Here is a 72089-nt window from a genome sequence, read left to right as displayed (position 1 = left end):
CTATTGCCATACTAACTTTTATTAAAAGCACCCAAAGATGTGTATTAACTTATAGTGATTTACATATGGATTGGGTTGGTGTGGCAATTGAATCTCTCTTATTTAATTGGATGAATCTCGATTTTGTGCTTTGAATAAATATAATGAAATTCCGAGTTTGTTATGCTATTCATTTTAACTCCCAAAACATGCATTCATCATTTTATAACCTACAAACTTCTTTGTCACTTTTGATATCTACGAATTCGTTGGTATACTAGTGAAGTCATTTGTGGGGGAAATTCTCAAACATGGACACGTGGCTCAAGTAAAGTCCGGAAGTAATAATTTTAAGCTCGGATAGACTACTACATAGGCCCAGTTTATTAAACTTTTCGGATGCATGGATGCCAAGCTCGGACCTGAGCCACCGATCAATTAAGTAGCTCGGACAACGATAGTATAAGTCGGCAAGACAGATATGACAGATGTGCCATTGATTGACAGCTCTAACAACTCACATCATGTCAGATCAGCTCTGATTATCCCAGAAGTGGCAGGGCAGTTGCAACAACTCCTGTAGCTGACATGTCAGGGAGTGGACTAATTGCCCTTAGTAAACTAATTGCCCTGGGTCATTTCAAAGGATGGCACAGAAAACGATCAAGTTCAATACTTATAAAAGGAAAAGGGCTATGGGTAAAAGGGGTTCGAATTCTCCTTCTCTCTGAAACTAAACTAACATTGATCAATTTATTTAACTTGATCGTCGGAGTGGGCTAATTTGCAGGTCCTCCCGAGGTAGGAGAGAGGAAAAGTGTAGAGCGAATTCTTGCATCTACATCATTGCTTATAATAGTGATGAATTCACTCGACATGAATATTTTAGGAACTAAAATGTACAGTGTACTGAAACCAGAATTTGGACATTAGTTGTGCATGTTTTGGGAAAAAACCCTTTTTTAATTTTGTTTGCTTCTTCATCTTGAGAGTTTTTATTGATAACACACCAAATAAGGATTTAAATACACCAAAAATGATTTTTTTTATTTTTTATATAATAATAAAAAAAAGAGAAATTTGGAAACAAGCATGACAACAACCTGACAACAATCAACCTTTGGATTCTTCCTTGATTACTTTATCGCTATATAGTCAATGTTTTTAAAACTCGAAGAGCTTTTCTCACCCGATTAGAAACTTGGTTAGGGTGCAATCTTTAATAAATAAAATGATCATTCACATTCCGAACACCTATTTAGTTTGAGTTATGCTGGAGTAACATTATGGGGGACATCGGCAGATGTGGATGTGTGTTAGAACCATAGATGCTTTGCATCGGGATACAAGTGAGATCTCAATGGAAACATCTATGATTCTATGAACGTCAATATCCTCCACAATGTCCCTCACAATGCTACTTCAGCATTATTCATTTAATTTAGAGACTTATTGCCACATCGACCTTTACTTACAAAAATATATTGGTTAATGAAATTACACGTCACACCCCAAAGAGGTGAATAGAGGGAAAAATTCTCTTCGTCAAACTCTTTGGAGAAGAAATTTTTTGTTAAAAAAAGGTGGACGAAGAATGAAGGTTCGGTATTTTTCTTAAGAAGTTGTACTAATAGGGTTGTGATCATGGAAAGCAAAGATAGACCGACTCCAAAGATTAATGCATTGAGTCATGTAAATTGGTATGCTCGAATTAATGTGATCAATACAAGATTGATGTGGTAAGTGCACAGAACCATAGATCTTTTTCTTCGGGATACTCAAGGAAAAGATCTATGATTTTGTGCACTTGCCATGTCATCACCGCTTACGTTTTAGCGCATAATTTTATCATTAGTATAATACATTATAAGTAAAAGTTGGTATGATAGTTCTTATTATTTAGATGAGTAATGACAGTGCAGCCCACACACCATACTCATTAGGAGCATATCGATATGATATAATTTTAATAATTTAAATAAAATATTATCAAAATGCCCTTCTCTGTCGGCAAGTATTTTAAAGTATTAATCTTCTAAATAAGAAGAAGAAAGTAAGGGTACAATAATAATTTAAAAACAAAGAATGATTAACTACATCTAGCTGACATTTTGATTTGGAAGATTGATGTATTACAATTAAACATTGGTGTGACAATAGAAGTTCTCTTGATTTTGAACAGTCCACACGTCACATTAATTAGTGGCCCAATGACACCCAAGTGTATTTTTGTGATTTAAATGATATATACACTTGTTGACCTAAGGGGTATCCCCGACTTGGTGAATATAAGTCTCCCGAGGGCCCACGTTGAATCCTCAACCCCTTGTGCCAATGTGCCAATTTTATCCAAAGTCTGCACTCAATTCCGAACTCACAATCAAGAGGAGCAAACTCTTTTCTCTACGTCTTACCCCAAACAATTTTATTATACATCGAAGGTTTTTTGGTGTGGAAATGGTGTTTTTTCTTATTTACTGAATAGGGGAATCTGGTTAGGCAGACTTGGACCATGTGCTGGCAGACCAGGCAAAGGAAGACTCCCTAAAAGGTTCACAAGGTTGAGTGACGGAAAAGTCCATATGAACACGTCAGCAATGACATGGATAGCAATTTAAGGGTGTGGACCCCCAAATACTTAGGATATATATCTCAGTGTCATTTTCAAAGTTATATAATCTAGTCTTTGTTTTTATCAAGACCCTATACATCTTGGCACTCTTTCAATGATTTAGACCCAAATTAAGGTTTGGGATTGGTAATCAAAGAACAAGAACAAAAAAGGGTTTGGGGTCTTCTATATTGAGACTAAGGGTGTGTTTATTACTTTGTGGACTTTTGATTCCGCATGGAAAATCGGATTCTCACAGCAAAAATAATTGGTTGGAATCTATTGCAACCAACATAAGAGAGTCCTACTTAAGTAAAAATCAATTCTTCTCAAATGAAAAATAAGATGGGCATATCACATTTTCATCAAAGTTTTGATTTTTCGATGGATTTTTCTAGCAATCAATCAACCCTAAGGATATGAATGATGTCAAGAGAGAATGATTAAAGGAAAATGCAATTTTCCACATACCTGACTTGATCATAGAACTTCAGGGCAGAAAAATACTTTTGACTGCTAATGTGGAAAAATGATCAGCCACTCACACACATGTACACACACGCAAGGGCATGCATGTTATGCATTGCAAGACATGTTCTTGGGGTAATATTTGACAAGTAATGAACATAGTCACAAAGTTGGAATACGGGTTTAAAACAGCAAGGGAAAACTTCGAAAAAATCATAAAAAACGAAAAAAAAAAATTTGTATATATCTAATAATACATAAGATGTTGTTTTAATTTATTCTATATTTCCAATATATAAATGTTCTCAAACATAATTATACATGGTATGATGCCAAAAAGGGTTTACGTATACATGTTCTAATATATTTTTTCCATAATAAATTATTGAAAATAAATGAAAATTCATACCATCATGATATTATAATCAAATCCCACATTAAAAAAAGAAAATGTTTAGTTTTTTTTTTTTTTTTTTTTTTTTTAATGTGACTTTATATATATATATAGGGTTGGGTTCCGTAGACACATAAAGCTACAACGTTTTTGTCTTATACGGTTAAAAATGTTCGGAATGGGCTGATTTTTTGTGAGGATGATCTTTGTGGTGAGGGGATCATCCTTGCAAAAAATCATTCAATTCCAAAACTTTTAACCCCATCAAAAGTGATTTACAAAAATTAGACAGTCTAAAATTTTTCAACTTGTAAACATGGGGCTAGAAATTTCATAATGGGCTGATTTTTAGCAAGGATGATCTCCTCATCATAGAGATCATCCTCACAAAAATCAGCCCATTCCAAACATTTTGCCCATATAAGGCAAAACACGTTGTAGCTTTATGAGTAGCTTTATGTGTATACGGATCCTAATCCATATATATATATATAGATGCGATTTTTTCAAAAAGTCGAATTTGTTTTATTGTTTTAATCGTCAGAGGTATAAGACATTTTTTTTTTCCTTAAAAAAACACCATTTTTTGTTGCTATGGTAGTAAATGAGAAAAGATTATTCACAATAGCGTTAAGTGTAAGGAATGGAACCAGGATTTTCTTTTAGTGGGGGCAGACTTATAATTAATTAGAGGGGGAGGGGACAAAAATTGGAGGGAATGGGGGCAACAGGACTAAACGGGGCATATCAATAGTTCAAAATACAAGGGTATCTCGAATTTAAGCATAAATTCAAAGATATCTAAAATGCCCAAAAGAGTTGAGTGGGGGCAATTGCTCCCAATGTCTCCTTACTAGCTCCGCCCCTAATAAAGAATGACTCGTAAGTGCCCAAAGGCACCACCACACATTGTGTATGAATACGATGGCTTTGCCGCCTAGAACTATAATTAGTTTCTTTCAATCAATGAGGAAAATGAAGTTTCAGGAAAAGAAAAAAAGACAAAACTACAATAAAAAGTGATCATTTTGAAAGGATAAGGCCAACCACATTGCATTGATCCATACTATACATTTGAAACATGTTGATATCCTTATCCTTGCATCTTGCTTCTCTCATAATACAATCCTCTTTCCGCATAGCCTTCCTTTCTACTCAATCCACAATAGTAAATAAGAATAAGAGAATATTAAAATATATATATATATATATATATATATATATATATATATATATATATATATATATATATATATATATATATATATATTAAAAAAAGAAAAAAAAAAAGATAAGAGTAATTAGTTGTGATCTGATCGCTAAAAGAATCTTTTTGTCGCTAATTATTTATTGAAAAAAATTACAAAGCTCAACATGAGGGCAGAAAAAAAAAATTGGAACTTGATATCGGAGATATCCCCATTATTTAAATGGAATTATCTTAGAATTATGAGTCATTTTCATTGATCACAAGAGCCCGACTTATTTCTCAATGAAACGTTGAGCAAAATTGAGAGTGAATCAACTTTAATAAAATGAAACAACTCATATGTAATAAAGATTGGTTTAGTAAAAAATGAAAAAAAAAAAAAAAAAATTGTAACTAATTGATTTTGTAATTTTTAACAAATGTAATTATCCTTTTAACTTCATTTATGTAGAAATTCTCAATACGTGTATGACCGTAATGAAACTCAACTTGAAAGATGGACCTAGACCCTATCAAGCCTGATTAGATTCCATGTCTCCATCATGAATAAGAGTACTGGCACTAAAAGAAAAATCTATTTATTCGAATGGATGTCGATATCAAAATCAATAATATTAAAAAAATCCTAACCTTATTATAGCGAGTCAGCTATTTGGGTAATGGGAGAGTATTCTGCCAAAATGTTTGAATCAATGTAATGATTTCTTGACGCCCACCTACATTCCCATCAGAGAATTGCAAATCATTTACCTCGGGATGCATATAATTATAAATGTATCCCGAGGCAAATAATTCACGATTTTGTGATAGAACGTGTGTTAGAGAGGGGGGGGGGCATGTTATCATGACTCTATTTTTTAATAGAGTAAAGAAAAATTAGTCGTGATTTCTAGTGCCCACTTTGACACACACCTCTTGACGTGACATGGGCTAGATCCATAGATCTTTATCCCTCAAGATACACAACTGTACATCCCCATAAATATGTGCAATTGCATATCTCAAAGAAAAGAATTTATGATTTTGGCACATGTCACGTCAAGGGGGCATGTGCTAGAGGGGGGTATCAAAAAATCATTATTCTTTTTAATATTTATAAAAATGGTTGCATACAGAATTTTATAACTACTTTGTTATATATAGGGAAATGCTAACGTCCAATACGTCATGGGGATGTATTATTGAAAAAAAAGTGTTGGACAATGCTAACATCCCCATTAGATGTTAGATGTTAGCATTCCCCATATATATATATATATATATATATATATATATATATATATATATAACAACCCTTAAACTAAAAAAAAAGACGACCATCCCCTTGTCCCTATTTCTACATTTCATTCTCCATTTGGCCTGCCTAATTCAAAATGAGAAAGGTCTTGGACATTAGTGTAGACACCCAAATTTAAATGGCCCTTAATACGAAATGTCCAAAAATACACAAAAATTGAAATGGGTCTCAAGGCCCAAACTCTCAAAAAACTTGTTTATTTTGAAAAATAAATGGCCTAGGACCCTTCTTGCTTGGCCCATGGGCTAGGAACCTTCTCCCCTTTTCTTACCATCATCACCTCACCTCTCAACCCAATTCAATCCTATACATACCCTAACCCAATCAATCTCAACTCAACATCTAAGCCCCTTAGACCTAAAACCCAATCCAAAATATAAGCTCAAGTCATAACATAAGCCCAATAATCACAACCAATCACCATAAGATATTAATGATCATCACAATATAGCACATGTCACTACCACAACCCATCTTTTTAATTCATTTATCAACTACATCACCTTTCTATAAAATGCCAATCTACCCACATCTCAACCCATACCCATATCATAACCTATCTCTTTCATTATCTCTAAATCCCTCATCACAAGCCACTCCCACACCCCTTCCCCTTAATCAATTCACCTAACACACACCCCCCATCTCTTTGAGACATGGCACCATCTCTTCCATCCTAATATAAAGATCAACAATCACCCTTTTACACTACCATTTTTTTGATCAAAACCCATTACAGTCTACTTACCTAACACTCAACTCAAATGAGTTAAAAGATCTAACTCATTTGGATCAAAAGAAACCCACTTACACTCCCTTCCACAAATACCCTTCACCCAACCCTAAATTTCATACACTTTATTCATAAACTTCATACCATTTCACCCCATTCTACCCCTAAAAGTCCTATAATCCCCCCCCCCCCCCTCTCAACACAATTTCCCCCAAGATTTGACTTTCCTATCAAACTTCAAAACTCTCAACTATCCCAACCTCTGTAAAACTCTTACTCAACTCTTCTAAAATTAGACCCCTCACAATCTTAAATCAATACTAAAGAAGCATTGTCCATTATCACCTTCAAGGCTCAAAAGTTCAAAGTCAAAAAGCTTATCACTTAAAGGTCAAGAAGAAGACTCAAAGAAGAGAAATAAAAAGGTAGGGTGCGAACAATAAAAAGAAAAGAAAAAAAAAAAAAAAAACCCTTTCCCCCCTCCATAATTCCCCCTTTTACTTCTCCCCTCTCATTCTTCTTATTTTTATTATTTTTTTAAATTAACTCTAAGATATAATGCAAACCCTCTTCTATTTCTGATAAATTGGACTTCATCTCGATCGAATGGATAAGAATTAAATACCCTTTTTCAAAATTATCTCTAAAAAATCCCTACACTAATGCACACACTATAAAAATACTTCAAGACTAATATATCAGGCCATTTTCTTATGAGAATAGGCCCTTGACCAAAAAGTTTATATTTTTCAAGATCTTCCAAGGTATGCACCATGATAGGACCATTTCTTCAATAAGAAAACTCTTATTGGTTTAAACTGAAATCGAAATCTCTCTCACTCGAAGAGACAAATCGGATTTTTTCAATTTTTTTTCTTTCTTCCAAAATTGATCAAATCTAAGGTTACCACCAATAATTGAGGGAATATGGTGATTAACACCTTCCTTATTCCCTAATATAAACCTCCTTACAGGTAGACCAACATACTTATCTGTATGAGAGTTACTATTAAAATAATTTTTACAAAACAACTTTTCAAGTGTCCATTTGCACCCTTTTCTAAAAAATAATGGTAGCAACTCCATATCCAAGTAGTAGAGATCTTTGAACTTGAAAATCTCGTGTCTACAGTTAGCATTATCTAACATTTTTTTTTAATAATACCCTTCCTCGTTTTGTTTTTTAGTGAAAAAAACTAGGGCATGCTAGTCTTTTACACTATAAATACATTTGTTATGCCATTAATAAATGTATTTATTATTTTGGCATTGATTGCCAAAGTATTTATTATAAAAAATGATATTTAATTCAAAATACTTAAATGATCATAATATTTATTATGTAAACAAACATTTATTGTATAAAAGACCAATACATCCTTTACTTTTTCACTAGGACTTACAATGGGTCAGATTTTATCTGAAAATCGAGTGAATTGAATTTGATTTTTAGTGGATTTGGTTTCTCATGCATATCTGAATTAAAATATAAGTCGCATATGGGTTGATGTCCCTTGGCCCGAGTCGAATACGGGTCAAATATAGACCCATCCCTATATCCAAATGATATTTTATTTTGTATGTTACATTTTTATATTTTTTTAGTCTATCATTTATCAACAAATGAGTATTAGGTGTAATGGTCAAAACTTTTTTTCAAAAGAAGAGATGACTTGAGTTCAAATCACATTTAAGCCACATTTTTTAATAAATTACTTTGTAATTGTTTGAAATTATCCGACTTGAATCAATTAATTCAGTCGAATCAAATCCAAATATGGGTTTAGTGAAAGTAAAAAAATCATATATAATTTGAGCTAGTCGGATCCGGACTCGAATTAAAAATCCGGATATGAATATGGGTAGTAGACACATATCCAGCTTGAACTCGACTTGTTTAAGCCCTCTTTTTCATTAAAAGATAAAACGGTGAGAGGTATCATTGAAAAAAAAAAAAAAAAAAAGTATTGGACAATGCTAATGTCCCCAAGACGTATTGGACATTAGCATTCCCCGTATATATATTACCATGTATTTGTTTTCTCTTCAAGTGAATCTACATTCAACTTAAGGGCATAAAGGTAAATTTAATAAATCTATTGTATATAATGATTGTACATCAAGTAATTGAGTTTTGATGAAAACAATTATGAAATTGGGTATAAAGTGTTGGTTTAGTAATTTTGTAAAACACATGGCTAATCTAGTAATTTCCCATGACCTCAGTGATTGAAACTGAATATCTCGACTTATTCTATTACATGTTGGAAAATTTATGTGGGATTGGGTCTCGACCATAAGAACTAATCCCATCCCAAAAGGAATATGCATTATTAAAAAAAGAAATTCCTAAAGGGCTTAGAGTTGCCTACCTTTAACTAACTTATATAATGTTTTATACAATCCAATTGTTGAGATTTATCCTCGGAACAAGTATCTCCGAGATATGCATTATCAAGATACGCATATAAATCTTAACTGTTAGATATTGTATCTGAACAGTTGAGATCATGCATTTTTTCATTAGTCAACGGATCCCAACCCTTTATACAAGGGAAAATCCTAGAAGGATTTTGTTTTTCACTGCGTTTCATACTGCATTGATGTGGTGGTCATAGATGTATTTCCTCAAGATACAAGTGAAAATCATCTATGGTTATGTGTGCACCTCCTTGTCAGCGCATTATGAAACGCAGTGAAAAACAAAGTCCCCACAACACGACTCTTCAACACCCAAATGTTGTAAGTAAGGTATGATGAGTAAGGGTGTCCATTGGCCACTTTTAATTGGGTCTAATCTAGTCAAATCTAGCCCATTAATCAGACGGGTCGAGCTGGTTGTCACACGCCCCGAGAAAGAGAGAGAGCTGAATGAATTGTTCATTTTGGGTGAGGTTAGTTGGGTATCGGATCAACCTGATCCATTAACACGGTCAGGAGAATAAAGATGAGCATAAATAGCCCAACTCCAATCTCAGCATCTGAAAATGCTTTGGGCTAAACTACTTTGCCCAAGTTGGGTTCATCAGCCCAAATTTTTTTTTTACAAAACATGTTTCTCCATACATGTCCAAACTCTCTAATACTCTAAAAAAAATCCATCGTGATCCATCATTAGACCAATAATTATTGATTATTCACCCCATAATAGAAACTTGATATACACCATTAGGGGTTAGCTGAGTTGGTAAGACTGATTGGATTTGCTCCTCAGATTATGCTTTTGAATCTCTATATGATATTTCACTAAAACTGTGACTATTTAATATTGTACACATGTCAAGTGAGATGGTATGTGTAACTTGCCAAAACAAAAAACCAAAAAACACTTGATATATCAAATTTATTGATTTACTAGAATATCATCACAATGGAGAAGTTTGTCGGGAAGACCGCTATTTTACTAATTCGGAGAGGGCCGAACTTATATATGGATGGGGAGGAAAAGACGTCGTTGGTGTTATGACAGAACATATTTGTAACGATGTGGTATACGTATGAGAAGAACATCTATTGGAAAGCAAATTATTTAGTGGCTAATTGATTCTAACATGTGTCAAGACACGTTCGAGCACCCATATCAAACATCATAGCGAATGTCCATGACACATTTCTATCATGAGAGGGCATCCTGAGACCTAACAAATTTTAGTTACATCTTTTTAAACTACATTTACATATCGATGGAAAGATCCTAGAATGCAACGACAACTATTTCTGAAACGTTTCTTACGAAATCCATATGGTTTCACTTTATCCACATTTTTTCTTCTTCCGACACCTTCGTTCTATTTTTATTTATCTTCTCATCTCTACAACAATCTTTAAATGATCATTGATTGACTTGTTTTAAGTAGAAAGTCGAAATCACTCTTCTAAGCTATCACCTAGTTAACACCATCACGAGGATTTTGTGACCCGGTCAGCACTGGGCTATATCCGAACCAGCCCAAACTCGACCTGGCCTATTGAAAATCCTAATTTTTTAGAGATGCTATTGGCACCCCAAATTTTAATTATTACATCCAAATTTCTTAAATTATGAGGGCTGCTATTAGCACACCAACTGTTAATTATAACACAACAATCCATTTGTAAATAACTTCTTAATTTCAAAAGGATCGGTGTGTTGTAAGTAAAAGGAGGCTTGGCAATATAATTTCTCTTAATTATTTATCACACCTATTTAAAGACTAAAACACATCATTCAAAAGTAACAAAAATTTGGTTTCAAGTTATTATTTCAAACTTGCAAAGAGTTGTAACACATTGAAACAACCTCAAACAGTTCGTTTACAATTAGGATTAGGCCAATATAAAATCTTAAATCAAACTAAGAGAAAATCAGTCACACACACAGACTGGCACCCCTACTTTTGCTTATTCTGAATCATTGACTTAGTTTTTATTTTAACACACCAATACATGCACTGGATTGGCGTGCTAATAGAATCTCTCTTTTTTAAGGGCAGTAGCCCTACCTTTTTAGAGAACTGATATTAACAGACCAACTTTTACTTATGACATGTGCAATCTAAATGTAAATTTTAATTTTGAAAGGATTGGTGTGTTGTAAGAAAAAGTTGGTGTGGCAATAGAATTTCTCCTTTTTCTTGGAAAGAGGACACTTTTGTTTAAAGAAAGGTTGGAGTCCTATTTTGTTTTTGTTTTTTTGGCATGGACTATATACACCCATTTTTTTCTCATTCACCCATTTTCCAATAAATGGCAAAATTACTTGTCACACCCACTTAAAAAAGACAAAATTTTCGTTTAATAAAAAGTTATTGAAAAGTTTACATTGCCACTCGATAGGATCCTACCGAATCCATATAAAAGGACTCGGTATAAACTTATTATTTGATGAATTCGGTACTAACTTACCAAATGAAGCTTTGTTTGAATTATTATTTTTTCGCTATCGAGATTTTCTAACAACTACTACATTAGAAGTTGAGGTTTCCACGACCATTGCTAACGTAGGGGATTGCAGCTTTGACCATGAAATCCCAGTTAAAACTTATGTAAGTTCAAAGAAGCAGAAGAAGAAAAATGAAAAAGTGAAAGACTAGTCCTTGGACAAGACCATAGTCCATTGACTGGGCAAAGCCTAGATATTAGCCCAATCTATTGTCTATAGGGATATTCACTTATAAATAATAATAATAATAGAAATAAAAAAAATAAAAAAGGATGGTAGGTGAAAGGAGTAGGTGTAGACATCCCAATTTGAATAGCCCCATGCAAAAAACCATAAAATAAAAAAAAAATATAGTATTTTTAAAATCAAAAGGGCCTAAGGGCTCAAGCCCTCGAAGGTTGTTTTTCATTTCGAATAAAATGCCTTAAACCGTCCACTAGTCCTATGGACCCACAAAAAGTCTTATCCAACTTCTAAACCCACTCATCTTCTCAATCCATCATCACTCTAATCTTAAACCTAGAATCAAGTCATAAGTCCATCTAGAATCCACCACTCATAAACCACGTCTAAGGCTCAAACCCTTTTCAACCTTATTTTAAATCAATTTCTAACTTAAACCCTAACTAATTTCAAACCTTTACCCAAAACCCAACCTACAAAAGTCTATATCCATATCCAAGCCTAACACTATCTTTAAACCCAATTCAATGTCTAACAAGTCACACAAGTTCATTCTATAAAAAAATGGACATGTGTCACCACCACATTCAACTTCTCAAATCAATCAAACTAACATAATCTTCACCTCCAAAAGCTATACACACCACTCCCCCCACCACACTATATGTCATAAACCTAACCTAAGTATCTCATTCAAAATCCCATCACAAGTTACTCACATGCTACACTACTCTCCATTCCCTTAATCAACTCACTTAACCCATATTTTCATACTCTTTTGTCATTTGTCACCATCTCCTCCATCCTCCTAAAATCAATTACCTAACCATCATACCTTAACCATTCTCTCAATCAATCACCTCACTTAACTCACACTCAACTTAGGTATGAGTTGTAAGACCCAACCCATATGAGTCTAACCAATGGGCATGGGTCAAAAAGATCCAGTTTGTCTTTTATCACTTTTACCATCTTTTAATCTCAAATTCCAAATATTATATGTTAAAACTCCATGTCATTTCCCCTTACCTTTCATCTTGGACCCTTTTAACCCTAAAAGCCACCTCAAGCCTCTATAAAAATCCCCTCTCCCATAGAAAATCCCTCATGTTTGAACCTTCTCTTTCAAGCCTCTCAACATTCAAAATTCTCTCAATCTCTAAACCTCTTAACACTCAAAATTCTTTCAATCTCTAAATCTCTTCAAATTCTCTCAATCACTAAACCTCTCAACCTCTCTCAAATCTCTATTCAAATTTTTAAACAACCTCTTGCACAATCTCAATCCTTACACCAAAAATCCCCTCAAGCGTCAATTTAAATCCATCAATCTCGAAGACTTTCAATCTCTCTACATCCAAAGTTCAAAATCAATGTAGAATAAGAAGAAAATTCAAGAAAAGATGATTTAAAAAACAAGGTAGAGTAATAACAAAATGACATAAACATCTCCATTTCTCTCCCCTCTATTTTCCCTCTTCTATCTTCCCCCTCTTTTATTTTATTTTTCCGTTTAGATCCACTTTTAAGATGTAGTAGAGACACCCTACCTTACATATGATAGATTGGACTTCGGCTCAATCAAAAGAGTAAGGGTTGAAGATCGTTTTAAAAAATTTTACTTAAAAAATCCTTACACATTTTGCACCCACCACAAAACTATTTTCAAGGCTAAAGGTAATTGGGCTCCCTTATTCTATGATAACGAGTCCTTAACCAACAAAGCCCATATTTTTAAAACTTGTGTTTCCAAGGCATGAACATGAATAGAACCCATTCTCCAATTAGGAAGTCCTCATGATCTAAATCAAAATTACTCGCACTCGAGGGTATAAAATCGAATTTTCTCTTTTCTCCTTTATTTTTGAAAAATGATCAAATTCTAAAATTACCACCTAAAGTAGGAAAAATAGGATACCTAACACCTTCTCTATTTTTTAAATGGATCCATTACCTAGATTTTTTAAGTAGATAACGTGTCGAATTCGTATGAGAATCACTACAAAAGCTATTTTTTCAAAATGATCTTTTCGCCCTTTATTTTAAAAAGAATTGTGACGACTTCAAATCTATATAGTAATGATCTTCGAATTCAAAAATCACACAGTTACAATCAGTGTATATAGTCCAACCTTTATTTTATAAGAAAACTAAAATAGCCTAACTTTTATATGTTACATGAGACTAAAAGAGCTGTTAATATCAAACACGTGTAAAAAAGAAATAAAGAAATGCTTAGTCATTCAAGCAATGAATGTAGACAATCTCACAAATAATATTTCCAACGCAACTATCCAATTCAAACTCTCTCTCTCTCTTATTGCTGATGTCATTAGTGCCACATGTCAAACGGCTGTGAAGGGTGAGCAAATTTGTTCACAAGTTAGTGAGGAAAAAAGCACTCTCCTTTTAAATGTTCCCCGAGATATTCGAATTCTTTCTGTTTTTCTTACCATATATACCCTCACTGCATCTACAACATAACAACCTTCTCTCTCAATTCTCTTCCTTGAAGAACCCATCTCTATATAACCAAAAATTTCAGTTTCAGAGATAATATTTATTAATCTTTCCAAGGATGTCGATTTCATCCAATTCTCACTCTGTAGAGAGGTATTATTGGTTTCATTGTTATTTTTAATTACTGTACCATTTTTATTTTTTATTTTTTATTTTTTATTTTATTTTTTTATTTTCTTTCCACTTATAACATTAATATGGAAATGAAACCAATTGTTGGGCAAACCCTTTTGAGTTCTGATCACAAAAAAGATTGGGTTTTTTTTTTCTTTTATAGAAATTGTTTATGTTTTTTTTTATAACTCATATTTTGAGTTCTTAATGCTGAATATGATTGGATTTTGTTATAAACATTACCCATTTGAGTTTTTATTAGAAAAATTGATTATTTTTTCCCCTGAAAGTGGCAGATGCTTATGTTCCTACTCATTAATGCTTAAATGAAGCTATTCAATGTGGCATGCAATTTGATTTTTTTTTTTTTTCAGTAAAACCCATTTGAGTTTCTGATCAAAATTTTTATTTTTTATTTTTTAAATATTTTCTGAAAACTGTTTATATATTTGTTTCTACCCATCAATAGAGAAATGGAGGTTTTTTGCTTTAAATTGGATTTGGAGCTAATTGATATATCCTGATTAGATTTTGTTAGACACCCCTATTTAGGTTCTAATATTTCTATCCTCTATGACAAACATATTTCAGTTTTGATGGAAAAAAATTGGCTTTTCTGAACAAATATTTATGATTCTGTTGATGCCCATAAATGGAGAAATGAAGACTTTGATTGTTATTTTCTAAAATGCTTAGTTTGTATCGTTTTGGACAAACTGACCTTGAGTTTTGATCAGAAATATAATGTAGAAATCTAAATTTTGGCTGTTTAGGCTGAATAGGATCTAATATGTATCCTGATTGGATTTTGTTGTCTAAGTTGCTAAATTTATATACTTCTATGTAACCATTTGAGTTTTGATAAATAAATAAAAAAATTGGATTTTCTGAAAAAGAAAATTATGATTCTGTTCATACACATTAACGAAAAATTGGAGATTTCTGTTGTTAATGCTAAGTGGAGCTTATCGATGTAGCCCAGATAGATTTTGTCATTAAAGTGCTCAATTTGTTTCCTTTGGACAAAACCGTTCTTTTTTTAATTAGAAAAATTGGGTTAATTTATGAAAATTGTGTATGTTTCTGTTCATAGACATTCATGGAAAGATGGAGAATTTTGCGGTTATAATTGTATTGGCTCTAGACGATGTACCCATTTGAATTCTGATTTGAAAATCCCAAAATCTTTTTTTTTCCTTTATGGATGAAACCATTTGAGTTTTCGTCAATACCCTTTTAACAAGTTTCATTCTTGGTTTTGTCGTTCTTTTGAAATTTGTATGGGCTAGCTATTAAGGTTGTTTACTGGGATTCCATCAATGAAGAGTGTTCACTAAATAGGTTGCAAATAGTTTTATCGATTTACTCATATAGACACATAGGATAGAAAACTAGAGAAGCATCGACTGTTAGTTATATTTTGGTGGCATTAACTTGTAAACTTCATTTGGTGGAAGCAGCTGTGGTTTTCTTTCTAGTCTTGCTCCTCTTGAAGCTGTACTATTCGATATTGATGGAACGATTTGTGATTCAGATCCTCTTCATTACTTTGCTTTTCGAGAAATGCTTCAAGAGGTACATGTTCTTGCATGAAACATACAACCAATTATATCCCATTAGACCAATTGAATATGTAGAGGTTTTTCTTAGGTGGGTTTTAATGGTGGGGTCCCCATCACCGAGGAGTTCTATATCGAGAATATTGCTGGCAAGCACAATGAGTATATCTGTCCTGTTCTTTTTCCTGATTGGGATCATCAAAAGAGCATGAAATTCTTGGATGATAAAGAAGCCATGTTTCGAAGGTAATTGTTTACTTATCAATTTCTCTCTGCTCTACTTATAATATATAAACCATTTTCCCCTTAATTTATGGATATTCGTACAGATTGGCAAAAGATCAATTGAAACCCGTAAGTGGTTTACACAAATTGTGCAAATGGATTGAAGCCCGTGGCTTGAAACGAGGAGCGGTGACTAATGCTCCAAGACCAAACGCTGAGCTCATGATATCAATCCTAGGCCTATCTGATTTCTTTGAGATTGTTGTGATCGGTAGTGAATGTGACCGAGCAAAACCATTTCCCGATCCTTACTTAAAGGGTCTCAAAGATCTCAAGGCATCACCCAATCACACTTTCGTGTTCGAGGTTTGCTCTCCACACCCAAGCTATGTACTCGTCTATAGTTTTTAAGTTTTCGAGTTTCCTTAACCTCTGATGATTTTTAAGGATTCTGCGTCGGGGATAAAAGCGGGGGTGGGAGCTGGGATGCCAGTTGTGGGTATAACTACAAGGAATCCCGAACACTTACTGATGGAAGCGGGTGCCACCTTACTCATCAAGGATTACGATGACCCGAAATTGTGGAATGCATTGGAAGAGCTGGAGAAAGAAGCAGTTGGCGCTTGAGATTATACGTTAATTCAGAGGAGGTATACTTAAACACAATTGAGTTGGAGCTCTCAATTCTTTTTGGAGTCCATCTGATTTAAAAGACCTATTCATCCAACAAGTAATATTTCTATGTAACCTTGATCGATCAGTTACCTGATCAACTAAATCGGAGAACTGATTGCATCAGTTTGATTAAGATTGATTGTTCTTCGGATATTAGCAATCGAAATAGATATTCTGGGTTGTCATCTTTTTCTTAATAAAAATAAGTCTGAACTGTGGCAATGTATATGGCTGAAAAAAATATTAAGTTTTGGTATTGTTCTTTATGAGTTCCATGATTGACATTTTTCTTTTCACATAATTCTGTCAATTCCAATCTTTTGAAATTCTTAGTATCAAACTCTGTTAACATTGGATACGAGAAACTTACTGAGATTTCATTATGCCTATGATTTGAACAGCTTTTAAATAAAGGGTGTGTTATACAAAAGCAAGCTTGAGAATATTACAACATTGATACATGTGGGGAGAAAATTTTGGCTTTTTGCCAATGAGTCGTGCTGGAATGACCTCAAGCTGGAACCTCATATCGCACTTCATGACGTGAAAGTGGATAGGAACCATAGATGCTTTTTCACTCGTATCTCGATGAAATGCGTCTATGGTTCCTATCCACTCTCACACATCATGAAATGCAACATGAGGTTCCAGCTTTGAGGTCACTTCAGCATTATTCTTTGCCAATTATTAGAAACAGACTACTGAAATCAAAAGAGGCACGTCTTCTTGGCTCCCTTTGGTTGTCCATTCAACACCAACAACTTTTCATCCCTCTCATGGAAATTTAGAAAAAAATTCCTCTTCACCTCATAGTGTTAATCCTTGCAAAGATAATCTAATTAGTTATTCCTTCAATTTTTATTTTTTTGTGGCATTTAGCAACTATGGATTTCTTCTGCCCATCCCTTAGAATCAGCTTAAGAATGATCTAAAGGCAAGGTAACCCGTGGAGAAATTCATATCTCAAGGTGACACCTATGGAGAATTGCATTTGTTGTAGGCTCCAAAAACAGACATCAAAGGCCAACCCACCACCCAAGAATCCAATAAATTTCAGAAAATCTACAATCCTTCACTTAAAAAAGCATGGAGAAAACTATGAAACAGCATCCTTGACAGAACAAGAATATCATATAAACTTGCACAACAAACAGGAGAAAATAATCTTGGTCACAATTCCACAAAACCATTGGATGTGTTGAAGTATATTGTCATCTATGGTACATTGTATATGGCATCTGTACGGTTTTCATTGATCTCATCGGATCCACGACACAGAATCAATCTCATCCCTTGCCGACTTGTACAATTCAAGCCTCTTGGCACATTGTAGCCTCTGCTCCATCAATGCCGGATCTTCATCCAAAAGCAGTCCAAGCTGCTTCCCCTGCCAGACCACACACCAGAAATCTTCATCAAAACGATTTATTGGTTTGTCAGTGTGTGTGTGTGTAGTGGTGGTGAGTGTTGTGTGGGTGTATGCTTGTGCGGTGAGTGCCAGATGCTTTCCCTGCCTGACACCATGTTGGACATGTTCATCAAAATGATTATAATACGCCTTGAATTGGTGTGGATGTTGGGGTGTGATGCGCGTGTAGACATGTGAGTTGATGTGGTGTGGTTAGGGCTGTCAGTGGACCATGTCCAGGTTTGATCTGGGACCAATCCAAACTGATTCAATAAGAATCAAATCAAACCCTTGTCCAAATTAGATTTTTTTTATCAGATGTCAATATTAATCTCGAGTCTGGACCATATCAAATCTGATTTGATATACAAAATATAGATAACTTCAAATGTTTGAACAAAACATAACACATTTTTATTGGATCGAGAAATTGTTGATTCAAAACTGATCCAATGGATCCTTATCAAAACCAAAATCCAAAGTTTTTTGGATTGAATTTTTGGTCCAATCTGATCCATTGGCAGCCCTAGTAGTAGTGTTGAGTGGGTGGGTGAAGGGTTGAGCTAGCAAGAGTAGTGTCATTATTGAGTACCTCTTTCCTCCCTACTTGTGTATAGAAATGATTGAGTAAAGACCGCTTGGCCTCACGAACTTGACAATGGACCACTGCTTTCGGGATACAGGTCTTGAGAGTCTCAGACACCATAGCCACATAAGAGGAAACATTAGACCCAATCCTCCTGAAGTGCCCTTCTGCATATCGGTCCACAGGGGGAGTTGCCAGATTGCCCCCCTTTTCTACCGGATTAACCCCCTTCTCCACTTCCTGTGGAAGTTTCCGGAAGAAATCTACAGTCAAATATGAAGATTCCATGTCAACCAAACGTAGAGTTGTCTTGCGACCATCTTCACGGAACCTTTCCAAGGCTTCATTGGAAGCAGCAGCAATTTCAGCTTGAAGCGTTGGAAAACGCTTCAATTCCTGCCCACGCAAAAGTATCAGTTTGTACTCTTTTCCTCAAGAGTAGTAGTTTAAGTTGTGAAAAATCTCACCTGAGTCTCTCCAATTGACTTCCTCACTAGATCCTTCAATACGAAATGAACCTGCAAGATGGGTTTTCCGGTCAAGTAAAATTCCAAACATGCACGTATGAAGAGGCAAGAGTAAGTAACACAAGCAATGTTTCAATTCTAAATTATATAGATGGTGTAATACAACAAGCGGTATCAGCAGACCCCAAATCTCTGGACAAACAGGAATGGAGAATCAAGATTCATCTAGACAACCTACTGGAGGACAAGGGTTAATGATGATAATGTGGGTTTAGACAGAATTTGGGGACCAGGCTTTCTAATACCCAACCAGATGTAATTTTTTTTTTTTTAAAAAGGTAGAAAGGATACTTACAGCATCCACTGAAGCTTCGGCTGGACCTCTGAAATAACTGAGAGCCCCTTCAATGAGACGGCGGTAACCTTGCTCAGGAGCAATCAAATGGGGTTGGTAACCATCTGCCTCTGAAACCACTTTCTTTACATTCTGCAGAGAGAGATGCCGATCAAATGGAAGCTTCCTCAAAGCAGCAGGGAGCTGGTTGTCAAAAACTCCATATATCCGATCCCCACCTGGTCGCCTGCCACTCGAAGTAGAGGTCATTTGAAATGGAATTGTAGTTTGGAAATAATATTTGTATATGTGTAAGTATGTATTGATTTAGACGAACACTTGTCTCCTCATCCATGCCTCCTAATCCCAAAACATGAACAAGTCTCAAAATCTTGAATAAATTATGCTTGAAGTTGGTAGGTGTACCTGACATACAACTTAGTGTCTGACAAAAAAAAATCATAGAAAATGGAGTGTTCTTGTTACATTATTTTTATTTATTTTGGAGGAAGGGGGGTGGGGTTAGATAAGCAGGTGAAGGTGTATTTATCTCAGGCCTGTGGTATAACCATCCACAGACTTTAACACTTCTCCAAGGTCGCACCTTTATGTCCTTGTTACACAAAAACGTGCGTAAATACATATATGAAAGTGCCAGCTTGCTAGGTTAGTTAAAGGCTGTGAGGGTTGACACCAACACCCGGAATCAAAACCCGCCTTCACCCACTAATTACAACCACTGATCTCACTTGTCTGGCAAAAAAAAAAAAAAACTTAACACATGTACATATGCATAGTAAAGCTTTTCAAACTGTTGGAAAATGTAGAAGGGGAAACTAAGAAGTACTTACCCTCCATCCAAATGCTCCTTGAAAATCCGATCAAATTCACGGCAAAGTTCTAAGATAGTATACAACTGGGCCTGAAATGTATTAGGATAGAAAATTCCATTATGAACTTGAACAATAGCGTATCCTAACCAAAAGAAAACAAGAGATATACAAGATCCTCACCCCTGCATCAACAGCAATTGGCCTACCAAGGTGGTCCATCTCTTTTTCAAGTTCATCAATGCTTTTGTTTATCAAAGATGTGATACTTGGTATGCGTGCCCTAATCACTGACTCCAAGTGCTGAAACCACAGTTACATTTTGTAAGGGAAATATCATCAACAACAAAAGCCTTATCCCAAAGAAGTTAAACACTAAAGGACGACGCCCTCAAAAACATTAAAATAAAAGAGAAGAAAAGGAGAAAAGAAGCAACTTCATGAATTGCAAATAATGTAACTTTTACCTTGGAGAGAAGCTTTGCAAGATATTCAGAACCCATTTTACTTGCCAAGTGTCCATAGTCAGGACTAGATGCAAAATACTCACGCTCCCGACGCCGTGCAGCAATCATGTCAACATTTTTATTGATATCAGCTTGAGAACGGTTCACAATTCCAACCCAAGGTTGTTGCAGCCGATAAGATCTCCCTTCAAGAACCTTTGAGAAATACAGAAGACAGCTCAGATAAAACCAAAAAAAGAAAATTTTGACCACAAAGAGGACCAGACACAAGAATATTTTTTTTAATGGGTGCTAAGTGCTAACTACTAGAAGTGCCAACTTAGCTAAGTGGTAAGACGTGTGGAGTATTGTTCCCACATCCTAGGTTCAAATGCCCTTGAAACCAACTTCATTTGCCAACACTAACTCCTATTCCTATAATAATAATAATAATAAAAACACTACTAAAAGATAGATTGACCATCTTTTCTTTCATCTCAGGAGAAATCTGATCTGGAGGATAGAGCAGACAGCTGTTAACAGATTGGTCGTAGATTCAAATTCTACTCGGGGAGATTTGATTTGTGGTAATCGAGTGTGCAATTGATGATTTACTGCTTCATCGTTCATTTACTTGTCTTCAAAGATGTGGTTGATCTCTTCTCTAAGAGAGGTGATGGTTTCTTTCTTTTCTTTTCTTTTTCTTTTCCTTTTCTTTTTGCAAGTGAGAAACATATGGCAAAGAGAACACTCGGAAGAATGTGTCCAATTGACATTTCAAGAATTAAAATTCATTCCACTATGAAATCCAATTTTGGAAATACAACATCCCACTTTTTGTACTACTCTTTTTATCTTCATTTTTTTGTGTAGAATGTAGAATTTCATATTAAGCAAGGGGTCTGAGACATATTCCAAGTGAAGAAATTAGTGCTAATATGCATCTACAACTTATTACAGAACATCCGCAGGAAGAATAAAAAGACTTAGTGGAAGAAGAGCACAGTGATGATGAATGGGAGGAAAGAAAAGATTTTTTTTTTTTTGGTGTGTGTGGGGGGGATGGGGGATCTAATTGCATCAGTAGTGTTGTGTATTGCATGTTCCAATGAACAGCAAGATGCAAGTGAAACAGATACAAGAATAGAACTCTTGTGACCCAGTTTTGTTTACACTAAAAAGGAGCGAAAAACTTACATCAAGTGCATTTGTTCCCTTGTCCATCAAATCTAGCTTTGTTAACACCCCAAATGTCCTTTCACCTATACAAACAGCAAGGATACACACAAATTATAACGTACAGAAAGGCTACACTGACTTGATGATAAAAGTTAAAACGAATACACAGTTTGGCTATAATTTAGAAACTATTAGCAGAAAGTACCTGCTGGATCAACTTCTCTGGCAAGTTTGATAGCATCAGATGTTGCTATATCTTGATTGGCTGGAGATATTGCTAGTATGATGCAGTTAGGCTACAAATAGCATATCACAAACAAATTAGAGTGATAAGAAAAGGTGCAGCATGAGAATTTTCAGCAGAAGATGGAAACCAAATCTAATAACTTCAGTAAGTAGAAGATCAAAAGACAAACTACACATGGTTGGAGATTTATACACGGGACATTAATGAAAAATGCCGCTAAGAAGTACAGGATATTCCTTCAAAGAAGAAATTATATTGGGGCATTATTAGATAATTAATATTTGACTCTTCCCCTTTTTGTGTTGTCCCCTTTTCTTAATTGGCATAGCTCAACTTTTAGTGCTAAAGGAAGGATTCTTTGGATAATGTTATTATTTGCAGTTCGTTAAGAGCATGTGGAAAGGACGAAATACATGGTTTTTTTTTTTTTTTTTTTGGGGGGGGGGGGGGGGGAGGTATTGTCGCACACAGCCTAAATATCTTTTTGGTCTAAGGGGAAAAAAATTTACTATAATGCCCACTGTTTACTAATTTATAGAGGCAATGAATAGATATGGATCTCAACAAAGTACGAAGGACACACTACACCCTGTTGCACAATGATAACGGGGCATTACCTTATCAACATAAGAGCGAACCATGTTTTCAATGTCTTCAACAATACTATCTGGTTGTCCCTCTGCCAAAAATATTCTCATTTAGTTGATAAATTAAAAGAAAATAAAAATCTATGAAAAAACATCCAATGGAAGAAAATAACAAGTCAAAAAGAATTACCGGTAGCAACCTTTGTTAGACCAGGTAGATCTATCAATGTTAAGTTGACAACTGAAAAACAAAGTAAAAGAAAACAATAAATAGAGTCAACCAAACAAATGTAAGTGTTATCATAAGCAAAGGAGAAATTTAGGAAAATAACTGGCAAACCATAAAACAGTGCATCATACACAAGAAGTTAAGTCGTCCACAACAATAATAGCAAAAAAAAATGAAAAAAGTTAAAACCAAGTGAAAGACCAACAAACTAGAATTAAGCAATTCCTACAACAAATCATTGCAAGTTATAATTAGAAAATTCATGCAGAACTTTTTCTTCTCATTTTTTTATTTTTTTTTAACTTACTAGAACACATTCCTATGACATCAAGTTGCAAGCTGTATTTAATTTAAGAATGCAGTTAAAATTCTTGTACTTGTCCATTTCCAAAAGAGGAATAGCATGACCATAATAAAATTTAAGAGCGCAGGTAATATTATTTGACATTCATTCTGTCACAACCCAAAAATCCCAACACGAATCCCGAGGATTCTTCTGTTAAAATCTTGAGGTATGAGAAAATGAATACAAACCTTGCTAGCATAAACAAAGACAACAATTCCTGATTAACAAATATAACGTAGTAGAAAAATACCTAACGTTCAAAAATCAAAGTGAACGAAAGCTATCATCAAACAAAGTCATAAATCCATAAGTAAATCTCAAGACAAATTCTCCAATTACGTACAAATCTCTCAAACAAAAACATGAACAACTACTAACACCCTATAACAATCTTCAAATCGACGGAGGCGGCAAGGCATCGACATAATCCTCCTCAGGAACCTCCTCAAAAGCTGAAAGGGTGAATGGTAAGGTGAGTAACGAGGGAGTTACTCAGCAAGATAAACGCCATTCTAACAACTAGTCACAAATGTAACGTATAATCAAACTAAACAGTTTAAATAATGTAAGCTTTAATATAATATAACATGCGGATAATGTCTAAACAAAAATAATAAACAAGTATAATAGTCATCAATCTATCAAATTCATAATGAAGATAATTTATCATGTTTTTAAAGTAATTACATTTATCTATCATCACAAAATAAAGGAAAGTACATAATACAAACACGGTAATGTAGTCGATAAGAGAGTTGAAGAACACACCGATATAACCGCCTCGACTATGGAAATTCAATATTCCAAACTTAACCCTCGGTGCGGAATCCCACCGTTCTTACTTGATTTTGTGGCCGGTCTAACATACCATGATTGGGAGACCATTTATCCGGCTAAGATTAGTCATTGACCAAGAACCCAAAACTGAATTCAATTAACAGTGTGGTTGACCGTTTAATGACAATATACTAAAAGTGATCACCAACTAGCCCAGGAACGAATTCCTCACGTCTAAGTATATCAAGTGGCAATACATGTGAACCTCGACTACCTCTACACCATATAAAGACCGCTTTTACACACAAATGTGTTGGATCCTTAATCTAACGTTGGGCTTATATGTGAATAATTATGTGTTGCGGACTATTATATAAGGTTAAGCCAGTTTTAAAAGTGATCTACTAAGGTTCATGTAATTTGGGCTTTAATGTGTATCATAGTGTGTGGGCCTTTATTGTGTAGAAACTTAAGGGTAATTTCTATTTTTATGATGGGCTAAAATAGAAATACCAAAGGATAACAGGGGTTAGTTATTTATATATAGCAATTATGGTCCCCAAATCACACGTCCCATTCCATTCTTTTCTGATTTACCATCAGCAGAGAGAAAAGAGAAAGAATAAAAGGAGCACAACTGCTATATAGAGATAACTAACCTATGTTATCCTTTGGTATTTCTATTTTAGCCCATCATAAAAATAGAAATTACCCTTAAGTCTCTACACATTAAAGGCCCAAACCCTATCAGATACATTAAAACCCAAATTACTTGAACCTTAGTAGATCACTTTTAAAACGGGCTTAACCTTATATAACAGTCCGCAACACATAATTATTCACATATAAGCCCAACGCTGGATTAAGGATCCAACAAAATGTTCTCAAGAAAAAATGATAGAAATTCCCAGATCACACAAGTTGTACTACGCCCTATGGTATCCCATACTACCAAAGAGTATATAACATCTAGTGTTATCTTAGATTGACCCGTCACTTCTGGGAATAAAGCAACGCATCACTCTTTCTAGGTTTTCTACAACCCTTTACTGATAAACAAAATAGTTTTGTTTTATGGGATATATATAATTTCTTTTATCGAAAATACAAAGCAATGGTAGTGCCCTCCAATTCCATCGATTAATCTATCCATCATATCTCCACGTGGTCATGGGAACGTGTTAGTTATTCATTCATCTATTTATCTATCATGCAATAGTGTTGGCCTAAATCACTACATACCTCTGGAGTCAATGTCCCATCAAGCAGTCGAAAACATACGTTCTCACTATTCATCCATCAATCAATCGTCTATCTTTATTTTTGAAGTGTTTGTGCTTTAAAGTATCAAACAATCCCACGAGATAGTCTTGTTTGAGTAAAAAGGACTCAGAAATCATGATAAAATCATAAATAGTAAAAGTTGTGGAAAATTGTGAAAATTTGACCTAGTATTGGAAAAAATGATATTTCAAGTTATCTAAATTTATAATGGACTTTTGAAAATGAAAGCCTTAACCACGAGATTTGACATCATATAAAATTTGTAGCTTAATTCAAAGTAACGGAAAAAATAACGGATTTTAAAAATTGGACGAAAACGCCGAAATTTACGTTTTGTTCATGGAACCAAAAATTATAGTTTGATGCTTTGAGATTTGGATTTTTAAACCATTCTCATTGTTTCCAAATGGGGGATAATCTCTTAATTGCATTAAAAAAAAAAAAAACTTAAAGTAAATGGAAAACTAAACTTAAATTATTTTAATGAAAATAAGTATGTTAAAATTATATTAGTTGTAGGAAAATTTCTTGTGCTGGGAAAGTTTGGTGGCAACTTTCGGTGCCATTGAAAAAATAGAGTTGGTGACATTCGGATCCACCGGATGAATATTTCTTTTGGTGCCACCGAAAATACACAATCAAAACTGATTTTTTTAAAAGAAAAACAGTCTGAATTTGATAAAACTTCTTTCAAATTGTTTCCAAAACTTTCCAAAAATTAATTGATTTATGAAAAGATCAATTCACAACATATACATAAGATCTACCGATAAAAATTGAGATCTAAAATTCAATCCATCAAATCATGCATGAAATTTAAGGAATTTATCCTAAATTGGAAAATATCATCAATATCAAATATCAAAAATAATTTTCTAGAAAAAATTGTGTAATTACAAGGTAGAAGGGAAGGCATCCTACCTGATTGCAAAATCTACGAAGGATCGACTTAAAATTGGCTTGAGACGATCACCACAATCCGATCTCGAAAATGTTCTTCCAACAGAAAATAAAAACTCTTTGGATCAATGTGAAGCCCTCGATATGTTGAAGTTTTTTCCCTTCTTCAATAACACACAGATCTACCTCTACAGCATTGGATCTAAGACTTCACCTAAGAGGTTCAACGTCGATGACAATAAAAATTCTATGACTCAAATTAAAGCTCTTGTCGAGGTGATACTTTTCTTCTTCTTCGTTGAGTCTCAATTCTCAGTATAACGATCTAGATCTAAGCTTAAAGATCAAAGGAACACTAGGGTTGTTTTGCTTGAAAAGAAGGATTGAAAAATCTGATTTTTCTTATAAGGTTCAGATTTATACTAGGGACGAAATGGTCATTTTCAACCTTAATTTTCCCGATCTCCGATTTTGACAAACTTATAATCCATTTTGGTTAATTTTTCGATTCGAACGTAATGATATGATCAAATCTCCCAAATTATACCTGAAAATGCATTTCCCCATTTGGGTAAAAACTTGACATGAGATTCAAGGATTTTACAACTTTTTCAATCAATTTTTATTTAAGATGTGCTTACAGGCTAAAATATGTTTCTCTGCCCTTTTGAATCTATTGGCGATGATGGATTTTTCCCAAATGTTTATAAATCAAAATAAGTACTTTTTAAATCATTAAATAAACTTAGAATTTAAGGAATCAAAACTTCAAATCTTTTCTCGAGATACGTATTAAAATTGCAGGTCATTATATCCTTCCCCCTTAAAAAAATTTCGTCTTCGAAACTAAATCATACCTCAATCTAAAAATAAGTCAAAATATTGAACTCGCTTTTCCGTTTCTTTTTCCCAAGTCGCCTCTTCGACATTGTAATGCCTCCAAAACACCTTCACTAAGGGAATAGTTTGTGATCTCAATATCTTCTCCTTACAATCGAGAATATGTACTAGCATTTCTTTGTATAATATATCTTCTTCTAAATTCAAGGATTGCCAATCTATAACATGAGATGGGTCTGGTTCATATTTCCTCAACATTGACACAAGAAACACGTTGTGAACTCTCCCCAACTGATCTGGTAATGTTAACTTGTATGTAACCATGTCAATTCTTTCTATGATCTCAAATGATCCCACATATCTCAACTTCAGTTTACCCTTTATCGAAAATCTACTAATTCCTCCTTTAGGAGATACCCTCAAAAATACGAAATCACTCACTACAAACTCTAACAGTCTTCTACAATGATCTGCATAACGTTTTCGTCTCCTTGGTGTACCCGCAATCTTTCTCGAATAATCTTCTCAGTGGTCTTTGAGACGATGTCAGGTCCCAACAAAATATTGTCCCCAACTTCTACCCAACAATTTAGTGATCTACATAATCTACCATATAATGCCCCAAATGGTGCTATGGCTATGCTAGATTGATAACTATGGTTATAGGTAAATTCGGCTAATGCCAAGTGATTCTTCCAATTACCTCCAAAATCTACCACACAAGCCCTCAACATATCTTCTAATATCTGAATGTTGACTGTCCATTCATCTGTGGGTAAAATATTGTTTGACCCTTCACTTGGCAAAGGCACTGTCAAAACCAGTGTCGTAGTTAACCGAGTTTTCAATTCCTAAAATGTTGTTTCGCAACTCCCTGTCCATTGAAACTTGACCCCACTTTAAGTTAATTTCGTTTATTCCTTCTTTTCAAGTAAACACAACCCCAGTGTTCATTTGATCTTCAACCTTACATCTAGAGTGTTAGACTGAGAATTGAGGCTCAACGAATAAGAAGAAAAACATCACCTTAACAAGAACCTCAATTTGAGTCATAGAATTTCTATTTCCGTCGACGTTGAACCTCCTAGATGAAGTCTTAGATCTAGTGTCGTAAAGGTAAATCCGGGTGTTATTGAAAAAGGTAAAGAGTTTCACCCTATCGAGGACTTCACATTGATCTAAAGAGTTTTCATTTTTCGACCAGAGAAACATTTTCGAGATCGGACGGTGGCGATCGTCTCAAACCAATTTTAAGCCGATCATTCATAGATTTTACAATCAGGTAGGATGCCTTCCCTTCTACCTTGTGGTTACACAATTTTTTATAGAAAATTATCTTTGATCTTTGATCTTTGATATTGATGATATTTTCCAATTTAGGATAAATTCTTTAAATTTCATGCATGATATGATGGATTGAATTTTAGATCTCAATTTTTATCGATAGATCTTATGTCATATATTGTGAATTGATCTTTTCATAAATCAATTAATTTTTGAAAAGTTTTGGAAAAAATTTGAAAGTTTTATCAAATTCGGATTGTTCTTTAAAAAAAAATCGATTTTGATCGTGTATTTTCGGTGGCATCAAAAGAAACATTCATCCGATGGCTCCAATACCACCAACTCCATTTTTTCGATGGCACCGAAAGTTGAAACCAAACATTCCCAACACAAGAAATTTTCCCACAACTTATATAATTTTAGCATACCTTATTTTAATTAAAAACATTTAAGTCTAATTTTTCATTTACTTTAAGTCCTTTAATGAAATTAAGGGATTATCCCCCATTGGGAAATAATGAAAATAATTTAAAAATCCAAATCTCAAAGTAGCAAAATATAATTTTTGGATCCATGAACAAAATGTAAATTTCAGCATTTTCATCTGATTTTTAAAACTCGTTATCTTTTTCGTTACTTTGAATTAAGCTACAAATTTTATATGATATTAAATCTTGTGGTTAAGGCTTTCATTTCCAAAACCCGTTTTAAATTTAGATAACTTTGAAATATCACTTTTTTCCAACACTAAGCCAAATTTTCACAATTTTCCACAACTTTTACTATTTATGATTTTATCACGATTTCTGAGTCCTTTTTACTCAAACAAGAATATCACGTGGGATTATTTAATACTTTGAATCACAAACACTTCAAAAATACATACTTTGATAGATATCTAAAAAGATAGACGATTGATTGATGAATGGATAATGAGAACGTATGTTCTCGACTGTTTGATGAGACATTGACTCCAGAGGTATGCAGTGGTTTAGGCCAACACTATTGCATGATAGATAGATGGATGAATATTTCACACGTTTCCACAACCACGTGGAGATATGATGGATAGATAGAACTGGAGGGCACTACCATTGCTTTGCATTTTCGATAAAAAAAACTATATATATCTTATAAAACAAAACTATTTTGTTTACTAGTAAAGGGTTGTAGAAAACCTAGAAAGAGTGATGCGTTGTTATACTTGCGAAAGCGACAGATCACTCTAGGATAACACTAGATGTCATGTACTCTTTGGTAGTATGGGATACCATAGGACGTATACAACTTGTAAGATTTGAAAATTTATATCCTTTTTTCCTGGGAACATTTGTGTGTTACGGCCTCTGTACAGTGTAAAAGTAGACGAGGTTCACATGAATTGCCTCTTGATGGGCTTAGACGCGGGGAATTTGCTCCTAGACTAGTTGGTGATCATTATTAGGTTGTAGTCGTCGAAATATCGACCACACCGTTAATTGAACTCAGTTTTGGGTTCTTGGTCAACGGCCAATCTAAGCCGAATAAATGATCTCCCTATCGTGATATGTTAGACTGACCACAAAATCAGATAAGAACAGTGGGATTCCATACTAGAGGTTAAGTTTGGAATATTGAATTGTCATAGTTGAAGCGGTTATATCAAGGTGTTCCTCAACTCTCTTATCGACTACACTGCCATGTTCGTATTATGTAATTTATTTTATTTTGTGATGATAGATAAATGTAATTACTTTAAAAGCATGATAAATTATCTTCATTATGAATTTGATAGATTGATGACTATTATACTTGTTTACTGTTCTTATTTAGACATTATCAGAATATTATGTTATATTAAAGCTTGCATTATTTAAAATGTTCAGTTTGATTATACGTTGCATCTGTGACTCGTTAGAATAGCGTTTATCCTGCCAAGTAACTCCCCCGTTATTCACCCTACCATTCACCCTTTTAACTTTTGAGGAATCTTCTAAGGAGGTTCCTGAGGAAGATTATGTCAATGTCTTGCCGCCTCCGTCGGTTTGAGGATTGTCATAGGGTGTCAGTAGTTGTTCATGTTTGTGTTAAAGAGACTTATACGTAATTAGAGAATTTGTCTTGAGATTTGTTTATGGATTTATGATTATCTTTGATGATAACTTTCATTCACTCTGATTTTTGGATGTCAATTATTTTTCCATTACGTTATATTTGTTCATTAGGAACTGTTGTCTTTGCTTATGCTAGCAAGGTTTGGATTCAATTTCTCAAACCTCGAGATTCTAATAGAGGAATCCTCGGGATTCTTGTTAGGATTTTTGGGGCATGAAAGAACCTATTCAATCTAGAAAATTACTTGGTAGAAGGATGTTTCTTTTGGTGCCACCGAAAATACACGATTAGAAACAGTTTTTTTTCTCTAAAAGTTCATCGAAATTTTGTCCCAAATTCAACTAATTCCTTTCCAAATACTCTCAATCACAATTTAATCATAAAAACTATAAAGCGCTGAGAGCACGCAACTTTTGGTCAAAGTATAGACTCATTCACAACCATAATCCAAATCCACATGCCCAAGTTAATTTTGAAATAAAAAACTAAGGAGATTCAATTTGCTTATAGATAGAACATACAAAACCTGTTGACAGCTAAAAATAGCATTTCAACCTTCAGATTTATAAAGGAATGGCATTATTGAGATCAAATTTACCTAATTAATAGTAGACATATTGTTCACAAATAATAACAAAATTAAAAATTGAATGCCCATATAGCATTAAACAAGTCATGGTATGCAAAAATAGAATCCCCAAAAATAGAAAACATCAAGAAAGCAAGGTTGGTATACACACCATTTGGAGAGTAAATGCTAAGATGAATAGGAATTGGAGAAATCTGTTTTGATCTCCCAGTAATTCTATCAGTTTCGTCCTGAATTTCCTTTCGCACCACGGCTACATAAAAAATAAGACAGTCAAACAGTCAATTCCAATTTCTGCATTTTCATTCGAAATAAAAACGCATAAGCAAAAAAAAAAATTTACTATACACTGGTAGAATTAACACAGAAAAGAAAACCCCGCCAACCATAATTTCAAATATATATAGTGTGTGTGTGGTTTTAAATTTACATTTATTAGTCAGTCAAAAAGCATGCAGGCATTACAAGTCCTATTTAAAAATGACTCTAAAAAACCCATTAAGTCCTATTTAAGAATCAATCACATGAAAATAGATTGAAAACATTTACTTTTAAGGAAATTAACCACCAAATTTCAGTTGTGAATCCATCAAATTTCAGATTTTTCATCGATTAAACCAAAATAAACCACCAAATTTCATTTGTGTTTGCAAACCAAAATACTCCACCAAATTTCAGATTTTTTAATCGATCAAACCAAAATAAATCACCAAATTTCATTTGTGTTTGCAAACCGAAGCAATCCACCAAATTTCAGATTTTTTCATCAATCAAACTAAAATAAATCACCAAATTTCATTTGTGCTTGCAAACCGAAATAAACAACCAAATTTCAAAAAAATTCATCAATCGAACCAAGATTAATACAAATTAAACCAAATATTGGTGGTTCATTTCGATTTTTGATAAGTGGATCAGAATTTTTCATATTCTATCATCAATCAAACCAACAATAATGAAGAACAAGTGGGTTTTTTTGCAGATTTTTTTTCATCACCCAAATCGTGAAGAACCATTTCAAATAATGAGATAATCAACTCAATCATGATGAAAGGACCCTAATCGTGAAGAACAAACAACAAACTTAGATCAAGGAACAATAGAAGGTCGATTTGTGAAAATCAACCTTAAACAATGGGTTTCTACATAATTTTTTGTAAAAAAACAAAAAAGATTTTTAACTCACCTGAAGGTAGATCGAACTTTAGTTAAGGTATGACGTCGATCGGAGCTCCAACGGCAGAAATCGGAGCGCACGCGTGAATAGGGCATAAGAATGGGTTTTGTATTCATTATAGAGAATGATAAGCATCAAATTTTATTATTTGTCGGCATTTTCATCTTTTCACTTGAGCCGTTTTTACAAACTTTGTATTCGTTCTGTGATTGATTCTTAAATAGGATTTGATGGATTTTTTAGTCATTTTTTACCATTGTCAAATAGAGGATAACAATTCAAAGGGTGCAAAAGTAGATTAGATACCCAAACAACATGAAGTTTGGGTCAATATATGCTACGAATTAGTTAAGGGAAGGAGACCACGTAAAGTTCTTGACAATATTACCTATGGAATCCTAGTGAAGGACTTTAAAAAAAATGGGTGTTTGTTATGATAGAGGGCAAATGAAAAAATAGTGGGATAAACAAAAAGGCATTTGGGAACATTGGAATAAGATTTGCTTGAATACTGATGTGGCTTATAACCCTGAGATCGGCACATTAGATGCAACCGAGTGGTAAGATGGGTGGTTAGAGGTATATAATGTTAGCTTTCTTTTTAGAAATCTTGTATCTTTATATAATTTAAGGTTAATATTTTTTTATAGCATCATCCGAAAGATGCAGTATCCCAAACAAAGCCTATGAAGTTTGCGAAGCAATTAGATTTCTTTTATGGAGGCACATATGCTACTGGTGGGCGGATGCGGTCACCTGCATTGGGTACAATGCCACCTGCGAGTAGATCAGAAGCTCACGAGGAAGACCTGACAAAGATGATCAATGTTATGTCATTGAGACCTAGCCCCCGGAGTCTCAAACACCTCTGAACCTGACTCCTAATGATGTTGAAGATGATGTTACCCCTACTGTACCCACACCCGTTCGTCGCAGAGGTGGAGTTACCCTAGAACCTCAAGGTCGTAGACATAAGTTGACTATTGTTATGCTATTTGGCTAGACACTGGATAGGCTCATAGATGCGGTTCACCCCCAAGCATCTACTACTTGCAAGCTTGTTAACACATCCAATATTCAAGAGTGCATCGACCTCTTGGACTAGCTAACAGATATAACCCCCAAAGGTGACCTCTATCGTTTTGCATTGAAGATGTTTATGAAAAACAAAGAATTTAGGGAGGTCTTCTGTGGGTTGCAATCAACAATTATTTGTCATAAGTGGTTGGAGGGTGAGATGGTTGATTTTCTGGTTTGGCAGTAGTTCTTTTTTTTCTTAGATATGTCTATATAACTTTTTATGTATTTATTTGGCACCCTACCTATACGATGCAGTATACTTTGGTTCCATTATGCACCTATTGGGTGCAATATACTCTAGTTAGATCTTGCACCTATAGGTTGCAATACTATGGTTACATTTTGCACCAATAGAGTGAATTATAATTTATGTTGGATTTTTTATTTATGCTTTCTATGTTTTATTAATATTATTACCTATGTTTTATGTTGTATGTGGTGGACATTATTATTTGTGTTTTCTATGTTGCATACATGTCATATGGATTCAGATGGTGATACCACCAACACCATTGATTCAATCAAAGAAACAAATTCCCTCAATCCAAGTGTTCTAAATTTAATCACAACGGGAGCGGTCATAGGTTCTTTTTTTTCATTATTAGAATTTCTTAAGTAGATTGACACGTAGTAATATTTATGCTTTCTATACTTAATCAATAATAGTTTGTATGTGGTGGTGGATGATATTATTATCTATGTTTTCTGTTGTATGTGATGGACATTATTATTTGTGTTTTCTATGTTGTGTACATGTCATATGGATTCAGATGGTTATACAGTACTATCAATTCACTCAAGGAAACAAATTCCCTAGATCCAAGTGTTCTAAATTTAATCAAAACAAAAGCGATCATGAGTTCTTTTTTTCATTATGAGAATTTCTTAAGGAGCCACGAAGTAATGATCGGTACACAGGGACTGACTTTGTGCGGGGTACAGTCAATGGTAATCTCATGACATGTCGCCAACTATTTAGAATGGAAAGACATGTCTTTATGAATCTGTGTACCATTTTGAAGAATCGAGATCTATTAAAGATAGAACGATACATTACAATTCAAAAACAAGTAGTGATGTTCTTATTGATCGCAAGACACAATCAAGGTCAAAAACTACTTGCAAATCGATTTAATCATCTAATCCAAACGATCAGCAAGTATTTCAATGCAGTTCTGTTGGTCCTTATTAACTTATCAATGTCCTTAATTGTACCTCCCAACCTCAATGAAGCCTCATCGCACATTCGTACTAATCAACGTTTTTAGCCCTCTTTTAAGGTATTTTATTATAGATATACTTTAAAAATGCTTGTTTTCATCATTATGATGAAATTAATGTAGTGAAATATATGGAGGATTGTGCTAAAGCGATTGACGGGACATACATTAATGTACATTAATGTTTTTGTCTCGATAGAAGAACAAGTCCAATACTAAGGACACAAGGACCTCAAACAAAATGTTATGGCCACATGTTCTTTTAACATTTTGTTTACTCACGTGGTTGGTTGGGAGGGATCAGCAAGTGATTCATGTGTCTTTCTCTACATACTCAATAGTCTCAGTTTAAAATTTTCACTCTTCACTAAGTTTGTAAATAAATGATTCTCAATTGTATATGTTTATTGATTAGAATAAATAAATTTTAATTATTTTTTATTTAATAGAAAAATATTATCTGGTAGATGCTAGGTACCTGCTCATGAATGGTTATCTTGCAACCTATCCCGATGTCAGATATCATCAACAAGAGTATAGTTGGTCTCGGATAAATGGTAGAAAAGAATTATTCAACCATTTGTATTTTTCACTCTGAAACGTGATTGAGCGAAGTTTCGGGTTTTAAAGGCAAAATGGCCTATATTGAAGTTGATGTGCTTATATACATTGGACAAACAACGAAATGTTGTTGCTTGTATGACATTACACAACTTTATTAGAAAACATGCCATTCTAGATGAAGAATTTACCTTTTTCAAGGAGGAGCGACCCGGACCCGGACTAGTACTAGTGAGGAGTATCTGACTCCCCCACAGTAGGTTGTCAGAACCAACGAAGAATTAAAGTACAACGGGATTCAATAGCTGATGCCATATATAGTGGCAATCGTTGACACGTATAGTTTGATACTATTTTGATCATTATATTGTTGGTGTTTTTTGATATGTTGACACATGTTACCTTTATTATTTTGGTGTTGTATTTTCTTCATGATTATTGTTGTTGAACTACATATCTGCAATTGATTTTTATATTTTTCAATGTTAGAATTGGTGGTTTTAATTTCACATTTTACAACCCCACATTGTTCATGTGGCTGAGTAATGACTTTTGTAATAGCCACGACCAAAGAAAACAATGGGCATACATTCTATAGGTGTCTAACTTGGCAGATATTTTTATAAGTATCAATCAATAAAATAATAGATAAAATTTCTTTGTGTGGTATCAAACATCCATTATTTGCGTTACAACGACATGCAGGTTCATTTATTTGGGAAGATGAAATTGATAGGGATGATTTTGAGGATGAACTAGTGAAAAAAAAAAATCAATTAAAGAAAAGGACAAATACATTATCTACGTATTGGTGGGCTGCATAGTATTTATGGCTTTCATCATATGTGTTCTGATTACATTTTTTATTTTTGCAATGTTCTTCAGGTGAAACTAGGTATTGTATTTTGGATATATATATATATTTTTTTTTTTTTGGTGGTATATGATGGATGGATTGATAGAAGGTTTTGTTAATCACGTAGGTTAGACAAGTAAATACCTTTATGAATTCATTTGGATGATGTTATGCTTGTTGATGGATTGAAATATTTTTTTTTATATGCAGGTATTGTTTTATTAGGTTAAAAAAAATTGTACAAGTTTTTTAGGGCAGATGTTGCCAAAATTTCGTTAAAATTTTCATCAGTATAATTAATGTATTAATTTTAATTAATTATTTCTAATTTTTAAATTTATATATTTTAATATTATTATGTAACTATTGAGGTCATTCTATGTAATTTGATGCAATTTGGTAATTTTTTAGACATTAAGGTCATTCTGGTCATTTCACCAAAATCCGACAGCTGTATCAAACAGTAATTACTAGATTCTGGTAAACAGCACAGCATTTTTCCAGGACTCGATCAAACAAGTTTTTCATAGCTTCAGCTTTTTCCAACTATTTCCAGTCGCAAAATCTAACAGCAAAAGCTGACAGCGTTATCAAACGAGCCTTATGTATTTACTACTTCTTTAAATTGCATTAAAAAACGTGAAATTATGAGAAATTTCTTTTACAAACACGTTTGCAGTTTTAAATTGTGATTTATGGACGCAAAGGCAGCAAAAGCACCATTCTGAAGCATTATCAAACACCACCTAAGATTTTTATCATCATTCTACGAAATATGTCATCTTGTTTCACATATCCCGAGGATGGTGCAAATTGGTTATTGACAATCATAATTGGAGTATTTTCGCTAGTCACCTAATTTTCCATGATATAGCATTTAACAAAACCTAAAAACAAGTTTATTCCCTCTCTCCATACAACCGATCGTTATGGAACCCTTATCCTTGCATGTTCAATAGAGAAAATTTAGATTTACACCACTAATCGTGCTATTTGTTAAGCAAATATCGAAAAATATAAGAATTTCATAATAAAGATGACCTAAGAAACCTCAAATCATCAGTAACAACATGATCATTACTTAAAGTGTTATCTACCAAAGCAAAATGATCCAACCAAATGAAAATTTATGAACAAGAAACCGACCTACCGAAATCAGTAAATCTCCTCTTTGGCAAGTGAGGAAACTCTGCGTACTCTGTCTGCCCCTCATCTGTCTTGTGCAATTGCAACACCAATGGACGCCTCGTCACGATTCCTGCAGAATCCAAAAAACAAACATAATTAAAACACTCAAAAATCAAAATCATAAGAGAAACAATTTCGAATCCTAACCTGATCCCCTTGGAAGAAAATCACGCCCAACAATACTCTCCAAAACAGAAGATTTACCAGAACTCTGCTCTCAGATATCAAAGCAAATTCAGAATCAAAATCGATGGATAAGGTTAAGAGATCACAACGAATTAATTGATTAAGAGAGAGAGAAAGAATGATCACAATACCTGTCCTCCAACAACAGCGACTGAAGGAAGAGCTTCCCAAAGTGTCGGCAACGCATTGTCGCCACCATAGTCGCCTAGGCAGTACAGGCCCTCTGAATTCGATTAACGAGACCAATCAAGCTCTCCATGGTCGTCATTTCTTCGACTTACTAACCCTAGCTCCTGATCTGTAAAACCTAGAAATTCGATCGAGAGAGAGAGAGCTTGAAATTGAAGCAAACAGTACAGTTGAGAGTTCACTTTCTTTCGTTCTAATTCTAACTCGTTTGGCTCTCAAGTAGAAATGTTGGTCTGGCTAAAATGCGCCATGTGCGCACTGTTTCAACTTCTAAGATACGAATACGACAAAACTTTGAAAGCGGTCGTGTGAGGACTTTCCTATGTTTCTTGCGAAGCTTTTGCACCGAACGAGATGACTCGGACGATTCGTCAATGTGAATCGTCTATTACATTCAAAATCTGAGATGAGTCATCTTAGATTTTGAAAAATCTTGATTTGCAATAAAAATAGAGAGCTGCTATTGGCACCCTGACTTGTACTTATTACATCCCATTAAAAATAAGGAAAAGGATTTATCCCAAAACGTGGGCAACTTTTGTCCAATTCTGATTTGGGTACACTATTCATTTTAATTCCCAAAACATGTATTTCAAATTAATTTGTCACTTTTATAATTAATGAGTTCTTTGTATATCTACAAATTCATACATATTAAAAGTGACGAACTCACGAGTTCATTAGGTTATAAAAATGACGAATACATGTTTTGTGAATTAAAATGAACAATGCACTGAATGTGAAATTTCATCATATTCAATGCATGAAATAAAGAATCACCCTAGAGAACATATGTGAATGGTTAAAAATAATTAAAAGCTCAGGTTCCAATAGAAGTTCTATCTTCTTCTTTTTTTGTTTTTTTTGCAAAATATATTTTTCGGATTTAGGCTTTTATATGAGTCTAGTCATAATTGTAAACAGCTACAAAAATTATTTGAAGGGATTTTTCTCAAATCGTGCGCAACTTATATGTCCAAATTCTAATTTCAATACACTGTTCATTTTAATTCCGAAAACATGCATTTCGAGTGCATTCATCACTTTTATAATCAATGAATTCGCTAGAATATCTACGAATTCATAGATATTAAAAGTGATGAACTCATGAGTTCATAGGTTATTAAAATGTCGAATTCACTCGAAAATGCATGTTTTCATAATTAAAATTGAATAGTGTACCAAACTCAAGATTTATTCATGTTCAACGCACAAAATAGAGATCACCCTTGTTTGATTCGAGTGTATAATATTTTGTAATGCCGAGATTATAATTTGAGCCAAACCTTTGTAATGTTTGAAGAGTGTCTTTTAATCTTTAATTGGCTTGAGATAATTTATTTAAGTAACTGGTATGTAACAACTAAAAGTTGGGGTGGCAATAGCAGCTCTCTTCTTTTTTGAGTTATTATTTATTTGTACATAAACATGATTTTGTAATGGGCGGGTTCGGCCTGACCAGGCTGACTAGGCCCTAATCCAACTAAAGAGGCGGGCTGAACATTAGACTAACCCTAAACCCTTACAGGGCTTAAGTTTGTTTAAATCCAAGTCCGAGTATTTTGGAGTCGTTTGACACTATTTTTCGTCAAAATAGGAGCCTAATCTCCATCTAGGTGTTGTTTGTTAAACTAAAAAAAATAAGTGCTGAATAGCATTAAGCACTGAAACTTATAAGCGCTAAATTTAAGTGCTGAAAAAGTTGTTTGTTTAGATGTTGAATCATGTTTGTTACACATTGCTGAAACTGGTAAATTGTCTTTGTTACCCTTACAATCATATTATACGTTGTTTGCATGTTTCAAATGCTTATTTATTATCAAACACAATAAAATATATTATTTCTTATAAAATTAAAATACAATTTATTTTTAAATAATAAATAATACTCAAATCTTCAATTTATAAATAATAATTTCTATTTATAAAAACCCACAAATTTCAAATTAAAAATAATAATGTCATACAAGTCACCAAAATTTTAAATCAACTTTAAAAGAACTTAATTTTGGATGAATAATTTTCGATGGAAATGACGAATGTGTAATTATAAAAGTACCCTATGAATTAATAAGGGCAACCCACACTATAGCCATTTTTTGTTTTGTTTTGTTTTATATGGGTTAAAGTTTTTGGAATGAGCAAATTTTTAGTGAGGATGGACTATATGGTCTAGAGATCATCCTCACCAAAAATCGGTCTATTTTGAAACTTCTAACTCGTCAAAAATAGTTTTCAAAAAAAAAAAATGGACAATTTACAGTTCTTGAACTTGTTTTGATAGGGTTAGAAGTTTCAAGATGTGCTGATTTTTTGTGAGGATGATCTCCTCATTGTAGAGATCATCCTCACCAAAAATCAACTCATTCCAAAACTTTTAACCCATAAAGACAAAATAATTTAGCTATGGTGTGGGTTTATTAATTTGTGGGGTGTTTATATACTTATCCATGGGATATAAGAGGTAATATCCTTTTAAGAATAAGGGCATACTTGTCCATACTCAAAAAAACAAAGGGCATACTTGTCCATGTTGAAAAAAGCGAAGTGCTTTCCGCTTTAGCACTTTTTTTCAGCATCAAAATATTGCTGAATTTTTTTCACTTATTTTCAGTAATAAGCGCTAAAAATATAGAGTAAACAAACGCGCTATTTTGACAAAAGTGCTGAATTTAATTTTTTTCAGCAATAAGCGCTGAAAAATAGCGCAAACAAACACCACCTTAGTTGAAAGGATTTCCCTATTTCACCATATTTGACAGCATTCTCGTAATGAAGATGTTGCATAACGTCACTCACCATTATTGGATTTGGAAATCCATCTTCACACATTTCGCTATCCGATTGGAGTTCAAATGATAGTGAAAGTGCTTTTGAATACTCATATCAAAGCTAGTCGGTTTTCTAGCAAGGGTAGAGCCAGGATTTTGCCGATGTGAGGGCAATTAAGAGGAGGGGAAATTTTTGTGCGGGCATTAGTGACGGATTTTTTCATTGACTGGTGTTATATGACGACATAGCTTAGGCCTTGTGTGGACACAACTCTTTGCCCAATCTCTCCGTGCAAGAGCAGGTTTTTGAAGCTTCTCAACAAAGAGCAAAAATCTCTCCACGCAAAAGCAAAAACTTATCCAAACGTTTGCTAGCTCCCCGCAGGAGCAGAAGTCGTCAAGAAGCTCTATCCAAGTGCAGTGTTAGAAATCCTCATAGAAGTTGAATTTCTTGTGGGGGCAAGTGGCCCCATTGCCCTCGTTGTAAATCCACCCTTGTTTACTAGCAAAACAATTCATAACTTACTTAGCATCACGTTTTCCTTAGCCATCTATCACATATGTTGAGACACAATGATAGATTTTTTCAATGGGTCCGATCTAGGTGGTAGACATTTTTCGATGATTTTCACATTATCATTCGATTCTTTCTGATCTTTTTGTTAGTTTGAATGATTTTATCTTCTATAATTATTTACGCTAATAGCGTCTTTTTTTAATTAAGGATAGCTCTCTCCAACCCAACTTGTTGATTAAAAAACTTCGATGTTTGCCCCTATTGGCCCTATTTTAGTTTTTCCCCTTGTAAGGGATTACATGGACTTAAAAAATAAAAGAATAATCCCATGTTAAAAGAATGAATAATCACAATTTAAAAGAATAATTCCATGTTAGTTCATGTATCTCTTTCCTTCCTTAATCAATCAAAGATCAGATATTTAGATAAATCAATCCACTCATGTTTTTTTTTTTTTTAATTCAAATTCTAATATAAAATCTAACTATATTGCATATACACAATAGAATAGTGGGCTGGGCTGGGCTGGGCTGGGTTGGGCAGAATTAGGCCCTAACCCAAATCGGATTTAATGGGCTGAAATTTATTTTAGCTCTGAACTAACCTTGCAGGCTGAAAATAAAAGCCCTAATGAACCTTTTTTGTCAGGTGAGGCCCAATTAACAACCCTAGTGGGCATCTTCTAATCCACCTTATAATAAGAAAAAAAAATTATAATTTTTTTAATATAAATATATTACAAGCGAGATGAGATAAGGGATTAAAAAAAATAATTTGAATATAAATAATTTGTTATCGTGAAATAACGAATTTTAAATTGTGTAATAACAGGATATCTCACCCTAGTTTTTTCTTCTTTTTTTTAGGGTGGTGGGGGAGGTGTAATGATTTTTCTTAGAAAATACGATTTTTTGGTTTATGATTTTATACTACTTTTATGATCGAAAGTGGTTTTTCCATCTTACCTCTGGGAAAATGATTTTCCCACCTCCTAATGTTATTCTATAGTCCCACTTCCAAAACTAAAAATGGTAGTTTTAAAACTCAACTTAACTTGAATGTCTATCTAGTTTAGCCAAGTTGATAACTCACAAATCAACTTAAATGAATCAAATAAAAATTTATTAAATTTATAAATATTTTAAATTATTTTTATTTATATATTTTTGTTCTCCAAAAAAATATTAAATATAGCTAAAAAAAATAAAATTTTTTTTTATTGGTAAAGGTGATTGGGTTTGCTCATCAGATCACATCTTCGAATCTATATATGCCCCTCTACATAAAAGTAACTATATTTAACTGTTGAACACGTGCAGGGTGGTTAGTAGGTGTGACCATCAAAATAAATAAATAATAATAATAATAATAAACTAAAAATATTTAATATGTCATTGAATTGTCGTTGGAGCTATGTGTGTGTCAATGGATCGGATTAAACCTTAAATCCAACCAAATGACAAGGGATCCAAATCAAGGAGCCGATCCAATAAGAATATGATTTGATTCCTTATTAGATTAATTTTGTATCAACCATCTCCTGATATAATAATGTGTTTGATATATATAAATAATTTTATATTTATATTTTTGTTTATATGTATAATATATATTTCTTTTATATATATCATTTCTATTGGATTGGAGTTTGTATTAGGTTGTCATTGCTTCATGGTTGGATCAGATTTCAATGGATCTAATTAAACCCCAAATTTGATCCAATAATTACAGGTCCAGATCAAGGACTTGGGCGCTGATGAAGACCCAATCGATAAGACTCCGATTTGATAGATTATTGAATGGATTTTGGATCAATTTGTATATCCCAATCCAATATGGAATAATACAATGATGTGTTTGAAATATATAAATGATTTCTAAGTATGTTTTATTTAGATGTAATTATAATATTGGATTGGGTTTGGACTTAAAAACGACAGATACGATCAAATCATGATTGGGTCAAATAAATTTGTTATCGGATTGGTACCAATCCGATCCATTGACCGCCCTAGTTGGAGAAAGGTTTTGAGATCCAAAAATACCAAATCTATTAAGCTATTGGACTGGTTCATGACAACCACGATCCAATCCAAAAGCCAAACTTTACAAATTGAAACCCATATTAGTTTCTTGTAATCCGGGTCGAACCGGACTCCTGTTTTAGGTCACTGGCTTGAAGTCAACTCAAGGCACCTAAAGTCAACAACATACAGATGGACCGACAATACTTCATAAAAGTCAAAAGTCAAAAGTCGAAAAGTCACGCACTGTAACTCTACACATAATTATTAGATCAACTAACTGTGGGCTCAAGACTTACAAGTCTTTCCATATTTTCACACTCTTTTTCTTCTTTATTTATTACTTTTATTTAATTATATGTGGGGTTTATTTGGTTCCAGTTTGACTCTTCTCCTTTGAAGTGTTTATTACGTTTCAGACCACTAATGTCCTCAAGTCCAATCATAATTGTACAAATTATAGTATTCATACATACCCCCTTGGAACTTTGACTTTTGACATTTTCTATGAGGTACCTTTTTCTGTAGTGATGTTGATGGACCATACCGGGTTTGGGATCAAATTGGTACCAATTAGACCTTGACCGTATCCGGATTTGATCTCATTTTAAGATCGATCACGATTTAAGAGATAAAGACAACGTCGTCGCTAGGATACAAACCCTCTTATCAAGGACTCAGTTCGAGACAAAGATAACGTCGTCGCTAGGATACAACAAGTCAATTTCAATCTTTTTACGTTTGACATTTGCGTGACAGCAGGAATCAATTAATTCACAAAGATAATAAAACATTCATTATATTGTATTCATACATGTAATCACAGTCCGATAATTAAGTCAATCGACTATCTAATAAAGTATATGATAATATTAGAGAGATTGGAGGTCGTTTTTTTTTTAATTCACGCACATTTTATAGTCAACAGTCTATATGACAACGCCTGCTTGGCCTTATCATGGTACAACACTGCACATTTTGGTCACATTTTTCCAAATTTATGCCAACATGACCCAATCCGCGTCGTTGCTTCTCGTAAGGTGTCATAGAACGGTCCCTTTTCTTTTTAGAACCCTTTTACGTATCTCGGACATTTCAGTGGTTATGACATGCGGCCCTTGGTCGATGCCCCCATCTACTAGGAAGATTGCGATCTTCCTTCTAGGACGTGTTAGTCATCCCATCTCAAAGATAATTCAATCAAAAGTTCTAAATCCACCAAATTTTCTAATTTGGATCCCAACAAGTCGCTTGTCGTTAGTTTCTGCCATGTGATAATTCTTATCCTTACAATTAGCATGTATAGTTTAAACACATTTTAATCGAGGAAGCAATTTGTTGTCTTATTTTCTTGTGTTTTTCTTTTTGATGATCTTCTCGATCTCCTTCTTGTGTTTTTTGTTGCTATATATTTGGTTGAAGCTTGTTGTTAGACCTACCTAGGACAAGGGATATAATTATTCTCTTTTTAATTTAGAGTTATAAGCATAATTCTCATTAAAAACAGTTTCATCCTCAACCATGAACAAGGTAGATCACAAAATCCCTGCAGCCAAACACACCCAATATGGGTTCGTTTGTAAGGAGGTTTGTGGTTGGTTCCCCACTTAAATTTGCTTCTATCGTGCATTAAAAAACATTTCAAAAACTAAAGACCTGTTTGGACTGTCATAAAAAAAAAAAAAAAATAACAGCTGATTGTAAGTTTCAATGTATGACAAATGCATTTTTTTAATAATTTGTGTTTGGGACCCAAAAATCTATTTAATGCACTAGAAACTTCACCATCAAAGAGCGACGAAAATTTTCATCTTTGATAGTGACTCAAGATCTTTTTTTTTTTTTTTTTAAATTTTTATGATAGGGGTGTTTGAACTTACATCCGACTTGGGGAACCAAAAGAGCCAAGGCATATGGGTCCCTCATTCTAGAAAGAAATCGTAGATAATCTAACTATGGCAGCAATAGGTTCCTAAAATCTCAAAGTACCATTTAATGTGATTAAGAATTTAGTGTATATGTCGTGGAGCCTCGCAAGCCAGGAAAGGTTTCTCCTATGAGAGGATAGAAACTCGTTTGATAACCATCTAAATAGTTCAATTGATCCAATATTTGGTTTCCTTCTTAATGATTATAATTAAATGCATTGTCCAAAGGTGTCATAATCTAAATTTATCATCGTTAATTGTTTTAGGTGTCAATATTTATTTAATCTAAGGTAATTATCACGAAAGTCTAAATTGCAATGTTGACCATCTTTTTCATTGGGTTCGACAATAACTCGTAAAGTAATATCTAAATCTATATAATAAAACATAATTGATTTGCTACAGTTTTGTATTTTTTAAATTGGGGATAAATGTCCCATCAATTACAATTTTGTGGTTAGACAAATGTCTTATTAATCTACACATTTTTTTTGTCTTTCCTCTTCACTCATTTTAATTTATTATATCTCATCTTTAACCCACTTTATTATTTATAATTTTTTACATCTTAATCTCAATTTTTAATAACGAGCCTACTTTTATGTGTAGATGAACTTCTTATCAAACTTTAGTTTTATGGGGTCTACTTTATTTTCTTTAATCTTCATTCTTTATAATGTTACTATATTTCTTCTTTTACTACTTTTAACTTACTTTATTATTTTCATTTTTTAACCTTTTAACCCTTTCATCAAATTATAATTTTGTGGGACCCATTTTATTTTCTTTACACTTCACCCTTATATTTTCTCTTTTACCCATTTAGCCCACTTTACTATTTTCATCTTTTACTCTTATGACCTTAAATTTTTTTCATAATATTCCTTCAACTTTATCTTTTACACTTATACCCCTTTGTCCCGAGAGAGGATGGCACATCGAACTCTAGTATGGATATAAATGTCATTGAATTGGCATAAGACATCTCTCTTTTACTTTCTTTTGTTAGATAGAAGGAATGGAGTGAGGATGAAAATTTAAAATGGATATCCCCACACCATTGATACCCATTTGATTCTATGGTTGGTATGTCATAATATAAAGTTGGTGGCAAAAGACCACTAGATCTGATGTCAACCAAAAAATCTCCATAAGTTCTCTTTTGATTCTGTAGGTTTATTAAGAGAGCTTCTATTGCCAGCCCAACTTTTATTAAGAGCAGCCCAAAATCTGTGCAAGTTCTTTGGCAATTTCAAATGAATTGGGAGTGCTCTTAGCAAAAATTAGTGTTAATAGAAACTCTCTTTGTTAAAGTATAAATTTATAAAGTTAATGGGACGAAAAGATCTTTCAAAAACTATTACAATGTGACATCAATTGACTTGAAACTTTGGATATTTTAAGCCTCTAATGAAATGTTCGAATCCATATGATTCAGAATTTTATGCGAAATTTCTTATGTCAAGAGTATGGAATTTGAGCTAACATACAAGGGTGCTAAGTTGTTAAATCAATGGTACTATTTGGTATCTAATGACATGTTGGTGTCCAATCGAAGTTTTTTGTATTTGGTAGTACACAACAAATTTGGGCTTGGCATGACATGTTGGTGTCCATGCGAAGTTTCTTATGGGATTAGAGAGATTTGTTGTTAACTTATAAGGGTGCTAACCTGTTAAATCAATAGTATTATTGGTCTCTAATGATGTGTTGGTGTCTAACTAAACTTTTTGTGTCTCATACCATACAAATTTGAGCCTCTAATGACGTGTTGAGATTCATGCACACACCGTCTAATACGAAGCTTCTTATGCATGTATAGAATTATTGTTAACATATAAGGGTGCTAAGCTGTTAAATCGATAGTATCGTTGGTTTTGAGTGACATGTCGGTGTCTAATCAATTTTTTTTTTCTTTTTTGTAGTTAGTACTATAACATATTTGAGACTCTAACGACGTGTTGGTATCCACGCGCTTTGCAGTCTTACACGAAGTTTCTTCATGAGTAGAGATTAGATGTTAGTGTGTAAGGATGCTAAGTTTTTAACTCTATAGTATTGTTGGTGTCTAATTAACGACATGGTGTCCAATCATACTTTTTGTATTTGGTACTACAACAAATTTGAGCCTCTAATGAAGGGATGGTGTTCACGCGCTTCCAAAGATTATACGAAGTTTCAATGTGAGTAAAGAGTTGTTGTTATCATATAAGGTGACCCACGACCTTATTAGAAAATATCGTAGATAATCTGACCATGATGACAAATTATATTAAATATTTAGCTTGACTATTTGTGCAAAGTCATACAAGTCAAAGTCAAGTATTATCCATCTAATAAATGGTATAAGGGTGAGTTTGATTACCCATGGAAAATGGGTTGGATTTTCATTTTTCATGAAAAATGATATTTTCCTTTGTTTGATTGGATATTTTCCATTGAAAATGAAAATCTACGTCCAACTAAAAATTCAACAAATGTTAGATTTCATTTTCAGACCTGCACCCATGGAAAAATTAAATTCACCATAAAATCTCAAAATCCTAATTACCTCCTTCCTCATCTTCTTCTTCTTCACTACTACCACCACCATATTATTATCATCGAAGGCCATCGTCGTGTTACCATTGCCGTCATTACTACTACTGCCATCGTCGTTAATAAGCCCATCTCTTTCCTCTTCATCTTATTCTTCTTCTCTTTTATGCTCCTCCCTTCGCCTTCACCCCTGTTCACCTCTACTCTCTCTCTCTTTCTTCTTCTTCTTCTCCTCCACCTCCTGCTCTCTCTCTCTCTCTCTTCTTCTTCTTTTTCATCTTCACCACTTCAATTTCTTTTTCTTGTATTTTCCTAGTTACAATCAAACACTAAAAATGTATTTTTTTTTACCCTTCCTAATTTTTTCTATCCATTGTTTTCTGGATTTGAAACTCCTTAGAAAATGAATTTTCATTCAATCAAACAGACCCTAAGGGTTGATTTTATGATTTTCTTCTTAATAATTACAAAGAAATGGTTTAATTAAAGGGCATCTTAATCAAATCATTTAATCAATTAAGTCTATATTTCAAGGTTGACCATGTTTTTTATATTGTGTCAGCAAAGAATGTGTAATCATAGCTAAGTAAGTGATATGATCGTGGTCGAATTAGTGGAAGATATGACTTTAAACAAAATTAAATGGAAGAACAAATCATTTAAACAATCCATGATTATGTAGTTTGACAAAAGTTTTTAACAAAATGGCTAAATATATATTATCCACACCAATTACTCAAGTCTCAACTATCAAAAGGAGGGGAGCGGAGTAAAGTGGTTGGAGACCAAAATTTAGAAGAACAAAAATGCTTTTACAATTGCATTTAATCTTATTATTATTAATGTCATTTTTGTCAACAAAAAAAAAAAATAGATAAAATTTATAATCCCACGACTCTTAGAATCACATAAGTTAGTTATCTAAAATTACAAAAATACCCTTTATTTTCTTTAAAATACTCATAACATATTAAATTATAGAAAGACCCTTATAATTAATAAGGAAATTTATTTAATAGTCCCTAGCGCTAACTTTTCTTTCAATTTAGTTTAGTCCTTGACTTTTGTGGGTTATCAAAATAGTCCATTTAGTAAATCCCTCTTTTTAAAACAATCCTTAAACAGTGAACTCTAGGGGTGTCAATGGTACCCATTTAATCGAAACCAAATTGGAACTGGAATCGAGTACCTTGGTTCTGGATCCCTTTTTATTGGAGCCGATTAGAGGTGGATCTAAAATGGAACAAAAGCGTTAGGTTCTATCCAATGGGTACTCGTGCGTACCCAAAACTGATTTATTTTATCATTTCTTTCCATACTTTTGATGATTCGAGGTATTTTTTATTTCAAAAATAAATGAATGTTATATAAAATTCTTCAATTTTTCATATAAATTATCGATTAAAACTTAAGATGGGTTACTATTCTAAAAAATTATTACTTTTAACAAAGATAAATTTTTATTTTTTGAAAAAAATAATTAATTTGTATATTAAGTATTACAAATTATAACTAAGTTAATAATTTTGTTGATAATATGTTAATTTTTTTTATATAGTGATTTGAAATATTTTTTTTTCTCATTTGATTCTTGAGAACCGAAACCAATGGGTACCCATGATTTTTGGCGGTTGGAACCAAAACCGAACTAACATAATGGTTATAGTTCGAAGTTCCATATGAATTAAACCAGAATAAACCAATTGAAAGCACCCTCGATCCGCGGGTTGCAGATCCGTTTTTTTTATTTATTTATTTGGGAGTTGCCACCTAGTTATTATGGTCTAGGAATAAAAAACATTGACTCTAAATAGATAAGAAAACATTGGTCTACAAAAAGAACAAGTCCGGGGATCACATTACGGGGTTGGAAGGTGTTAGGCACCAACCCTGCCCGGCAAACGTCGGTTTTTACTTTCCAAAAAAATTACATTGCTAAAAAAATGACCTAAAAAATATTATAAATAAATAAAAACTATTTTTTATCTAAGTGATTGTGACAACGGGTTCCCTTAGAGAAAGTGGAAAGCGTCCTCGTATGAGTTTTCCTACTTTTTATCCGTCCCTAGATCTGATTTCGATCTCCACGTTGAGGTATCCTCCTCCTAGATCTGAGTATTTTTTAGTTTTTTGGATATTTTTTGAAAAATTTCTAGGTGTTTTTGAAGGGTTTCTGAGTGTTTTTTAAGCAAAAACTAGGGTTTGGATGTTAGGTAGGGAATTAAGGTTTTAGATTTAGGGTTTTGGGAAGGTTGGGGGGTGTTTCTGACCTCTCTTTCCTAAGGTTTCTCTTAACCTGTGAAATTGGATTGTGGAGGCTCCTATTTATAAAGTTTTTTTGAGAACTTTTTAGTTTGATTTGGTTTCTTTTAGATAAGATTAGGTTGTTTAATTAGAGTTTAATTATGATTTTGAATTAGGGTTTTCATTCTTACGTACAATTAAAGAATATATTTTTTAAGTTTTTGGGAGAACCTCCTAATTATATCTTTTTGAATTAGGGTTTTAAATTAGGGTTTCCATTATTTCTTTTTCTATAACAACCCCAAGATGTGATGCAAACCCTCTTCTACTTCTTGTAAATTGGGCACTGATTTAGTAGAAAAGGGTAAGGGTTGAAAAACCCTTTATAAAAAAATGTCTTCAAAAAATCTATACACTAATGCATCCACCACAACACATTTTCAAAACTAAGGCATTGAGCACCTTTCTTATCAAAGTGGGCCCTTGACCGAAAAGTCTATATTTTTTAATTGTATTCAAAGATATGGATCATGATAGGGCTTATTTCTCAATAAGGAAGCTCTCTTTAATTTAAATCAAAATTAAAGTCTCTCGCACTCGAAGGTATTAATCTATCTTTCTCGACTTTTATTTTATTTTTCAATACGACCGAATCCGATGTTACCACCAACGGTGGAGAAAGTAGAGTGTCTAACACCTTCCCTAATATGGATCCTCTTACCTAGACCTTAAGCAGACCAATAGCCCTTATCCGTACGAGAGTCACTATGAATGAAAAATGATTTTTTGAAAACTACTTTTTAGGTGGCTATTCACACCATTTTTTAAAAAAGAATAGTGACGATTGCAAACCCAAGTAAAAAGAGATTTTTGGACTCGAAAATTTCATGGTTACAAGTATAATTATGAACGATGCCAATTTACTAAGTTGATTATGTTTTTTGAGTGTTTGATATTTTGGGATCCCTTCACTTACTAATTACTAACCAATAATCTCATTTATAAGATTTGAGGACTCACAAGAAGAGACTCATGTATAAACATCCAATCTAGATAATTAAAACATGAAATCTAGTGGTCCATATAAGACACTTATCACATAGATTTATCATGTATATCTAAGATAAACCTTTGCCAATAGATTTGATGTTTAAATGATCTAGATTGCGTACTTATATAATGAGCCCAGGAAAAGTAGAGAGAGCTGCTATTGGCACCCCAAAGTTTACTTATTATGCCTCAATTTCTTAAATTATTTATCACACCCCCATTGAAGATTAAAACACACCATTTAAACATTCCAAAGATCTGGCTTAAATTGTCATTAACGTTACAAAACATTATAACAGTAGTTGTTCACAACTATGATTAGGTTCATGAAAAATCTTAAACCCAAAGAGAGAGAGAGCGAAAAAGTTCCTATAGGCACTCCAACTTTTTCTTATTTTTAACCATTTACTTATTTACTTTATTTTCAATTGGGCTGTAATAAGTAAAAGTTTGGGGTGCCGATAGCAGCTCTCAAAGAAAATCATGTATAAATATTTATTTATTTATTCTCGACCATTGGATAATAATTGTATGACTCAGCTTATATAAGCATTCTCACACAAACTTAGGGTTATTTATTCAATTTTTATATAAGGAATTTTTTTTATTATTTCCAATGTGAATCATCCATCAATTGACTCATTTGAGAATTGAGATGACTCAACCGATTCAATTGCATTTTTTTATTTTTGATACACAATAATAAACTTTTCTATACTTTACATCTCTATATAATATAATATTTAAAATAAAATAAAATAAAATAAAAATTTATGATTGAATATCTACTAATCCACCCTATAAAAAAAAGTATATTAAGTATAAATATTTATAAATAAAATAATTTAAATTGATTTAAATGATTTGACTCTATCGAGTCAAGAGAACTCGAAGTCAAAGGAGTCAATCCAATCTCGGCGTTAATTGTTTGGGTTCTAATCGAATCGAATCCAACCCTTTCTCAGATAGGGCTTTTTATATCCAAATCTGATTTGATAACAATTGGATCGGATCAAATTCAACTTGACATATAAAAAATAAATCAATTTAAACAAAATACATAATAAAATCTACATACTTTCTTACTTTTTTTTTTTTAGATTGGTATCTTATCATATTGGGATGTGATCATATGGTTTGATCCAATAGATTATCTAATTGGGTCTGTATCATAATCCAAATGGTTCGGATCCGGGTATATAATCCGATCCAACTAAAATACCAAATCAGTTGAGTGGTAATGGTGTGACATTGTGAACTGAGGGCCGCCTATTTATAAACCGCAACCCTCGCATTTCGCATTTCATCGACTCTCTCTCTCTCTCTCTCTATCACTATCAGATCTTCGAAAACTCGAGAAAGCTTAGAAGAAACCAACAATGGCGGACGAGAGAAGTACAGAAATGTGAAGGAAGGCTTCTTGTTGTTTTAATTTCAAAGCTTAAATGAGGTGTAATAAACATATATCCGATCTCAGCAGTAGCGTAGGTGTCTGCGCTTCGTGTCTTCGTGAACGCCTCTTCTCTCTAATCTCTGCTCAAGCTCGTCAACAAACCCTAATTGAAGAAGAAATTCGTCAGAAATCTGATCAACATCTCCTCTTTCCTCGCTCTGTCTCACCTTACATCTTTCGTCTATCTGATTCCTCCTCTCTCCATAACGATCGAAGGTTCTACAGTACTCCTCAAGTGGGTCCCACCTTCACCACCACTCGAATCAAGAAGAAACACAGAAGATTTGCTCGTCTTTCTTCTCTCTTTCGCTCATCCAAAACTGACGAATCGGATCTGGATCCGGATCTTGAATCTAGGGTTTCTAAGATCTCATGGTTCTCCTCCCTACTCTCCGGTAGAGGGAAGAAGCAATCCGAGCTATTTTCCGATGACGTCAGTATCCGGAGACCACGGCCGCCAAGAAATGAAATATTCCGGCGATCACAGCCGTCGAGAGATCGAGGAATGTCGCCAACTGTTCAATATGAAGACAAAGAGGAGTCACCGGAGAGTGAATACTCGTCGGAATCTGACCAAGCTCGACGGAAAACGACCACAGCGCCACCTGATCGCCGGAGAGCACCATCGCAAAACGGTCGAAATTTGTCGGGATTTGCGTTTTGTTTGAGTCCGTTATTGAGGGCGAGTCCTAGTAGACAGTGGAATCAGAAAGAACCTCCGCCGTCGGTAATGGTGTTTTCCGGTGAGAATGGACGGCGTTCGAGCAAGGGACACGTGTCGACATCGAGTTCGCTATTTCCCAACAGATCAAGGAAACTTACAGATATTGGAAGGTATACACAATAGCTAAAAACTCTGGATGACGACGAAAGTATATTTTTGTGACGGTTTTGCCCTTGTGCTTTTGCGGGATGTACCACATTGAATTCTCTCTAGCTGTTTGTATAGTAGATAAGCTGGTTACGAGTTGTATTGAAGGGGATTGGTTTGGTTGGGTTGGATTGGTGGAAAGAAAAATAATTTTATAATTTTATAATTTTATATTTAATTTAATTACACTTTTTTATTTAAGAAAGTTTGTTTTAAAATTACTATACTGTCCTTTTTGTCAACCATAATCAAAGCTGTTATCTCCATAATCATCTCATTGGAGTACGAGAAAACGGGAAAGAAACAAGAAAAGAAATAACACACCCAGTCAAAATAAAATATAAAAAAATTATAACACCAAATATTATCATCAAATCCTACATTAAACAATGAATCAAAGCATAAGTAACCGCGAGACTATAGAAATTAACCATAGGCCTTCAAAAAATTGGATTTTTTATTTTTATTAAAACAAGTGTTTAAAACGTAGAAGTTGTGTTTAAAACATTAAAACATGAATTTTTGAAAAATGTCAAGATTTTTTATTATTTTAATTGTTGGAGGTATGGAACGTGTTTTAAACGAGAATTTTTGTTATTGTTATTATGATTGTCTCAAAAGATTGAAGGATTTGAGAAAATGTTTAATATAAGGGGTATTTCGGTCATTTTCTCTTAGCATGCAGTTAGGGAAGGTGATAACCGGTGAGGGAGCAAATACCAAAATATGGAGGCCTATATGTCGGAGGAAAATTGTTTTTTAAGAAATTCAAATTTCTTTGGAAAATTAATTTTATTTGAAAAATTGAATTCTAGCCATAATTTTAAATTTTGTGAAACGAAGTCGACGTCGTCTACTCAATTAGATTTTGTGATGACTCGAAACAACTTATTGGTCAAGTCAACTCAATTAAATCATATCCCTAAAAATTATATTTTTCGAATAAAAATTATTCCTTCTATTTGTGGTCATATTGATGTAAGAATTAAATTCGTATGGCCAATTGACCTACACGATTTTGATAATTGACTTGCACAAGGATTCCATTATAACATGACGTCGATAATAATTGACCCTGAGGATCAATTTTATTAAGGAATATTTTCTCATCTTCATTGGTCATTAGACATTGGTGTCAAACTAATGTAGGATTTAAGAATGAGTAATCGGAGATGGTGGCTTTTTGTTTATTATTTAACACATAACCTGAAAACAATCTAGAAGCAAAAGTTGTCCAAATTAGTTTCATGCACTAAGAGCATGAAACTATAAAATATTTTCTCTATTAATAGGGTAAATTGAATTTCGAGAAAAATACATTTTGATTTTTGTAGAAAATCATTTTTCCTATAAAATATTTTCTCTATTAATAGGGTAAATTGAATTTCGAGAAAAATACATTTTGATTTTTGTAGAAAATCATTTTTCCAAAAATGAAAATCAAATTTCGATAAAAATTCAAAGTGGTACAAAAACAAAAGCAAAAGTTTTACAAACCATCATGAGAATGTTTTTTTTTTTTTTTGTTAATGATTAAAGTACCATTTTAGGTGTTTATGAAATATAAGATAATGATATAAAAAAATTCATAATTTTAATATCTATATAATGAAACATAATTGAGTTGCTACAGTATTGTGTTTTTCTAGTTGGGGATAAATATCCCCTTAATTACAATTTTGTGTTTGAACAAATATCCTTTGAACCTACACTACATTTTTTTTTGTTTTTTCCACTCTTTTTCATTTTATTATATCTCATTTTCAACCTATTTTATTATTTTGTTATTTTTCATTTTTTAACCTAAAATTTATTTTAATGATAACGGTATCAGTCCACTTTTGTGGGAAACACATCCAACTTGAATAAATATTCGATCACTTACAATTTTGTGGGATAAACCTCCCATCAAGATATAGTTTTGTGAAAGTACTTTATTTCTTTTATTCTCCATCTCCTTTAATTATAGTATATTTTCTCTTTTACCCCTCTAACCCAATTTATTATTTTTCATATTTTATCCATTTAATCTCAATTATTTTTAATAATACCTCTCTAACTCTTTTTATACACTCTTACCCTCTTAACCCAATTTTAGGGCATGCGGTGTTATATTTTGTTGTGTGTTCGGGTGAGGGGATAAACCTCCCATAAGTTATAGTTTTGTGAGGTCTACTTTATTTTTTATATTCTTTATTCCTTAAAATTTTACTGTATTTCCTATTTTATTATTTTTCATCTTTTATCATTTTTAATTTCAAAATTATTTAATAATACCCTTCCAACATTATTTTTTTCACTTTTACCCTTTTAATCCTCTCATCAAGTTATAGTTTTGTGAGATCAAATTATTTTCTTTACACTTCACCTATTATAATTTTTTTATATTTTCTTTTTAACCCTTTAAACCCACTTTATTATTTATCATCTTTTACCCCTTTAATCTTAAATTTTTTTAATAATACCCCTTTAATGTCATTTTTTTTCACTTTTATCCCCTTAACTTGAGAGAGGATGTCAATCTCGTCAACATGGGCGAAAGGTAATTATAAAAATACCCCATAAATTAATAAGGGCAACTCACACCATAACCAATTTGTTTTATCTTATATGGGTTAAACGTTTCAAAATGAATTAATTTTTGGTGAGGATGAGTTCATTCAAAAACTTCAAACACAATCAAAACAAGTTTAAGAATCATAAATTGTTCATTATAATGTAAACCAATTTTAATAGGGTTAGAAGTTTCGAAATGGGTTGCTTTTTGGTGAGGATGATCTCCTCATCATGGAGATCATCCTCACCAAAATCAACTCACTCTGAAACTTTTAACCCATATAAGACAAAATAATTTGGCCATGATGTGAGTTGCCCTTATTAATTTTCAAGGTGCTTTTATAATTATCCCAAGTCAGAATCTAGTAATTAAACAAATACAATAATAAAATAGAGATGTTATTGTCACGCTAACTTTTGCTAACACCACCTCAATTATGCACAATTTACATAAGAATTGGTGTGGCATTAGCAAAAGTTTGTGTGATAAGAACATCTCTCTAATTAAAATACCCTCAAACACACAAAAAATTTCAAAGAATTTTTTTTTATCATGGTAAGAAATGATTCTTCTAAGGTGGAACATTAAGGAAGATACTCCCTATACGGGCCACGAAGTATTTGATCATTATTGACTGAGCAATTAGGAATGATGATTAGCTATGTGTATCTCGAGAAGATACTTTCGAATTTGAAGGGGGGAGGAAAAGTGGGCCCCTTCATTAAACCGACTGGTCACACTTTCTGAAATTTGGGCCTCCTGTCTCGCGTTTATTAAATATACTAAATTCAAGGAGACCCGTGTTAAAGTCAGGACTTAGTACAGTAAAGATGACTCATTCAGTCGTCCCTGATAATATCACAATGCAATATACTGACACGTGGCATTTCATATTTTGTTCGACAAACCACTCTTTGGAGTATGAGTTTGACGGGACGGAACACCCGAAGCAGACGGGTCTTTGGAATCATTAATTTGCTGTCCCCCCTTGGTTCCAACGCTTGATGTTATCGTCTTGAATGTCTTTGAATACATTTGGGCCCACCATATTACTTTAGTCTGATCTTTAGTTGATTGGTGATGTATTATTTAGATCTTAGATTTTTGTTTTTTTATAGTTCCTTGAATTTTAATTATTATATTTTTATTGATTATTAATTTTTGTTTGTTATTAAAATTTTGGCAAAAATTCAAATTATTTTGTGATTATTAGTCTATGACACTAATTTTCTATAAATAGATGAACAATCATGAGTTGGTGTGCCCAAATAAGGACCGATATTTGTTGGTTCGAAAGTTATGTGCTAAGCTGATGAACCAACGGCATGACACCATTTGTATTAAATGAGCAAAAGTGATTGGTCACTGAGAGAGTTTCGCAAGAAAATTAAGTGCTTTATTTTTAGTAACCTTTCAGTACACATGACATCGTGTTATTGGTTGATTAGCTTAGCACATAACTTTCAAAATAGCAAATCGTTGTTCCCTAAGAAATATTCACGTAAAGATTGAAATGATTTCATTTGGGAGATTGAAGACCGTAGTCGCGAAGAAGTCCATGGATTAATCAGAGAATCGTGACTCCAAAGAGTATTCAACAAAGATTGAAGGGCTTGAAGAAAAAATCTAAAGAATCTTGACATGGGGATTTTAATCAATTTCTACTCGTCTCTTTCGAAACACCATTCAAAAAATGGTGTATTTTGAAAATACAGGAGTATATCAAATATTCACTAAAATTTGAGGAGGGTAATATGTAATCACACAAAAATTAGGGTCCATTTCATTAGAGAAATTTTCGACTAAGGGAAAAATCAATGTGGGTTTTCACAAAATTTTGATCTACGAAACATATGATGCCCAATGTAGGTAGTTCTGTAAATTGGTCAATCAGGGTTTCTATGGAATTTTGGATTGATTTTTCAGTTATTGATTTTATTTTATTACAAATGGCTTTCCATCTCAATCATTCATTAGACACTTATGTTAGTTAACGTCAATATTAGAGTATTGTTTAGGAATGTGTTCCTCTGTGTTTCTTATAATTGCTCGACTTTTTATTTTCTACAAAATGCAAAAAAAAAAAAAAATGAAAAGTTAATTTTTTTTTTCAAATCAAGTCATTATTTTCAGAGTTTATGAGAATAATTACGCTTGAGAAGGCTCAAGAGTGTGTCATTTGAGTTTTAGAAATAAAAAATCATAGTAGTCAAGTTCTTGAGCAATATAGTTTTACTATTATAATGAGACAAGGTGGAGTAGAAATGGTTCGACACAAAAAATTTGATTCCAGAAACACCCCCACCTTAACATTTAAACTTAATATAATCATGATCTTTTTGTTCAAAAACTAAGAACATTGTAATCTCATTTACCTAAAATCATGTTTCTTCATTTTTAAAATTATAAAAATATATTTTTTACTATGTAATATTCAAAATCATCCTTTAATTAATATTTTAAATTACAAATAAGCTCTTTATTAGACACATGCGCATTACACATGTCAAAATCTTTTTCTTTATATAAAAATATAAAAGAAAAAAGATTTTGGCATTTTTCAAAAACATATTTTTAAAAAAATATTTTTTTTTTAAATAAAAAGTATTTTTTTATAAAATTAAATAACATTTTAAGGGTATTAATATTTTTGGTCCATGTCTATAGACACTATAATTCTCTTATCACTAATGTTGGGGTGACATTAGGATTTACTATGATTCTCACATTTTGACGTAGGATGTGCACATAATCGTAAAAAAATTTACTCGTATCTCAAGGAATCACATTTACGATTATGTGTGCACCCTACGTCAGAAATGTGAGAATCGCAGTAAATCCCAATGTCACACCACCACGACTCTTCTCTTATTGTAATTAGTACTCAATTGTTTTAGAGAGGGGGGTACTTTTAGATATATTCTATTGCCACGCCAATTTTGATTGATGTCACCCCAATTTATACGAAATTCATTACCATACATCGTGGAGTGGCGTTAGCAAAAGTTAGTGTGGCAGGCGAAGCTCACTAATTTCATCATTAAAAATAAATGATTTGTGAAGGAATTGTTTGTAATATTTCAACTTTAAGGGAGATTATAGGAATTTTTGGTGTCTGTCTAAGTAAATTAGGCAATAAAATTAGTGGGCCCCTGTAGTAAAGGAGAACTTCGTTTCACATTCCCCGAATAGACCGGCGTTAGACGTACGGAAAGACGACTCTTTCAGTCTTACACGCCAATATCGCAATCGTGTCCTACTGCCACGTGTCCAAGTAAAAACTGATCTTTTAATGGACGAATCTACTTGAAATCAGCTTGATTGGTGACATATTTTGATATCGAATATTTTAATTGGTTGATTTCTAAGGAAAAACTTTGAAGCGGGAATCCGCATCAAACTTTTGATAGAACCAATTCTTTCTATTGCACGTGGTGTCCCAAGAGGGTCTCTCAAATATTAATGAAAATGTAAGGGTGTGAAATAAATACAAATAAACACGTGGAATGAGGGTTACCAGGTCATTTTTTCAATTCATTTTAAAAAATGCCATTAAAATTGGTGCTCTTGGTTTTTCTTTAACAATTTTAAAAAATTATTATCTTTTCTTAAAAATATTATTTACTAAAAACTTTAAAATATTTTTTTATCTTTTAAAATAAAATAAAATAAACATTCCCATCTAATCATTGATTGGAGATATATTATTTTGATTTGAGAATATTTTTATTAGTTTGCACAAACGAAAGTTGTGCGAAATGACTTTCAGAACGAAATGTGACTTTCGTTTGTATGAAGTGATGTTTTTTTTTCTATGAATATTTGAAATACCCTAGACGTTTCAAAGTGACTATATACACCATTGACACAATCTACTCTATTAAATTAACAAAAATGACTTAAATACCCTTCTCAACATTTGGTTTGAACCCTTAATTTTTTGTTTCATTTTTTTAATTAAAAACTCTATTTTAAAAATATATTAGATTTAATTAAAATAATCTCCATGTACGATTTATTATACGATTGGATCATTTAAAGTGGTATCTATATATTACTTACAAGTGAAAATAAAAAATCCATATAATAAAACACAATACTTGTCTTCCCCCAATCTTTATCCTCATAAAGAGCAGGTTCAATCACGCGTGCATCTCAAGGAACAATTTCAACCTCATTCTTTTTTCTCTCTTCTCTTTCCAAGAATATCCCATTAACTATATTGTATTTTCTCTTCTAGTTTCTTTCAAATAGTACCCTCCAACTTTATTCTCTTTCTTCTTCTCCTCTTATTTTTAATAATAATCCTACAATTTTATTTTATTCCCTCTTTTATTTTCTTAATCCCATAAAGGATGACCATGTTGTAGGCATGGACAAACTCTAATAGAGGTAAAATGAGGTGTACATAAAATCAGGTCGAATCAAGTTTTCGAACCAACCCACCCAATTCATATCCTTACCCACAACTCAAACAAATCAAGCAAATTTTTCCAAGAAAATAAATTCTTGTAAGACAAGTTGATGGTTGGAGGTAGGTGGGTTATTGAATGAATAAAAGAGATATATAAATAAATACACAAATCACATTCCATGATTTTGGTTGACTTAAGGAATTAGTTTTCCAATTCAAAGTTCAAACAATAACTTTAAAACTTGGAAACTCAACTTGAATGTCCTCCAAGTCGAGTCAGGTCGAACACTCACAAGTTGATCAAATGAATAAAATAAAGGAATAATGGGTGCAAAGACCTGTTTTTTGAAAATATGTAGCAAAAAGTCCCTTCTAAATAAATATGGACTCTTTAGTACCTAATTTATCAAATATTAGTCTAAAAATGATTTTTGAATCATAAATACCATAATTACCCTTTCAATGATTTTTGAAGTTTAAAGAAACTTGTTTATTTGAGAATATTTGAGCTACACCGACGACGAGGAGTATAATCATATCATCAAACTGATTTGGTCTATGTACAATAGATTTATTAAAATACATAAATAATTTTAAATAATTAAACATAATTTTAAAACTCGATTTGAATGTTCATCGAATTGATTCAACTCAAACATTAGCAAGTCAACACAAATGAATCAAATAAAATTATATTGAATTAAGTTTTTAATAAATAAAATATTTTTTTATTTTATTTTTCATAAAAATATTGATAACTAAATAAATTAGCAAGTTTTTTATTTAACTCCCTTTATTTTTAGATCAAACATTTTGTAAAGTTTTTAAAAAGGTATTTCATGTATTTTTCTTTAAAAAATCTTCAAAAAATCCTTAATAGATTAATATTTGATTAAGTGAGACTTAAATGGTCTGTATTCTTTACTAGAGAATTGTTCGGTACATATTCTCAATAAAGAATAATTCTACCTAAAATAAAATATATTAAATTTATAAGTAATTAAAAATATTTATTTCATACCTTATAATAAACAGAATCTTCATATATTTTTTTTGAAAAAATATAATACATAATTGAATAACTCGAGTTTCTACCCCAACTTGAAATAACGAGTATGTCATCTCAAATCTTTGGAATTTTCTTAATAATTGTTGAAAATCTCACATAAATTAAAGTATTATAGATACTTTAAACTTTTTCTTAAGGAGGACAATTAGTTTGGATTTTTTTACAAATTAGTTTATTATAAGTGGGGACGCATTTAATTTAATTGTTTTACTAGTCAAATTATTAAATTTCCTCCGTAACTTCGAGGGCATTTAGCACAAAAAAAGAAAAAGAAAAAAGAATAATGATTTTCTAAACCAGAAAATCTTCATTCCGTCGAGACTCAGCTGATGTGGCATGGACACGGAATCACATATTCTTTTCATCGGGATACACAACTGCACAAATTTTATGTGCAATTGTGTATCCCAAGGAAAAAATCTATTGTTCCGTATTCGTGCCACATCAGCCGAGTATTGAGCGAGTGAAGCTTATTTTGTTAGAAAATAAGGACTCAAAAAAAGGGGGGGGGGGGGGGAGAGTGAGTGAGGATTGGGGTGCAATAGATGACTTTTGATTTAGAAGTAGTTGCCTCTTAACTAATTTTCCCAATAAAAATATGTGGTGTGCATTTTAGGGTGGTGTGCATTTTAGGGAGGTTTACTTGCCTTATAATAGGTGTAAAGCAAAGAGTAGAAGTTACTTAATTCAATTATGAGGTTTGTTTGGTAAGTTAGGTATGTAATGAGCGAAACCATTTCAAAAATGGCAAATTCTGGAAACTTAGTTTATTGGCTTTACGTTATTCAATTATAAGGTTTATGTTTAGTTTAAAACTCAAAAACTCGACTCGACTTTGGACAAGTTTAGTCGTTAACTCGTCAATTGGCTTGGATGAATCAACTAAAGATATATTAAAATTAAAAATATATTTTAATATTTTAAAATAAATAGAAATTTATATATCTTTTGTTTTTCAATGAAAATATTATATATAACCAAATATATAGATTTATAAATAAGTTTTAAAACTTATATATAATTGATTAGCCAAATCTAGGCCTACCTACCACCCAATTTGAATGGCTAGAAATATAACAATATTAACATTCTAGAAGATAAAATGTCTTTTTATTTAAATGTCAACATCATTTTGGGTGAAAGCGTTATTTTACAAGTGCCCACTAATGGATTATTAGAATTTGTATAGTATAAGAGATGTTATACATCTTATGTTGTATGAAGATTATACGAACTTTTGATCATTATAACCATCATCATCTATATCTTATTCTAATTTGGGTTCAATAATATGAATCTTTTTTCTATCGTTTAATTCTATTTACATTTACATTTTCTATCTCAATATCATACGATAATATTCTAGAAGACAAAAGGATTTTTATACCCACCAAGGTTAGCTGAGATGGTAAGACACGATTGGATTTGCTCCCCAGATCGTGACTTCAAGTTTCCGGATGCTCCTCCACATAAAGTAGTTACTTACCTGTTGTAACACGTGACAGGGTGGGATGGTGCTTGCGGCCCAATAGACTAGTCTCACATAAGGTGGGGATACTCCCTAGGTTACCAAAAAATGAAAAAGAAAAAAAAAAGATTTTTATTGTAAAGTCAAAATCATTTGATTAAGCTCATTTTAAGTGAAAGAGTTGTTCCAAAAGAGGGGCAATTATTGGACTATTAAATTAATAAGAAATAGTAGAATTTGTGCAGAGTAAGATATGTTACATGTCAATCAAGATTATATAAAATTTTAATTATCTTCGTCATAATCATCATCTATGTCTTGTTCTAATTATTGGATCAACAACATGAATGTTTTCATTGTTTAATTCTACATACATTTATATTTTCTATCTCAATATCTTCATATAGTAACATTTAGAAGATAAAAAAGGCATTTTCATTATAAGGTCAAAATCATTTGATCAAGTACATTTAATGACATATAGTATTAACTTCTGTATTTTATACCATGTGGATAGTAGATTCACGATATAAATTTAGCAGTCCATTTAAAAATTTGAAGAATAGTAAAAATGCCATACGTATGAGAACAACGATTCAAGTTTAACAATCTAAAAATCTCAATATTGTAGTTTTCTTCCTTCCCCTCCCAAAGATTAATGTCTCCTTAAATAAATACTAGAAACTAACCTCAAAAAGAAAGGTTATAAATCCCATTAACAAAGGATGCAAAAAAATAAAAATAAATAAAAGATTAGGCCACTATTCATTGGCTATCATTCTTAAGCATTTTCAATGTGCACACTTTGTGGATTTTCTTAGAGAGATCCTATTGTGATACCAACTTTTACTAACAACACCCCAATTGCTATGTAAATCGTCAAAGGATTAACACACATCTTTGGGATGCATTTAGTAAAAGTTAGTGTGGCAATCGGGGCTTTCTTTTTATAAACTGGTAGTTGAGCATTAACTCAAGTAGTCATCCATTTCTACGTTTTCGTGAGATATGGGGCTATCAATACTTTGAATCATGATAATCTGACTTACCCACGTGGCATACTCAATCGACACCCCTGACGTGACAGACTTGATAACTGTAGGTCTGATCTATTTGGGATACATAACTACCACCACAAAATATGAAGGTATTAGAGGTGGTTTTCAACTGCCTCCACCGATAAGAAACCCGTCCCCAATATAAACAACAGCGGTTTGCCAAACGCCTACTATAGTCGTGTCGCCAATATGTTTTAGCGGCCAAGTCACAACGGTATGAAAACCGCCTCTAATGAGTGCAATTCAAGGGTGGTTTTTTCTCGGCATTAATGTCAATTTTCTACCCGACCGGTTGGCTGATTGTAAGACTTTTAGAGGTGGTTTTGAAACGCCGGTGATAAAAATTTTAATTGTGTTTTGAAAATTAAAATACTTGGCGGTTGAAAACCGCCTCTAATGTTATTTTTTTTTTAATTTTTAATTTTGGCCTCCACATCATAAAGAAAGAGAGCTGCTATTGACACCCCAAAATTTACTTACTACACCCCAATTTTTTAAATTATTATCACACCCCAATTAAAGATTAAAATATACCTTTCAAACATTGCAAAATTGTGGCTCAAATTATTATCTCAACATTACAAAACATTATACCACTCGTTTAAACAATTTCAGTGGGATATTATATATGAAAATGGTGATCACTAACATTATAAAACAACCACATGTAGAAAATTTAAACATGCAAGTGAGTAGATATTCAAGTAATTTAAAAAAGAAGTTGGCATTGAAATAGCTTGACACATGTCCAAGATTTATTTGGGTACATCAAGAAGAATAGACATCTTCATCTTCATAAAATGGCAACTCACTGCAATTATCATGCCACTTAATTAAACCTATTATCCCTACAACAAATAGGCCGAGATGAGTCCAAAGTAAATGACTTCTACAATGGATAAATTAAATAATAAACATAATGAGAAAAAAGAAAACAAATGTTATTAAAACAACAGTAACCAAAAGTCATTTATGTGATATTTACAAGCTTTTGTTACCAAAAATTACACACAAAAAGTAGGCATCTAAAGGAATTAAAACAACAAAGAGCAAAATCTGTAACTTTAAATTCATAAACCCTAGTGAAAAGGATGATGTCTTACAGACCTAGTCATATTGGTGTCATCTGCATAGATGAATGCAAGGAATGGATCTGATATTTAGTCATTGTGTAGTTTTCAAAAAAGACACTACCACTATGAACTTCCAATTTCAAGATAAATTTTTCATAACTAAAAAAAATAAATAACCAATTGAAAAGCAAAGTGTGTGTGCCTATACGTGTGTGTCCATGTCCGTATGTGTGTGTAGTGCACCTGGATGTCCACCAATAAATAAACTAAATGTATTTTGAGTCCAAGATTGGAGTTTGTTATCTATTGATGGATAAATTCAAGATTCATGAATCGATTGATCAAGGAGTGAAAGTTTAGGGAACTGTGAAATAAGTCAAGACATACCCAAACTTGTGCTTCAAAAGGTAAATTTTGTAAGTTGTGAGTAACAACACCATAACGTTTACCCTACGTTTTAACAAACACTTTTCGGTCATTGGATATAAGGTAATTGAACGGACGAGATTTAACGTTCACTCGAACGGTTTAAGTTGTAAATAATGCGCTTATTTACAGCGCCATCCCTTAAAATAGAGTTAATTAGTGCCACCTCCCTGCTTCAATTAAAACCCGATCGATAGGATCCATCTTCTTCCTCATCTTAATCAATTCATTTGAAATCGAAGTCCCAACCAATCCAACTGCAAATCGAACAATAGAAAACAAAATTCCTTTATACACAAAAGTCCCAAACCGATCGATTACAGCACAAGATCCTTTTTCAAACATGTGGTTTTTAGTACAAGTAGAGAAGATTGATGGGAGTTTTGGGGATGAAGTTGAAATTGAGGAGGTAGGAAGCCAAGAGATACATAAGGACGAAATTCAAAATTGCTCCAACAACAAGAGTAGAGAAGATGAAATCGAGCTCGTCGAGTCCAAAATTAGGGCGAGATGCCATGTCACCAAGAACACAAGCACTAAGTCCAACAACTTCCTCCATTAAAACCTTGAAAGGAAACTATGGATCTGTAGAAACCCTAGATCTCCAACCACTCAAGAAAATTCCAATAATTTCAAAACTTGATCAATATTCAAAATCTCCATCACAGCTGCTATTATAGCAGCCGTTCGTGCTCGAGGGTTTCAACGAGAGAGAGAGAGAGAGAGAGAGAGAGAGGTTCGAGGGTTTCAAAGAGATCGCGCTCGAGCGAGAGAGAAGGAGAGAGTGAGGGTTTCAGTTATTAGAGAGAACGAGACGAGAACTCTCTGTTCTTTTTACCTCTCAGGTTGTAATTGTGCCAGGGAGGTGGCACTAATAAGCCCAAAAATGAGGGATGGCGCTGTAAAAAGCCCATAAATCCATAAGTTAAACGTATATGCTATTTAATTTAATCTCGACCGTCCAATTCCTCTAAATCCAATGATGGAGCTTCTTTTGTTAAAACGACTGTTAAAAGAGATGGCGCTGAACGCCTCCCATATATATATATATATATATATAATTGACATACAAAACAACCAAAGAGAAACATGTCTAGAACCAAAAGACCATTTATTTCAAATTCTTTAAATCTAATACTAATAGAGATACATAGAACACTTGTGGGGTAGACATTGAAACACTGGTTAAAATATAAAATTGCCTGTAATCATGACCAAAGAATAGAACATGTTATCCTATGACTTGGATGGTCCACCTTCATAGATAAAATAGATTATAGCTTAGGGTTTGCCATCCAATTAATCCCTCCCTTCAAATCTAGGTGACAATGCACAAATTACCTTTACCAAATTACTTGGACAGATCCCTTGAATGACATGCAAACCTTACAAACACTCATCTGAAATGAACAAGTAAAATGATGTTTAGTTGGATTTTTCTCTTCCTATTCATAGATTAGACAAAAGAGAACGTTTCCTTAAATAGAAAAAAAAAAGTCACGATGCGTTAGGTATACATGGGTGGATACCAAATAAAAAAACATTAAATTACAAAGCACCACCACATGTTTGTAAGTTTCAAGTTTCAAATCATTATAGCTAAATCAGGTGGTGGTGTTAGTCCAAAGGTTATGGGCAAGAGAATGACGTCAACGAAAAGATCAAACAACAAGGAAAATTTTTAATAGATAATTAATCATTGGTGATATATGACGTTAAAGAAAATATCAAACAACAAGGAAATTTTTTGATAGATAATTAAGCATTGGTGATATATGTGTGATGTGAAGATTAATTACACAATAAAATAGAAATAGAAGGATAGTAGGGATAATTGGGGAATCACTCTACCCAAGGCATGGAGGTTGGAAAAAATCCAAACACCACAAAAACTATAATGCCATGAATAACATGTTAGGTACAATCAGTAAGATATAAAAAGATCATGTATTGAATGATGGTTGTGATTTTATTGGATTAATTTTTTGCATGAAAGTGAAATCAGGATCTTTCATTAGCATAACGGATTATAGCAAAGAGAATGCTATTGATGCAGTGACACTACATCGCATGTAAGAATGATTCAAAATATAGTACATTTCAGAATGTATCCGCCAAGATATGTTATAGAAGTCGATTCTATTTCGAATTCTTTTCAGGTTCTTTCGAATTGAAAATGAATCGATCTGCTATCCCCGACAGCAGCACCAATTTGATCGATACTATGTAGATTGAAAAAATATTAGAATAAAACTTGGGTAAGTTGGATTCGTTCTACAGGGACAATCGTGATTTAAGTTTCCTTTCGAATTTGAAATCAAAATAGAATTTGAAAACAGATTTTTAAAACAAAATTAAAAATTACAATTAAGAAATAAAATTGAAGCTAGAATAGAAATTTAAAATAATGTAAAAGAGTTTAGAGAGCTTAAATCAACCTTTGCAAGTCATCCTATAACTAAATAATTCTAATTTTAACTCAATCCACTTAACAAATCATTATTCATGGATTGAAAGATAAATCGATTAACATTAGAAGGTAACTAGAAAATATCAATTGTGAATCCTAAACTTAGATGAGATTATCCAACTTATATATTAAATTCATCACAAAGCATGATTAAGCTTCAACTCATCTAAACAATAATCATCAAAGTTAAAATTGAAAATACAAAGTAGATGATCTCACCTTAAGAGGCTTCACAAGAACACAATTAAAGCATAAATAATGAAATTAAAACAACAATAATAAGATGAACTCGCTTCGGCGTTATTGATTTCTCTAAGGAGAGTTTAGTCGATCATCGCAAAGAGCAAGTTGCAGTAATAATAAAGCAAGTAAAATATGGAAGAGAAGAAGATGAAGAACTATGTTGCACTTTGATTTCTCTTTGATAATCTCACAATAAAATAACAAATAGAACTAAAGAAGAAAGATGAAAGAAATACTCTTGATGCTCTCACTACAATCAAGAACTCTCTCTCTAAAAGAAAAACTAGAAAATTACAAAGAAATTAGGAAGAAGAAGAGAGACAAGAGGGACTAGAAGGGCCCTTTCTCTAGAGATTGAGGCTCTATTTATAGAGAAAAATGTATGTAAAAGAATCTAAAAGTAGCTTCCAATTTTCTTTGCAAAAGAAGACAAAAGATTAGAACATGAGTTAAGGATTAGGGCATTCCAATGTGGGCTCAAATGCTTTTACCTTGAGATTTGGCCTCCAAAATATTGATTTTCTACACAAGAAACACACGTAATCAAATTTATGAAATTATTTATATATAATTAAGCCTAATTATCATCTAATAATATGCAACATGATGTTTTGAGGCTTATCATGATTATTACCTTAATACGAAGAAATATGGACAAAAATTAAGATAAATGTCCAAAAAATGTGCGTATAATTTAGTGTTTCGAGACACTCATCAACCATCTTTTAATGATAGTAGGAAAATACACGTGCATTAAGAGAAAAATGTTGGCATAAGATATCGAAAGTAAGTTCAAGGAGGTTGGCATAAGCATCATCTTCATCGAGTTCATAGAGTCCAACCCAAATGACTATACAAATAGAAATGGGGATCCTTTGGTCCTCGGAAAATAAACCCAAATCCAAGAAACATTCTCAAATATTATCATCTAAGAAATCTAAATTGGTTGCAAGACATTCGAGGAGATCTTTCTATGTGCTAAGGATGGAATTTTCAAATAATCTATTTTCTTATAAGTTTCTTTGAAGAAGATTTGAAGTTTCCTTTTGAAAAAAAAAAAATATTCTTGACCCGTTTTAATGCTGGGATGACATTGGGATTTATTGCAATTATCATATTTCTGACATGGAGCTACACACATAATCATAAATATTTTATACTCGTATCTCAAGGCAACAATCCATGCAATGAGAATCATAAGAAAAACAAAGTCCTTTATTCAAAAAACCTATTTTATTAGAAGTTTCTTTGAAGAAGATTGGAGGTTTCCTTTTGAGGAAAAAAGTATATATTCTTGATCTGTTTTAATTGCGATTCTCACATTTCTTACGTGAGTTGCATACATAATCATAAATGCTTTACACTCGTATCTCGAGGCAATATATCAATGCAGTAAGATTCATAATGAAAAAGAAAGTCCCCTCTTCAAAAAACTTATTTTCTTAGAAGTTTCTTTGAAGAAGATTAGAAGTTTTCTTTTGAGAAAAAAAGTATATATTCTTAACCCGTTTTAATGTTGGTATGATATTGAGATTTATTGTGATTCTCACATTTCTAATGTGGAGCTGCTCACAGAGTCATAATACTTTATACTCGTATCTCGAGGCAACACATCAACGTAGTGAAAATCATAATGAAAAATGAAAAACAAAGTCCCATCTTCAAAGAACTTGTTTTCTTAAAAGTTTCTTTGAAGAAGATTGGAAGTTTCCTTTTGAGGAAAAAACTATATATTCTTGACCCGTTTTAATGTTGGGATTTATTGCGATTCTCACATTTCTGACGTGGAGTTGCACACATAATCATAAATGTTTTATACTTGTATCTCGAGGCAACACATCAATGCAGTGAGAATCTTAATGAAAAATAAAGTCCTATCTTTAATTAACTTGTTTTCTTAGAAGTTTTTTTGAAGAAGATTGAAAGTTTCTTTTAAAAAAAAAAAGTATATATTCTTGACCCGTTTTAATATTGGGATGACATTGAGATTTATTGTAATTCTCACATTTTTGATGTGGAGTTGCATACATAATCATAAATGCTTTATACTCATATCTTAAGGACATATATCAACACAGTGAAAATCATAATGAAAAACAAAGTCACCTCTTCAAAGAACTTATCATCTTAGAGGTTTCTTTGAAGAAGATTGAATGTTTCCTTTTGAGAAAAAAATATATACTCTTGACCCGTTTTAATGTTGGGATGACATTGAGATTTATTGTGATTCTCACATTTCTAATGTGGAACTGCATACATAATCATAAATGCTTTATACTCGTATCTCGAGGCAACATATCAATGCAGTGAGAATCATAATGAAAACCAAAGTCCCCTCTTCAAAGAACTTGTTTTCTTAGAAGTTTCTTTGAAGAAGATTGAAAGTTTTTTTTTGAGAAAAAAAGTATTCCTGACCCGTTTTAATGTTGGGATGCTATTGCAATTTATTGCGATTCTCACATTTCTGATGTGGGGTTGCACACATAATCATAAATGCTTTATACTTGTATCTTGAGGCAACACATCAACGTAGTGAGAATCATAAGAAAAACAAAGTCCCATCTTCAAAGAACCTATTTTCTTAGAAGTTTCTTTGAAGAATATTGAAAGTTTTTTTTTGAGAAAAAAAGTATATATTCCTGACCCGTTTTAATGCTGGGATGCTATTGGGATTTATTGCAATTCTCACATTTCTGATGTGGAGTTGCACACATAATCATAAATGCTTTATACTTGTATCTTGAGGCAACACATCAACGTAGTGAGAATCATAAGAAAAACAAAGTCCCATCTTCAAAGAACCTATTTTCTTAGAAGTTTCTTTGAAGAATATTGAAAGTTTTTTTTTTGAGAAAAAAAATATATATTCCTGACCCGTTTTAATGCTGGGATGCCATTGAGATTTATTGCAATTCTCACATTTCTGATGTGGAGTTGCACACATAATCATAAATGCTTTATACTCGTATCTCGGGGCAATAATCAACGCAGTGAGAATCATAATGAAAAAACAAAGTCCCATCTTCAAAGAACTTATTTATTTATTTATTTTTAAGTTTCTTTGAAGAAGATTGGAAGTTTTGTTTTGAGAAGAAAAGTATATATATTCTTGACCCGTTTTAATACTTGGATGAAATTGAGATTTACTGCGATTCTCACATTTTTGACGTGGAGTTGCACATCTAATCATAAATGCTTTATACTCATATCTTGCGGCAATACATCAATATAGTGAGAATCATAAGAAAAACAAAGTCCCATATTTAAAAACCTGTTTTCTTAGAATTTTCTTTGAAGAAGATTGAAAGTTTCTTTTTGAGAAAAAAAGTATATATTCTTAACTTGTTTTAATGCTGGGATGACATTGAGATTTATTGTGATTCTCACATTTCTAATGTGGAGCTGCACACATAATAATAAATGTTTTATACTCGTATTTCGAGACAACACATCAACGTAGTGAGAATCATAATTGAAAACAAAGTCCCCTCTTCAAAGAACTTGTTTTCTTAGAAGTTTCTTTGAAGAAGATTGGAAGTTTTCTTTTGAGGAAAAAAGTATATATTCCTGACCTAATTTAATTAAATATATTTTTCTCTTTTTGTGGAAGATTGGAATTTATTCAAGGAATCAAGAACTGAAGTTTCCTTTAACAAATTCTCTCTTTTTGAAGATTGCAAGTTTTCTTGAAGAAAGGGATATCTGACCTCTACAACCAAGTGTGAGATGATTAGTCTCCAAATAGGACTTTCATGACATTTTCTCGACAAGTTTTCTAATACAAATCTGGAGAATTAAATTATAAATTTTTTTAATTACCTAGTACAACTTAATCTGCTACAAAATAGGGATTAGTTTTCCAAACTACCCTATTGCACATACAAGATACATATCTCCCACTTTTCCCACTTAAACTAAAACTTTAAGAAAAGATATTATGCTTCTCACCTATTTTAATTAAACTATATCATTCCATAGGTACATATCAAATACTTTGATTTTTAAGAAATTATCGATTCTTTTGTTGGAAGAGTTGAAGTTTCCTTAAAGAACCTGTATTCTTGTACACTTAATGGAAGTGAGATGGGGAAAAAACTTTTGAAGTGTAATCCAAATATTGACGAAAATGGAGGGATGTGAAA

The 72089-nt window shown here is 32.9% G+C and overlaps 3 protein-coding genes across 3 annotated transcripts; 2 read left to right on the top strand and 1 right to left on the bottom strand.

Annotated features, from left to right (window-relative positions):
• The first annotated feature begins 14244 nt into the window (after positions 1-14244).
• On the top strand, positions 14245-17319 carry LOC147391425 (haloacid dehalogenase-like hydrolase domain-containing protein Sgpp). Its single transcript, XM_086459667.1, has 5 exons — positions 14245-14409; positions 15891-16005; positions 16081-16235; positions 16319-16580; positions 16662-17319. The coding sequence occupies exons 1-5, from the start codon at positions 14375-14377 to the stop codon at positions 16839-16841; spliced, it is 747 nt and encodes a 248-aa protein (XP_086315793.1). The 5' UTR covers positions 14245-14374; the 3' UTR covers positions 16842-17319.
• Positions 17320-17976: 657 nt separating this feature from the next.
• DL1D (DYNAMIN-like 1D) lies at positions 17977-37986 on the bottom strand. The gene is given in 16 exon segments (XM_086459666.1): positions 17977-18276; positions 18890-19279; positions 19351-19401; positions 19706-19931; positions 20536-20606; positions 20698-20817; positions 20982-21176; positions 22158-22222; positions 22345-22435; positions 23004-23065; positions 23164-23214; positions 31468-31569; positions 37361-37468; positions 37546-37609; positions 37716-37795; positions 37798-37986. Coding segments are annotated over 16 exon segments (1860 nt in total). The 5' UTR covers positions 37853-37986; the 3' UTR covers positions 17977-18147.
• A 14192-nt stretch (positions 37987-52178) lies between these two features.
• LOC147391423 (uncharacterized) lies at positions 52179-53326 on the top strand. Its single transcript, XM_086457323.1, has one exon. The coding sequence runs from the start codon at positions 52291-52293 to the stop codon at positions 53143-53145; it is 855 nt and encodes a 284-aa protein (XP_086313449.1). The 5' UTR covers positions 52179-52290; the 3' UTR covers positions 53146-53326.
• The last annotated feature ends 18763 nt before the right edge of the window (positions 53327-72089 follow it).

The sequence above is a fragment of the Akebia trifoliata genome, chromosome 11 (genome assembly GCF_017979445.1).
Source record: "Akebia trifoliata isolate Shusen 1 chromosome 11, ASM1797944v1, whole genome shotgun sequence".
Lineage (NCBI taxonomy): Eukaryota > Viridiplantae > Streptophyta > Magnoliopsida > Ranunculales > Lardizabalaceae > Akebia > Akebia trifoliata.
This window is presented reverse-complemented; position numbering and strand designations above follow the sequence as displayed.

Bases quoted from the DNA above. Each gene is read 5' to 3' on its own strand.
- LOC147391425 (XM_086459667.1), top strand. From the start codon at position 14,375: ATGTCGATTTCATCCAATTCTCACTCTGTAGAGAG. The intron at 16,006-16,080 runs GTACATGTTCTT...GGTTTTTCTTAG, and splicing joins TTCGAGAAATGCTTCAAGAG to GTGGGTTTTAATGGTGGGGT. The intron at 16,581-16,661 runs GTTTGCTCTCCA...ATGATTTTTAAG, and splicing joins ATCACACTTTCGTGTTCGAG to GATTCTGCGTCGGGGATAAA.
- LOC147391423 (XM_086457323.1), top strand. From the start codon at position 52,291: ATGAGGTGTAATAAACATATATCCGATCTCAGCAGTAGCGTAGGTGTC.